Consider the following 72,089-nt stretch of genomic DNA (forward strand, 5'->3'; position numbering starts at 1 on the left):
AGACCTCATCATCATGTCCACCTCAACCTTGGTGCTTTCATCCACATGGAATTCAGCCTTCTGTGTGTGCTTGGCGTCGAAGGGCTTGTCCCACTTGCCTGAGGGTGAGGAAATCATTACTAAGAGACAGGAAACATGGAAGCTGAAAGCCTGGCTGGCAGGTAGCCTAGCCATTAGACCTTTAGTCAGAGAGTCGGGCCACTAACTGAAATGTTGGGACATGTTAAACAGATGCATTCACAATTCAGACCAACACATTTGTACTCGTGTGTGGAACAAGACAAATATATGCACCCTAAATACAAGTGGAATTAAAAAATCAGTTAGCCAGTAATTAGAAAATCAGTCAGCCAGTCAATAATTGGCTTGTACTCTATATTGTTTCTAAAATAATCAAGAAGTGAATGGTTATTCTGTCACCTTAGTTCCCTCATACCTCTGAAGAAGACATAGTTGATGAGCACCATGGCCGTTTCAGGGTCCAGATCCTTCACAAGGTCTTTGATCTTGTCCGCCGTCTTCTCTGCGATGTACTTGTTGATCTCTGCAGCAGCCAAGGCCGGGTCCCTGTAGTCGACGGTGAAGCCCTCGCTGGCGTAGAAGTGCTTGGCGTCCTCCAGGAACTTGGGCTCGGGCTTGAAGCCTTCTCTCAGGGCCACGGCGTTGCCCATGTCCAGCTGCATGGCCTCATCGGTGTGGCCCAACATGTGATTGAGGTGCTCGAATGCCTCGTTCACCTTCTCGGGTGCCAAGCCGGTGTAGCCCAGAGCAGAGAACAGTTGGCTGTGGGTGTCTCCCTTCGCCCCAAGGGACAGCATAGCCAGACTAGTAGAAATGCCCAGAGGAGAGAAGAAGACGTTCTTGTTCCCTGTGTTGGATTTACTCAGGCTCTTATACAGGGCAAAGGCGAAATCTGCGTTGTGGGGGGTCAGCAGGTGGCAGGACTCTTCCCCATGGCTGTGCTTCGGGTGGGTTTCGCCGGCAGCGTGGTGGAGGTGGTGGAAGAGTTCTTCCGTGTGACCGGCGTGGTCGCCGTCGTGAGGCGCCGCCCAGGCTATGCAGAGGAGCACAGCTGCTATCGCACAACAAGATATACCCTGCATTGTATCTGCCAATAGAAGGACAATGGGCAATGTCAACACATCGGGCTAGACTCACAAGTCAAGCGGTGCTTAAGTCTGTAAGCTAATTACTATTGAACCCCATCACCCCATTAGTAGTGTTAGCTGTGTTTTGTTCGCCACGTCAGACTTTACCCTCTTCTAGAGACTAGACAGTAAAAAACAAGGTCATGGGTTATTGCACCGTAATAATCTTTTGGCCACGAATTTGAGTTGTTAATGCCATCTGCTCAGCCGCCAAGAATAACACTTAGGACAAACAAGCAACGGAAAAGCAGAAGATAAATAGGTAGCCTAAGAAACAATGTTTATGAAATTGACAAATTGCTAACATCAGAAAACATTTCAATTATTGCTATATTCAAAACGTGTTTAGATTGTTCATTTGAAAATCCTGCAGAAGCTATACATTGGGACATTTTATACTAAGAGTGGAATGAAACTATTTTTGTTATTTATTTGCTGTCATATTCTAGTTAGGCTAAGAGAGGATCTTATATCAGATGATATGGAAGCCATAGGCTAGAGGTTCACATGCTTCAACTAAAGCCTGTTCTTGAATGACTAGTGGTTCCCAACCAGGGACAAAACAACTCCTGGGGGTAATTGGCCTATCCACAGGGACAACTTGAGAAGATTCATTAGACCACAGGCTTATTAGTATAATGCACATGCGGTTCTTCAGGGGCTCTCAATGTCAAAATTCTATAGATGTTACAGGTGTTACAGTTTGGTCTAATGCGGTATCTACACCTTTTGGATGTAGAAATCATGTTATAGCCATATCCCAAAAAACTGAATTCCACTGCCTGCCCCTAAAATAGTATATAAGAGATAAAATATAAGCTTTTGTAATTACACATATGTTAAAGAATGAAAAATATACTTTTAATTGAGAAAATTACATAAATGAATTAGAAAGTAATAATAACAAACAGCAAAAAATGACGAACAATGAAAGAAAAAAGCTCTGCAATACCTTGCTGAATGAAACTTGCCCCAATAATGCTAGCTCATTGTTTCATTGACTGTGGTGGCTCATTCATTATGAAAACCTTTGAGATTGTTAACTTGGTTTACAAATTAGCAGACTATATTGCTGCTACCATTTACCCTATCTTTGCCAACAGAAACTTAGATTTGAACATCCATTTTACTGTATGTCTATGATTTAATTGCTGGAGTTAGACGGACACAAAGTGAGTGCAAAGAAGCCATGCACTGAACAACTAACCCAATAGTGGGCATTTATAGTAGCACAGAAATCCCTGACCCCTCCTTTGTTCAAGTCCCACGACCAAATGTGTTCCATGTTTCTCTTCCCGTGTCACTTCATAACTGTCTCAATATAGTGTCACAACCTCTACTGTCACACCTTCCAAAAAATATAAAAAACAGAATTGATGGATGGCTGTACTGTTAGACTTCATTGCAGCTTTTTATATTATTGATCATAAACCAATTCTGAAAAACATAAGTGGTCTGGTTTTGAGCTCCCTGTTGTGTCAGATTTTGAGTTTCTTAGTCTGTGATGGTGTGTGTTGGTAGACCCAAGAGCAGGAATGAAGCAGAGTCCCTTCTCAAAATAAGAAATAATGAACGTTACTATTTTTTCTAGAAGAGAGACAAAATGGCATAAACCACTGGCATGAAAACTCAAGACTAAGCACAGATCAGCCATCTTAAACCAATTTAAATATTAAGCCTGGCCTTAAATATAGCCTGTGTGTCTATGTGCACTGATAACACAAACTAATAAATCAGCAACATTAAAAGACCCAGAAAACTGAGCTTCAGTCAGCTTTGAAGTGTATATCTAGCAATAAGCTGTTTCTAAATGTCACAAAAAACTAAAAGCATCTTGGACAAATCCATTCAATCATTATCTAGATCTGGTATTGAATGATGTGAAGATTGAAGTGATGGGATTCCGCCTAGATTGCAAGCTGACATGGTCCAAACATAAATAAAATGTTTACCAAGCTGGGGAGAGGGATGCCTGTGGTAAAACTTTAGCTAGAAATCAATGAACAGTACTTTATCTAGCAATGAACAAAATAAGTCCTACAGCACTCGTTTTATGATCCCAGTTATACTGGTCAGTTAAATAGTCAAGCGTCTCAAATACATAGAAAGTGAATATCAGTGAATGGTATGCATGTCAACCTCTCCTGGCTTAGAGATGTATCGCTTCTCTATTGGTATAAATGTTCATACCTAACGGTCTGCACAAATATTTTACAATTAGCTCAGACCATTAAATACTTAAGATGACATGCCACCAGAGGTGTCTTTACAGTCCCTGAGTCCTGAACAACTCTCTGCTATGTATAGTAACTAAGGCTAACAATTCAATCCCATTTTTTGTGTAGTTTTGTTACTGCATATATGAATATATTTACTATTGCATTATGCATTTCGTTGTGTTTTGACCCAAGGAAGAATGACTAATGGTTAATGAGGACTCTGAAGAAATTATTTAAGAAAACACTGAAAATACTACACTGCACAGATTTATAAAATTATTATAATGTACTTGCTATCACAATTTTAGCTGTTACTATACTGTAATATACATCTAGAATGAATTAGACATTACTTTCTTAAAACTATTTAGGGATTTTATCACCTCAATCTTTTTGAAATCATGATTAACACCAATCATGACATGGGTGAATGAACAATAACGACAAATGCAGTATTACAGCTATAAATACAATATTACAACTAGAAATACAATATTACTGCTAGAAATACAGTATTACAGCTATGCCTCACATAGGAACATTTCCAAGGCATAGCATTAGATTTACTTTTTACCTGGTGGTTTTTACCTTTTATTATTGCAAAGAAATGCGCTCTCTCTAGGAACTGCTGGGAGCTACCAGAACTAAACTATGGTCAAATGAAATATTTTCAACTCTTTATAGCGTGACATCCTGTAAAGCGCATTGCTTACCTTTAATGTCCCGTTTGCCGGAGACAGTTTTGCAGGAACTCTGTCAATTTATTTGTTCTGAGAGGATCAGCTGATCCCATTTAATTAATTATTTACCAGATGCCGTCCCCTTCAACTTATCTGGCTTAACAAGAGATTTATCTGTCCAGACTAATTATCCGGAATCATGAACATTCCTTTAAAACCATTGCTTCTGGTGTTTTTAAAATACCTTAGTCAACTGAAGAGACTCAAGATGAAAAAGTCATTATTTTCCCACATCACACATACAAAGCAGAAATTATTTTTTTATTCTGGCCCAGTCTTGGTATGGGTCTGACATTTCAGAAAGCAGAACTACAAATGTTGCAATCTCCAAATCTCTTGACAATAGTTATGACATGCTAGAACCCCTAAAGACCAGTGTCTGTACAACAAAACTCGATATTGGAATCACCAATTGGCTTATGACTGTGATCTGTCACTGTTGAAAGCTGGGAAGCGATTACAGAGATAACATGTTCTGCCCACTCATGACTGATCTGCTGTCTGATTCATTTTGTTCAATTCTATTCACCATTTCATCTCACAGTTTGAAATATCAGAATGTAATCTGCAGGGCTCCAGAATGGAAGGATAGGAGACTCTAACTCAGAGCTTTGCTCTTTGTGTGTCCTTGTGAAATGTTTGATCTAAAAAACAAAAGGAGATGTAGTCCAAGGATAGAATTAGGTTGAAAGCATCACTGTCCACCTCATTAAAATGATTTTCACTCAATAAAAATATTGATTGAGACTGAGTGAGGATTGAGTTTGTGTAGTGTTTTCTTTTACTGTAAGGGTTTTGTACGACTAAGCTGCATAACAAACAAAAAACGATGTAATTACTAGTGTAGTGTTTTATCTAAAATAAAAGTCAAACATAAATAAGACTAGAAGAAGTACATTTGTTTTTCTCAACAAATACCCTTTCATGGCATCATTATGAGAATTCACAAAACTCAAACAAGCAGGTGGTTTCCAAATCCCAGTTTATGATCAAAACATATGTTTCACAGTATCCATTTCAAAGACACAGACAGTCTTGCAAATGCAGTTTCAGGATGCAACGTTGCCCAACTTTATATCACAGCATACATATTAGCAAGGAGAAAGAGGATTTTCCATAATCTAACAAGAACAATTATTTTTTTCTTTCTTTTAATCATCACCAAAGGAAGGACAAAATGATGGAGCTTCACAACAATGAAATCAAATAGTTTGAGGATGTTCCATTTCTGTCAGGTCAAAGATCTCTCCATTGAGCAGAATGAGGACAGTACACCTAAATGAGTCCTGGGGCATAAATGGACATCTAGTTCATTGAACATTTCCTTTGAATTCACACACCTGTTTCAAATAAAAGAAAATGGATGAAAATGTTATGCTTTATTGGTCAGGAAAGTTGTGAAAGATATAGGAGAAAAGTCTGCTGAAAGTGCAGTAGGTCAGATTGAAACCCACATTGAAGCCGTATTTGTGCACTTTGACCGCTTGACAACACTAAGCCAAAGCTTAATTTTAATTTGATTATTTTGATCAATTTAATGGCAGACAAAACTGTGCCCCCCATTGGGTTGCAGGGATCAGGATTGAGAAACATTGTTTTACACTGTGAATTAATGGCTAGTAATGGTGATGGTGGTGAGTCCAAAGCACCCGAGTGGGTGTCATCCCATCCACCACACCTGTGACCTCATGAATACCCTAAAATGGGGGGTGGGAGGGGGGTTATTTTGAAAAAGGACTTACAAGATAGCAACTGAGAAAATGTCTTATCTCAACCCCAAATACCTTCTTATGCCTTCTTGACCCAAAACATTTCAGTGCCACTCAACTGTTGTACTGGAATATTATTTGTATTTATCAACACTTCCTACAGCCCCCAGTCATGACCAATCTTACATTTGTGTTTTTATTTTTATTTTCAAAGAGACCCCAGAGAAGTGTTGTGTTTTTAAAAACGGACGAGGTCCCAGACGCTTTGCGTACACATTACAAATTGTAGGATTTATTTTTGAACAACATTGTGAACCAGATTTCTGCACGCCTCTGTGGAAAAGCACCAATCAATGTGTTAATGGATTGTGTTTACGAAACTGTCTTGTTATTGCATGAGTCCATGTAGTGGGCAACTCCACGCTTACTGAAGCAGAAATAAGTAATTATTGCTGACTCGGGATCAGCTCAGCATAATTCATCAATCTGCTAAACAACACGCGTTACGTGACACGACTGGCCCTGTGGAAAAGGTCCCTCAACAGCACACCATCAATCAATAGACACCCACGAAACAAACACACCCACGTACACATACACAATTCAAACCCATGCATGTATACATGCACACAGACACACACAGAGAGACACATACACACACAAAAGCGAATCCACCCACCTGGCCACACACACAAACACGTTCCCTCCCTCCCTTTAGGTGTGTCAAGGCCAATTTACCCAAGCTTGAGGTTAGATAGCTTTGTCCCGCAAACAGTAAAAGTCCAAATTATTATGGATGGACTTTAGGAGAGCCAGAAGTCCATCCAAGATGTGGAGAGAGACTCCTCCAGGGACTGAACCTTTGCCTGGGCAGCAGGAGGGAGGTAAGGGGAGTTCTGTTGTGATGAGGGGGGGGGGGGGGGGGGGGGGGGCTGGAGGACTAGGGCATCCCCGAAAATCTACTATACAAAATGTATAAAGACAAGTATATTTCAAAAACGGCATGTGGACTGCTGTGGAAAGACTACATTCTTTATTGTGCTCAGGGCTAATTTGACACAGAATCCTGAATTTGCTTTGAATTAGTACTTTCAACATAAAAGGATTAATGCACGATTTGCATGTATAAGGTTCAAAATAATTATGTGGTCGGAGCCATGGGGACTGGAGAGCTTTAGGTCCCTAGGCAAGTGCCTGCTGGGCATTGCTGTTATTGACAATAAGATTGGCCTTATGGGGTTGGGCAATACGATCCTGCAGTACTGTTCTGCTACAGTAGTATCACTTGGGCCTCCCGTCCATATGAAGGTCAGTCTACCCCATGAGAGCATATGCAGATCGGTCTTCCCACAACCCACACCGCCCCCGCCGCACGATACCCCCACCTCACGAAGCCCCCACCCCAAGACGCCCACACCTCACGGCGCCCCCACCCAACGACGGAAGGTTTGACAAACCAGCTCCACTCACAATCCGGCTCCCCAGGAGGGGAGCAGCTCAGTGCGAGTGAGAGAGATGAGAGAGGGGTTGATGGATAAGGGCAGCACCAAGGGCTGAGCTATCCAGCTGTTGGTAGCCCTCCTCTCTTCTCTTCCCCCGTATGTCCTCAGGGAGGGCTCCCTGGCAGTGCTGCCAAGGCACCACCAGGCCTCAGAGTCCAGCCAACGATGCTAGCTATGTTACGCTGCTCATTATCAACACCTATCTGCTAATCTGTCAATCTGTCGCCTGGCCAATCCACTGAGATCCGTAGCTTGAGCTTTCATTTTCTTACGTGACTCTTCAAACTCCAGTTTTTTTTCTGCGTTGGCCGACTTGTCAGTGTTGAAATGTGTTGATCTCTCCAACCAGTCATTGACCCACAGGCTGACGTACAACAAACAGCTTGCGGCTCGCTTCTCAGAACAAAAAGCCCAAGGCCACATGGTGATGGTTGAATGGCAGAGAGGACACACCATAGAGAGTGATAGAGGCCTCAAAAGGCCATTTCAGCATGCAACGCCATCAATGCCTTCCACCAAATTGTAGTCAACTGGGTGGGACTTCCTATAGGTTAAAGATCACAGGACTCCATCTGGGTGATCAGGAGGGATTATTCCATTAATTATAACAAAGACATAGATGGATATATTGAGTCGAAGCATGTCACCCCCTCAACAATATGTGTCGTTGTCTACAGAGTGATATGTTGGTCAACCAACCTGTTCCCCTATTTGGACTGGTGGATACATCTGGTTATTGATGGAAGTAAAATATTTTATGAGGAGTTTTGACATTAACTGCCTATACTCATTGGAGAGTTTGTAGCTTTGCCAGTCCTGATGAATTAATGCATATCAGACCATCTCAAATTTCGAAAGAGATTATTTTGATATAAAGTATCACATTTCAGCCTCATAAACCAGATGGTGCATAGCATATATAAATCTTTGACACAGAAATGATGTTGTTATGTTTGATACAATGACTGGGGGCAAAGGTGAGCACTATTAGAACAGATTCCTGATTTGGGGGAATTGCTAGTAACAGGTCATTTTTTTTCTTAGAGCACTGGTGGCTAAACCAGTCCCAGAAACATGTATCATGAAACTCCAATCATTTCAATGGAAGCCTAAGTTCTGTTAGTGGTTTTAAAAGTTTACCATGAAAAAGTAATCCGTCTGTGGAATTGGGAGATGCTTAACTTGGGCCAGAACAGTCCGGGCAGTGTTCCGATACTTTTTTTAGGTACTAATTTTAGGCAAACAGCGTTACGGTTCCTTTTATAGGCAAAATAGCCATCTAGGACATTTGGGATAGGCTACATTAAAGGAAAAAGCATTATTAACCCAAACATTTTGATGAACATAATCTAATGTGCAATTTGTCAGTTTCTGCAATTATTTTATCCCAAGTCAAGCGCTGGTGAGATCCTTATGAACAGTACCATAACTATATAGTTCTAGTGCTGGAACCTCAACAGATTCCTTCCAAAAATGTAATATGTTTCTTGCTAAATTATTAGTACTAGGAAATACATAAAAATGTCACAACAAATATATTTGTCATTAATTCACAAAATTGTATATCCTAGGAAGGTGTGTATTGTGCCTTTAAGCCACAAACTCTCACAACAAAGACAAAAGTTTGGATCCATAAAGATAATGTTTTTTTTTTTTTGCCATTCCCAAACTCTAAAACTCCTTCACATTGTAATGTTACTTACTGTAATGTGACATAATACTACTTGGAAAGTCTCCGAAATAAAGGTATGGAGGAGGCAGCAGCCCCACTGGTATATAATATTTGCAAATAGAGACAGAAAGACACTAACACAAGATCAGTGAGAGACTGTCTGAAGAAGAGTTCAGAAAACCTCCTTTTTGTACAGGTAAGAAGCTGTTACAACATCTCACAAAATAACTGACATTTCATCAATATATGTTAATCTGGTCTAAACCAGTTAGGTTTATTCCTCTTATTAGTTTCTCTCTCCGCCCACGGTTCACCCAAACGCAGGTTATCCATCTGTATTTTACAAATACCTCTTGACTTCAAGAGGTATTTGCAGGTTATACATCTGTAAAAGGCACTAATACATTAGTTCTACACATTTCTATGACTAACAAACAAAAAGCATTACAAAACATCTCTTAGATCCACACGTATCAAAATAACTACATTTTATCTTAAATTAGTGTAACACACTCAGTGCCCCCCACCCATACAAATCTCTGCACATGGCTGTCAAACAAGTTATTTTCACATAGACAGATGTTGGGCAGAGATAAAGATTATGCTTCACCACTTCCTTTGATTATACTGGCAAGCAAACGTTCCATTCCTGTAAGGGGTGGTACCATAACTGCAGGTAAGAGTGCCATTCATGGCTTTATACCAGCTGAAATGGAACTGTTGTACGCGGCACTATGCACACTGTCAGTGTGTTTGCCAACTAAGAAGTAGTAGAAGAAAATGGACTACTTCTACATGGAGCCTCATGTTAAATCCCAAATGTAGCCCTTCACCTCAGACCTCCATCTGCACGTTCACGTCTCGGCCATTTACACAAGCTTCCCAAAGATGATGAAGTGAAAATGATCAACTGGTGTAAGGGCTTATTATATCCTCTAATGTCTCCTAACATCACATGCAACAAAGCCATTTCCAAGAGTAAAGTGAAATCCCATAATACACCACTTTATTTTTGAACTTTTAATTATTTAAATGACACAAAAAAGAACAAACCGTAATGCCTAATTGTAGGATATGAGCATTATTTTATGTCTGATTTTGAGACTTAATGCATGCAAAAGACGAGATATAGCCTAAATCATTTAGATGTTAACAATGGCAATTTCTTCTAAATTCTCTAAGTCACGTTCACTGTCAAAAACAGGGGCCGATCGAGGGCACTCCAATTTAGCTTGTAGGGTCTAGCGGCAGGTTTAGGATTTGTGCAATGTCACTGCCCTTGAGTTCAAAGACAACATAACAGGTCATTTCTAACACACCGTTTGTAACACACCAATGTCCTTTGATGGCCCCTTCTTATTGCAGAATGCTGTCTTTAGACTGTTATTAGCATTTAGTGTACTGCTGCACTCAATTTATATACTAACTCTCAGCAAAATCAATTATCCTAAGCAGGGGCGAAAATCTGATATCAACTTTGGAGGGGAAAATTACATGACATTTTCTCAAGAGCTAATCATGAGGGGGACACCAAAAGTAGTGCTATACTGTTTTAGTTCGCACCCTCGGTTTGCTCACTATTGTAGCTCTGCTAATTCTACACTTGTGTGTGAGCCCTACCAACATAAAACTAACTGACTGGTTGTTAGCTACATGCATTGAGTGCCTTTCAGACGGTAGACATGAACACTGTCACCTTGCCAGCTAAGGAACACTACAAACATTGCACTGCACACTTCTCAGACTGACTCAAAACCAATCAGCTGCAAACACTAGTTGATGTTACTGTAGCTAGCTAGCAAACGTCAGCAAACTGCTAACTAACAAAGTGTGACCTGTAATTCAGTGCAGCAAAAATGAAGATTTTTTTTTGTATTGTACTGAGTGGTAGAAGTAGGGTTGCCATGAAATACGTAATCGTCCCGTATTTGACACTTAAATCTTGCTTCCAGTTTTGAATCAATACAGGACGCGATTTGTCCAGTATTTTCATAACGTTCCATACACAAATATTAACAAAATAAATTGTAAGGCCAGCAAATGTATTGTTGGATGAGTCCTGCACCTGTGTCTTTTATCTGTGCCAAATACAGTGTGTGCAGGTGCATAGGCTACTGTCCCGGTTGCTTACTGCAGCGTTTTGAAAGACAAACACATACTCAGCGCTGCAGGGTGATAAGAAATACACATGGAAAAACACAGCGAGGAAGAGAGAAAGCTGTAGACTGTTTACTGATGTTACTGGTCCACAAAAACAGTGGATCAAACCATTGTGAGGCAAAGTACAGGGTATTGCAATCTTTTGAAACTTAAAAACGCGCTATTAAGTGTCTATAATGAGCACAATTGTTTTCACTGCATATTATTAATGTTATTGAAATTACACAGTTATGTTTACAGTGACATTCTGGGGGGACAAAACATACAGGTGCTGGTCATGAAATTAGAGTATCATCAAAAAGTTGATTTATTTCAGTAATTCCATTGAAAAAGTGAAACTTGTATATTATATTCATTCATTACACACAGACTGATATATTTCAAATGTTTATTTCTTTTAATTGTGATGATTATAACTTACAACTAATGAAAATCCCAAATTCAGTATCTACGAAAATTAGAATATTACATAAGACCAATAGAGAAAAAGGATTTTTAGAAATGTTGGCCAACTGAAAAGTATGAACATGAAAAGTATGAGCATGTACAGCACTCAATACTTAGTTGGGGCTCCTTTTGCCTGAATTACTGCAGCAATGTGGCGTGGCATGGAGTTGATCAGTCTGTGGCACTGCTCAGGTGTTATGAGAGCCCAGGTTGCTCTGATAGTGGCCTTCAGCTCTTCTGCATTTTTGGGTCTGGCATATCGCATCTTCCTCTTCACAATACCCCATAGATTTTCTATAGGGTTAAGGTCAGGCGAGTTTGCTGGCCAATTAAGAACAGGGATACCATGGTCCTTAAACCAGGTACTGGTAGCTTTGGCATTGTGTGCAGGTGCCAAGTCCTGTTGGAAAATGAAATCTGCATCTCCATAAAGTTGGTCAGCAGCAGGAAGCATGAAGTGCTCTAAAACTTCCTGGTAGACGGCTGGGTTGACCTTGGACCTTAGAAAACACAGTGGACCAACACCAGCAGATGACATGGCACCCCAAACCATCACTGACTGTGGAAACTTTACACTGGACTTCAAGCAACGTGGATTCTGTGCCTCTCCTCTCTTCCTCCAGACTCTGGGATCTTGATTTCCAAAGGAAATGCAAAATGTACTTTCATCAGAGAACAGAACTCAGCAGTAGTCCAGTCCTTTTTGTCTTTAGCCCAGACGAGACGCTTCTGACGCTGTGTCTTGTTCAAAAGTGACTTGACACAAGGAATGCAACAGCTGAAACCCATGTCTTCCATACGTCTGTGCATGGTGGTTCTTGAAGCACTGACTCCAGCTGCAGTCCACTCTTTGTGAATCTCCCCCACATTTTTGAATGGGTTTTGTTTCACAATCCTCTCCAGGGTGCGGTTATCCCTATTACTTGTACAGTTTTTTCTACCACATCTTTTCCTTCCCTTCGCCTCTCTATTAATGTGCTTGGACACAGAGCTCTGTGAACAGCCAGCCTCTTTAGCTATGACCTTTTGTGTCTTGCCCTCCTTGTGCAAGGGTGTCATTGGTCGTCTTTTGGACAGCGGTCAAGTCAGCAGTCTTCCCCATGATTGTGTTGCCTACAGAACTAGACTGAGAGACCATTTAAAGGCCTTTGCAGGTTTTTTTTTGTGTTAATTAGTTGATTAGAGTGTGGCACCAAGTGTCTTCAATATTGAACTGAATTTGGGGTTTTCATTTGTTGTCAGTTATCATCATCAAAATTAAAAGAAATAAACACTTGAAATATATCAGTCTGTGTGGAATGAATTTATACATTGTACAAGTTTCACGTTTTGAATGGATTTACTGAAATAAATCAACTTTTTGATGATATTCTAATTTTATGACCAGCACTTGTTCCTCGGGATGGGGGGGTTCATGTCCAGAGTTAGAATGCAATAAGTCTGGTAGTTTTCAGAGTTCTTCACAATTTTCTAACAATATTTAGCTGCCTTATTAGATATTTATGATTATCACAGGGGTCTGTAATTATCTGCATTTCCAGTCATGTAAAGTGCCTAATGAATTAGACTTAAATGAACTGTAACTCAGTAATATCTTTGAAATAGCTGCATGTTGAGTTTATAAATGTATTTATATAAGTTCATTCATTCATCCTTCATTCATTCATTCATTCATCTTCTTCCGCTTTATATAAGTTATTCAGTGTATTTTACTATGTCAATATGCATTTGTTGGCATCACACTATTGGCACTTGTGAAAAGTCAATATTAATAAGTTGCAATGTTTATTTGAATATTTCCTCTTGAAACAGTAACTATATTCTGGAAACGAATGTGTCTAAATAGTTAACCTATTCAACTACAAATGACCAATAACCATGGATTGATATAGATTTTTGATTATAATCAAATAGAGAAAAAACATAAGCAGCGCTGATCAACTAAAAGTAGCTTTCCAACCTTAATCATGAACCATTTAACGGAGTTGACTGCCACCAATGGAGCATTTCCCAGTTTTTATTTATCATGTAACGGGAGATATGTGTAACAATCAAGACAACACCCAATTTTACACAAAGTTCTCTTTTTAATAAACAACCATTCCGCTCATTATTTTAATGTGGCTGCAGCTTGTGCAATAGCTTGTTAATACTAGTCAGTCTGTTGAAATGTCAATGTGCTCATTAATCACTGCTTGCTTGAACTCACAATGATACCCATGCTAATTATCCACCTTGCTGGCAGTCTGTTTTACCAGACAGCACTGTAACTAATCTTAACTCACTACTGACATGGCCTCATGTTGCCACCTTGTGGCTAAGAGTAATACAGCTATAGCAAATGCAGTTCCAGTAGACTGTGGTAGCTTTGCGTAACTACAGACTGCTGACAAATTAAAAGACAAACCTAAATAAATTAACGGAGGAACATTAATGCAGATGTTTCCATACAGGTGTACTGCACGATAGAATTAAGCAATCAACATCCTACCATGCCCTGTGGCATATATCAAAATACTGAGCAGACCCAGCTGACCTTGATTTTGGACCAATGTGTTAGACAGGGCTCACTACCACCACCACCTGATCAAAACAGCAAATATCTTTTGGAAGTCAGGTGTTCCATCTCTCCAGTAGACCTCCAGAGTATAATCTATGAGAAGCCGCAGTGAAGCTGTTGTGGCAGCTTGTGGTTTAGTGAAAAATACCAACATAAAGTATTTATCACCTGTCTGTAGGTGAAGTCCAGTGGTTCTCAAACCTCTCATGGGGACACCCAACCGGTCCATGTATTCCAGAGCAAGCACACCTGAATTAACTTATGCACAAATTGTCAAGCCCTACTTGAATCATAGGAGCTGGTTCCGAGTTACAACCAAACTTGTTGACTATAAAACGTCTAGCCAGATATCCTGCCTCCTTGAATAAGGCTTTGAACTGGCATCCCATAATAACATTAATTAATGAAACTTTAACTAATGAATCTATTAATTTATTCTTGTTAATATACATTTTCTGTAAACTCTACATCAGGGTGTCCAAACAGTTCCACGAAGGGCCAAGTGGCTGCAGGTTTTTGTTTTTTCCTATAAATTGGTTACCAGTTCACAACTAAACAACCAGGTGAGGGTAGAAACTAAGCAATTCGTAACCTAATTAGTCAATCAAGTACAAGGTGAGTGAAAACCTGCAGATCCTCTGCCCTCCGTGGAACTGCCTGGACACCCCTGCTCTGCCCTCCGTGGAACTGCCTGGACACCCCTGCTCTGCCCTCCGTGGAACTGCCTGGACACCCCTGCTCTGCCCTCCGTGGAACTGCCTGGACACCCCTGCTCTGCCCTCCGTGGAACTGCCTGGACACCCCTGCTCTGCCCTCCGTGGAACTGCCTGGACACCCCTGCTCTGCCCTCCGTGGAACTGCCTGGACACCCCTGCTCTGCCCTCCGTGGAACTGCCTGGACACCTCTGCTCTGCCCTCCGTGGAACTGTCTGGACACCCCTGCTCTGCCCTCCGTGGAACTGCCTGGACACCCCTGCTCTGCCTGGACTGGCAGGCATTTTATCAGTATCATCCTTTTAATCTTTCCTGTGTCGGTTCCTCAAATTTGTCAAATTACCAGACACTGTGAGATAGCGTAAGGCAGTGTTGGGGTCTAGAATCACAGGAGTGTATTGTGACCTATTTTCCATCTAACTGTAACTGTAAGCTGTCTCTCCTGCAATGCTTTTTGTATTTGTAGTTTAAAAAGAGCTCTCTCCATCTGGCAGTCTGTGCAGACAGCAGGACACCATAGAATTAAATTTGACCTGAAGGAAAGCCTTGCACATGTTGGTAACACTATTTAATTGCCATTCGTGGAACACATTATACATGTACTCATGATGCAACATAATACAGTAATAACACAGTATAAGCATAGGTTTAGACACGCAAAGGCTCATGAAGACTTGTGATGTTGTACACAAATACATAATGCATTATATGTTTAATTATAATAACTTATAATGTACAGAAACGTAGTGCTTCACAATTACCAGGAAGTCTTTCCTTAAGGACAATACAGCATTATAATTGACAACACTGTGATTCATCTAAAAGATGGGGTCAATGAGCAGCAAATCACTAATAGTGTGCATCACATAGCATACACCAGGGGTATTCAATTCGGGTCCCGGAGAGCTGAAACATTTCTGGCTTTATCCTCTACTAATAATACAGGACTGCTTCAGACCTGAGATGCCAGGTTAAGGCAATCAACTAGCAGTTAGAGCCAAATCCAGAAGTGTTTTCAGCCCTTCAGAACCGGATTTGAATAGCCCGGGCACAGACCAATTTGGAGTGGACGTCACGGTTACGTCACTGAAGTTTGGTGGTGGCAGAAAACTACGGGAACAAGTGTAGGGAAACGGGCAAGATCCTCAAACTAAAGGGAAAACATTTCTTCTTGTGCCATTGGATGTCAGAATAGGAATGCAAAAAAAGTTGAAGACGTTTATGGTTGCAAGCCATTAGACAGACTGGACTGATGAAATCAGTTTGTCCCTGTAGTGCTCATTTCATATCAGGCAAGGTTTTGTCCACAGTTTATCACACAGGCAAAATCAATGATGAAGTTATAATAATAAGGATAAATTGGTAACAGAAGCACAAACCTGGCATTCACAGTAGGCTATTTCGTAATGGTAAACACAATTGACCAACGTAAGCAACCTTAGCAAGCGTGTAAGCAGAATTAGCATGCAAACAAACCAAATTGCTCATACTTAGTTTAGCTTAGATCAATCTGAATTAATGCAAGCATTCAATGAATTAATTGGATACATTATAAGTAAATGACATTTACTGCACAAAATAAGTGGAGGTCTCAGGATGATCCATATTCACATATGTTGTAAAGAGGTTACTGACACTTTCTGCAACCAGTTCGGGTAAGCTCATTAAAATACGTCAGCGCTGTTTACTAACACAAAAGGGTCTATACTTATAAGCCACTACTAGGTAATCTTTGATTATTTTAGGTAGTGACGAAATGTCTAATCACACAAACATAATACACCACTATAAAATTAAGTGGCGTATAATGCTGTATAAAGCGTTACACATATTGCCTTAAGTGTTACCCAGGTGTTCTACAGGTTGCAAGCGGGATAGTACCTCCTAAATCTTTTACCGTAAACTGGAAATTCCCAGAATGCCTTGTGTCCAATATTCTTCATACCGGCTTCAAGCACACTGACTACGTTAAAGGCATCCCTGATTTTACAGCACAGGTTATGAAATCTCTCTCGTGACACCCGCGATGCTTGATGCTACCTGTTCAGCAACAGAAAGGGAGAAGGTTTCAAGTTATTGAATTTCAAAAGCTACGCAAGCCAACTGTCGGTGCTAAACATCCTACTGGATCCCTGACATAGAGCTACAAATGCTAGACATATGTGGCAACTCGACAGTGTTAAACAGGTACAACTTCCCCTGCAAAACAATATCAGGTTTCCGTACACAATATTTTTTCTTCCTGCTTCAAGAATGGTGAGGGAAATATTCGTCCCATCACCGCCGTGGAAAGCAGGGTTCTCTGTAGAGAATCTGTCCAAAGAATATCGCACGTGGAACTCCTGAAACTCCAGAAATCACGCCTTAGCTTCCTTGTTTTAATTTATGCAACATTGTTTCGCCCCGAGCAATAGTCCTTGCAAGAGGATATATCACAATGTTGCACGGCCAACAAACACACAGCGCATTGCCTATGATAACCTAGTCATGTTAACGTTTTAGGTGAGCTGTAAATCGCTCGGTCAGTCGGTCGCGCAAACTAGCTATTTAGGCACTCAGCACAATCTAAGACGGTGTCATTCACTGTTGTTGTGAAAATTAATGAATACCGTTGTTATTGCAAAACAATTAATATCGATATTATATGCTTTCACAAACCAATATTTTCATCTTCGAATGACCCGTAAAAAAACAGCGTTTCGTATTTCAGCGTTTGATTGTGTATCTGCGTCTTGTGATCAACATTAAAGAAACACTTCCGGGTCACGAAAATCTGGAATTTTTCAAAATAAAAGAGACCAACGAATTACTTAAAAACGGAGATAAATTGAGTTTATTAATTGTTTGAAAACATGTACCTCTCAAAACATTGACAACAATTCAAATATGATCATATTTAAGAGTAATTTCGATAAAAAGTAGGTGTTAAAACACGTTCAAGGGTAAAATACATATTGCCTCATAGCTCATAAAATATTGAATATTCCACAGAGAAAGCAGTGTAGGAAATGTCAAGGAAGGTGGATAGAGTAATTTTATTCAAAGAAATCAAGGGGCACTGTGTATTTGCAATTGTTGCTGGTGTTTTACTCCTCCCATTCTACACGCAGCAGTGAATGTATGGCCCCAGCACACACACACTCCCAGAACCGGCACAGGCTCCTCCCACACACACACACACACATGTGCAGACAGTTTTCCCACCCAGCTGAGTTTTGTCACGAAGCCGGGAATTGTGAGTTTAGGTGCAGCTGATATCGGTAAAAGCAAGTGTCAAAACTGCACACTTAAGAAGAAAAAGGGTTACTATTTTGAGTTATAACTAAGAAAGATAGAAAGGAATAAATAAGACGATAGGACTATTAGTGACTCTTTCCCAGGACAGCAGAGAGCGACAGTAGCTGCAGTGAAGGAGCAAACACCGGTCTTCTCTGAGGTAATTAATGGAATCACGTAATCTGAGGAAATTTAGTTTATATATTGCTCTAGCTGCTTGCTAAAAAACTTTAACCATAATATTTTTTAAAGTGTTTTGAGGGAAACTCCTTTTGTGTCTGTTTTCAAAAATGAAAGTGAAAGGTTTTCTCCCTTACAGAGCCTTTCCTGTTAAGGTCATTGATTTCCTGTAAATGGTCATTCATTCCCTTTGGAGTGAGCACTCTGTGCTTGCACACAAACCTTACCCTGTCTTTCAACAAAGCCCAAGTTTGGCCAATACATCTGTAAGTGTCTCCCTCCCGTTCTGTTCCTTTGACCCCTGGTTGAGGGAAGAGGAGGTTTCCCGCTGACCATCCGGTGTGTTTGCCTGTTTCGATGTTTTGTCAGGTTCAGATGACCCCTGTAGATGTATTGATTGTATAAGTTAGTGAACTGTTGTGAACTGTTGTAAGCAATGAAGGAAAATATTAATTGTTTGTAATATGAGCTAAAGCTGAAGGTGCAAGTAGGAGAACAGGAAACCCTGTTCAAGCGGTTGCCGGGGAGAGAAAGATTTAGTATGTCTGTCTTTTGAGAAACAGGACACAGGTTAGAGGCGCACACACATAGTCGGACAGACAACACAGAAACCACAAGGGGGGCAAGGGGATACTTGTAGTTATCCTTATAAGGAATAGAACTGGGATTGGAGCAATAGCGCACTTGCTTTGTAACTTAACGCCTCTATCTTTTGGGCGTAGTGGAAGTATAAAATGATGTTTTGACTGTTGATCCTTAGACATTGTGCGGCAACACCTTGTCTCCAAAACCTTTGTAATAAACGGAATATGCGGTATGATAATTGACCTGACTCTTGGTGTTTTATTCTCCTTTCCAACAAACCAACTCGGGGAAGTGTTAGACTTCAACACCCCTGTGTGTCGTCCTCCCTTGTGTGGTTCTGTCTCTTCCACCAGGAGATGATGTCAGAAATGCGGCTGACCATCTCACTGGGGTGGTGAGTTGGGTGTTGGTCCTCCCTTATCAGCATTTTGTCGCCCATGCAATTAGTTAAATCCACCGTGACACCTTAATCACAGAATCCACCCTTCCTCCAGTCCTGCCTACAAACCTGCTGTCCCCCTTTTGTATTGGCCTGGCGGCTTTTGGTAACAAGTGGAAAGTGTGCACGAACCCTACATGGACCGTCACCAATGGTCAAGTCCAGTCTTCTGTTTGTCTCATGAACCCCCCCAATTTGGGTATACTTCCATTAAGTAGCTTATGACGGCTTTGCCAAAAGTTTGGAAGTTTTAGAAACTTCACAGTTAGATCTTACTTCCTAGAGGAAGGTCGCACTGTCAATGGCTCTATATTTTTTGCTTTTTACTGTTTATTTTGCTTTTATTTTTGTTCATGCTGCACTGTCACTCATACAGTACGATCTATTAGCACTTTTAGAAATTCGTTCATCACTGAATAGACTTTTACATTACTTACCGGAGCACTTGCTGTGATTCCTTTGTCCTGCTGACGATTTGTTTACCAATACGCCGATGGAGGAGAAAGAAGAGAGGCAAATGAACTGGTATCCTATGTAGATCCCGGACAAGATACTGCAATCTGCCATTACCAAGCATTTTTTCTTGCAAATGTTCAATCCCTGGACAATAGAATGGACGAACTACATGCACGGATTAACTTTCAGTGAGACGTTGCAAACTGTTGTGTGCTAGCGTTTGTAGAGACCTGGCTGGATCCTATGGTGCCTAACTGCCATCACGGATGTTTCTGTACTTTCGACACACTGTTCACCAGACCTGGAGCTACTAACTGTAAAAGTACGGCCCTTCTACCTTCCACGGGAATTTAGCTCCGCTATAATCACTACAGTCTACATACTCCTGCAGCCGCATAAAACGCGTGCTGGAGGACAAACCTCTGCTAGCTGGTCGGCGCACCCCCTGAGGACACGGCCTGGAATGACTTCAAGTTCCTAGGTGTGTTCATCAAACATTGCCTCACTTGATCCAAGTAAGCGAACTCGGCGGTGAAAACAGACGAAAAGCGACTATACTTCATGAGGCGACGCACAACTTTGAAGTTTGGCAGGTCTGTAAAAACTCTCACCAACTTCTACAGATGCACCATTGAGGATCCTCTCAGACTGCATTACTGCCTGGTACAGCTCCGCTGCAGATCGCAAGTCCCTCCAGATGGTGGTGAAGTCTGTGGAGCACATCATCGGCTGCCATTCCCCCCTCTGTACAAGGCATCTACCATAAACAATGCCATAGGAAAGCACGGAACATCATCCAAGACTACAGCCGCCCAGGCTTCTGTATGGTCTGTTCACATTGCTGCCGTCTGGTAGATGCTACCAGAGTACAAGGGCACGCATTTCCAGACTCACAGTTTTTTCCTCAGGCCATAAGGCTCCTCAACCAACACTGATCTATGATCATACGGATCACACGTGAACATTCTAAATGCTCTGATGTCTTTCCATGTACATTCAATGTACATAGAAAATAATATTCTATGTTCATAGGGATATTACACTCATATTTATTATATTCAATACTTCTACCCATATTGTTCATATTCCCCATCCTACACTTTTTAAAATTGCTTCTAGTTTACATGATGTATATTATTGCTAAATATTTGCTTTATCCATTTCTTAATTCTTACTACATAAATGTTGTATGCCATGTCACAAGAATTTCATTGTTCAGAATGATGCTGTATGTTTCGGTGCATTTGATAAATCAATTTTGAACTTGAGATTTAGCTTTACAAGGATTTCTTGTTTTCTTCAGGACATGGCAGGGACCAAAAAAAGGCTTTGACCCAAATCAGCCCACCCACCAGCCGATGCACATTCCCACCAGCAACAACCCCACATCACTACCTAGCTTCCATCACGATTAAATGTCATAATTACGATGTAATTGGTGGAATACGAACTGAGGCTAAGAAACCCTGTCTGGCTGCTTAGAAAGAACTCTGGCTTAACTCTGTAAAAGCAGATTACAGGGCTAACTGCTTGTTGAACAAGCCACACAGTAAAGAAGGTGAAAGTATTAAACTAGAAAAAAAAAAAACAGCACAGTGAAGCAGATCAAAGATAACAGTATGTCCTGGCTAACTTATTTCAGGAGCAGTTTTCTCAGCAGGCCACATTCAGTGTCTCTGTCTGGAGCCGTGAAGGCAAAATAAAATCTGCAGAATGTTCTAAATGAATTATAAATGTAAAATAGAAAATTGTTGATTGCATACACATTCACCCCTTTTAGTCAATATTATGGTAGTGGTACCTTTGGCAGCAATTATGTCAGGACACAACCATTTTTGTCCATTCTTCACAAAAATTATTCAAGCACCTTCAAGTTGTATGGTGAACTTTAGTGAACAGCAATTTTTAAATATTTCCACATATCCTCAATTGGATTGCTATAAATGCTTTGAAAAGGCCACTCCAGGACATTGATCTTTTTGTTTATAAACCACTCCAGTGTGGCTGTGTGTTTGGGGTCATTATCCGGGTGGAAGATCACTCAATCAAATTTACTGTCAGTGGTGTGACAGGGTGTTGTCTTGATCTGCAACACAACCAGGACTTTGGACAGGGACAGCAACGAGTCTTCTGAGCCTGGTACTCCAGAGGTGTGGGCCAAGACCTCATGTCCTTGTAAGTTTAAACGGAGCAGGAGACAAGGAAAATGTAGAGACCACATTCCTTAGATTTACAAGGATTTACAGTGGAGAAGGAGAAATGACCCTACACCCTTGGCAAAATAATATAGAAGCGTAAAACCTTGGGGCTGAGACAGGGGGGTCCAGTGACACTGTGGCCCTATCTGGGGGAAGATAGATAAATCTTCTTCCAAGTCCCAGGTCTGTTGCAGACATTACCAGGTTTTTCCAGGATATCTCGGTACTTTGCTGCATTCATTTTGCCCTATACCTTCATGCTTTCCAGCAAACTATAGCTAGGTTTTTTCAATAATGGCTGTCTTTTTGCCAATCAACCATGATGGGAGATGAGCAGAATGCCACTTTCCTGTGAACCATTGTTGCTGTATGCACAGTGTCCCCCACCTCAGCCATTCAACTAATAACATGACTTACAAAGTCAAAGTTGGACCACAGGTCATTCAGTTGTTACACAGCAATAGTGGACATTTTTAAGCATTTGTAATTCATTAAGAAATTAGCAGAGATTATTATAAATTTGACATTAGGAAAATAATTGACTAACAGAAACAAATCGATTCAGACCTAGGTCTCTTTTACAGCCATACCCTGTATTTAAGCACAACAACACCTGCAAATAGAAAATAAAACATATGTAGATTAAAAAACCCACCATAATAATTAATCAATCATATTTTCAAGATTTCTTATAAGCAACAAGACATCAAGTATAATGTTAGTATGTATGCAATTCCATAAATGTGGGGCATAACACTTTTTTCCACCTCGTTTTCAATGTAGATTTGATGGTTATGAATTTTCTGAAACATGAAACTGGTATCTTGCTGCAGAATAGGGCAAGCCCTCTGGACAGGGCATGGCGCAGAGTCATTCTTGCAGTGTCTACAATCAAAATAAGTGTACCAGTAAAAGAAACAGAATCCAAAATAATTTACCGTACAATCTTCACTGTTTTTCACAATTTTGCCTGGGTTTCCAATACAATTAAAAAGTGTGTTCATGTAAAAATATAATTCTGAATTTAACCAGGTTTTGGATCTCTTCTTAACCCTTATCCTTTTATATGTGGCATTCCAATCAACAACTGAGATTAAAACAAGTAAAAAATCTCTTAGTACAAGTTTTGCCTCTGAATTCACATTAATTTAATCCAATTCACCTTGGTAGCAATGTATAAGATCCACTCACCTAAAGGATTATTAGGAACACCATACTAATACTGTGTTTGACCTAGGGCTGTCAAAATTCCTCAAAAATTACATTCAAATATTCCCTCTAAAAAAACACACAATATTCAAACTATTCTGATTGGGCATGCGCATTTTGTCAATGACGCGCATTACGTAAATAACAGGACAAATTAATACAAAGAGACATAACTACTTGTATAGGTAGTCTATTTAAGTTTAAACATATTTTACAACGTATTTCCTACACAAAAACAAGTAAATCATGATGACCAAGACCGTAGGCCTCACGCTCGCTCGCTCGCTCACTGACTCGAGCACTTTCTCTCTCTCGCCCTCACACTCTCTGCGCAATAACTCTTTAAATTGAACAACAATAAACACATTTTAAATGCTGATTAAGAGATTTGTGCAAACAATATAAGGTTGCGACTATTGTCCCAAATATAGCAGGCTTCATTCAGTGATTGAAACAAATCTTAACATTAATTGAAGTTTCACAGTTGTAGAGTATCCAGTAGAAGTAGACTAATATCTTTCAAACTAACCTTTGTTGAGCTGAAATGAAGACAGATTCAGCAACTGCATGGCCTATTTCTCACTTAAAATGTTTTCAGAAACACGTTTCAGTGAACTATTTTTGTAAAATACGAGATCGTATACTCAACGAGTTGCCATGACACTCTGTTGAAATTCTGGAGTATTCACACGCATCACACGTTCATCCAATCAGCTGCTGGTCAGGGGCGTGGAGCATCAACCATGGCTGTATGACGTCGCAACACCACGCTTCAGTTGCGTCGGACATATGGATCTGTACCGTCAGGCGCGCTTGCGCGCCCACTCGCAAAGCAGACAGCCAGACAACCTCTGCTACCGCAAATGTTTTTTTCCAAATTAAAAAAAAAATTCAAATATTAATTTACCTTCAAAATTTGTTTTTTTAAAACTATTCAAATATATATTCGAAATTAGAATATTCATTGACAGCCCTAGTTTGACCCCCTTTCGCCTTCAGAACTGCCTTAATTCTACGTGGCATTGATTCAACAAGGTGCTGAAAGCATTCTTTAGAAATGTTGGCCCATATTGATAGGATAGCATCTTGCAGTTGATGGAGATTTGTGGGATGCACATCCAGGGCATGAAGCTCCCGTTCCACCACATCCCAAAGATGTTTTATTGGGTTGAGATCTGGTGACTGTGGGGGCCATTTCAGTACAGTGAACTCATTGTCATATTCAAGAAACCAATTTGAAATGATTCGAGCTTTATGACATGGTGCATTATCCTGCTGGAAGTAGCCATCAGAGGATGGGTACATGGTGGTCATAAAGGGATGGACATGGTCAGAACCAATGCTCAGGTAGGCTGCGGCATTTAAACGATGCCCAATTGGCACAAAGAGGCCTAAAGTGTGCCAAGAAAACATCCCCCACACCATTACACCACCACCAGCCTGCACAGTGCTAACAAGGCATGATGGATCCATGCTCTCATTCTGTTTACGCCAAATTCTGACCATCTGAATGTCTCAACAGAAATGGAGACTCATCAGACCAGGCAACATTCTTCCAGTCTTCAACTGTCCAATTTTGGCGAGCTCTTGCAAATTGTAGCCTCTTTTTCCTATTTGTAGTGAAGATGATTGGTACCCGGTGGGGTCTTCTGCTGTTGTAGCCCATCCGCCTCAAAGTTGTGCGTGTTGTGGCTTCACAAATGCTTTGCTGCATACCTTGGTTGTAACAAGTGGTTATTTCAGTAAAAGTTGCTCTTCTATCAGCTTGAATCAGTCAGCCCATTCTCCTCTGACCTCTAGCATCAACAAGGCATTTTCACCCACAAGATTGCCCCATACTGGATGTTTTTCCCTTTTCACACCATTCTTTGTAAACCCTAGAAATGGTTGTGCGTGAAAATCCCAGTAACTGAGCAGATTGTGAAATACTCAGACCGGCCCGTCTGGCACCAACAACTATGCCACGCTCAAAATTGCTTAAATCACCTTTCTTTCCCATTCTGACATTCAGTTTGGAGTTCAGGAGATTGTCTTGACCAGGACCACACCCCTTAATGCATTGAAGTGACTGCCATGTGATTGGTTGATTAGATAATTAGATTAATGAGAAATTGAACAGGTGTTCCTAATAATCCTTTAGGTGAGTGTATATCCTTTCTATCAGTATTTCTATGATGTATCCTCTGCTTGTTGTATATACACTGCTCAAATAAATTAAGGGAACACTTAAATCACACAACACGTCTAGATGAATTAAATATATTAAAGATCAAAATCTTTACTGTACATTGTGTAATTCGTTGAGAACAAAATGACGTAACAATGGTCAATGGAAACCAAAATAACCAACCTATTTAGGGCTGGATTCAAACTCACACCAGAAATCTAAGTAAACAATTGAAATCAAAGGCTGTTCCAACTTGTGTGATTTTCATCACGGCAACTCATAATGTGACTCAGTAGTGTGTATGTCCCACACGTGCCTGTAGGTACTTCCGACAAAGTCTGGGCATGCTCCAGATGAGACGGCGGATGGTGTCCTGGAGGATCTCCTTCCAGACCTGGAACAGGGAATCAGTGAGCTCCTGGACAGTCTGTGGCGCTACTTGGCAGCGTTGGATGCACTGATCCATAACGTCCCAGAGGTTCTCAATTGGTTTCATTACTAGAGTAATGTCTGACGATGGGTCTGAGAATTTGATCCCAGTATATAACAGCAGTCAGGGTACCGTTGGCTTGCACATGGAGATCAGTGTGACCATCCAAGAATATGCAGTATGCTCCTGCTGTTCCTCCTCGCACAAAGGAGCAGATACCGGTCCTGCTGCTGAGTTGTGTCTCAATATAGTATATTAATTCAGTGGTACATATCTGTTATCTGCAGAGCTTAAACATGAACTGTTTTTAATTTTTTTTAATTAAAAACATGTTTGTACTTCAGAGTTTGTCAACTATGTTACCGACAAACAGGGTGTTATAAAAACCATTCAATTCAGTCTTGCACTTGAAATGAAATGCAATTTAGAAGGCTCTTGAGTCTATTACTGCCACACATACAATTATTATTTAAAATGATTTTCATAATCAACCTTTTTTTAAAGATGAACATGCAATGCATTTATAATTGTCCTTATGGACAAGGATGTTTTCATCATAAATCTACATTAAAGTTATTTTTGAAAATTAAAAAAGATGTTATAGTTAACTCCAACCTATTCAAATATATAGGATGCTTAAAAATGTCAGAAACATCAATATTGGCTATTTTAACTTTAAAAATCTAAGTGTAACCTAGGTGACAATGAAAAACACACGGTTGACACTAGGTCACCTTCTGCTAGTATAGCAAACTCCTGCCCTTTGCAATCAGGACACACGTTGTACATGCAGTCCTTTGATTTTGTATTGCAGCTTATGGATGTCATCATATCCTCCATGTCTACACCCTTAATTAATTTAAGCGTGTGAAGCTTTTCGGCAAGAAATAAAAAATTCTCATGGTCCTTGCAAAGACAGGTTTCTCTGTCTGTGATTGTTGGATGAACTACCCAGAATGGACGTAGACAGCAAAACAAGGAGTAGGAAAGGCTGGAATGAGGATGGTCAATGAGAAATTTCCTGTGGAGGTTTCTCAAGGTGTCATTTAAAAACCTCTTCTGTTTTTTCTTCTTCCCTCTCGTGATTGTTTGAGCTTTGCCTGCCCTTGTCAAAAATTCGTGAACATTTTCTTGCAATCTATAGCACAGGCTTCTGTACTGAATTTTCCCTTCAGCATCAGCTAGATTCTTCTTTTTTCTGGACAGGTGTAGTGTTTTAGTTATTTCATGCTGTAAGCCATATTTTTTCAGGATTCTTCCTGTTACAATCCCTGACATTATCCGCCTATGTGCCCTTCTCTTTTTGGTGAAAAAGGCATCTTTCATTTTGGCCATAAGTGCATTGTGCACAAGCAGTGACCTGCGCACCTCAGAGGAAACAGAGGCATGTTGAAGTTGTCGCCTAGTCTTGGATCCTGGGGATTCTGACACATGCTCTTTTGAAGTGCTTTTGTATCTTTTTAGTTTCTTGTGAAGTTTATCTGATTTTCTTTTTTGCTTTTCAAGCAAGTCTCTCAGTTTCTGTATTTCTTTATGTAATTTTGAGTTTCCTCTTTTGGCCTTTATTCTTCCAGTTTTCTTCTGTCTTAAATAAACAACCAGTATAGTTTGTATATTAATGTACAGACAAAACATGTGGGTAACTAGGAACATTAAATAACCTGTTTCTGTCTTGCCTCATGAACTCTACCTGCTGCTCTGAGGTGGATGGTTGTCTGGACTGTCCGGTGGTGTAATTACGTTCCCAAGCCTGCTCTTTCTCTCTATGCTATTCTGTTTTGCTTTCTTCCAGTAAGCCCTCTTTCTTCTTTTCTCTCTCTGACTCATATCTGCCACTGTCTTCACCTTTCCTTGTGACCTGAGCCTGTGCCATGTCTCTGTCTGCTTCTCCAAATATGCTGCCCTTTTTTCAGGATCTGCATCACGCCGAGCCCAGTATCTCCGATCTGTCTTTTAGATGAGGAGACCTATTTAAATGTATAATTTTTAAAAGTAAAATAATATATCTATATCTAAATATACACGTTCAGTCCATATAAATAACATAGAAACAATTAATGATCATGATATGCCATAGAGCACTGATGTAACTTCGTTGAAAGATAGTTGAGCACTGGTGTAACTTAGTGAAAAGATAGTTGACCTTTACCTAGTTGACCATAACTTAGTTGACAATTTCCATGTTTCTTCCCCGTAACAGAAATGGTGGACCTAGCCTAGCTAACCACATGTCATTTTTTTGAGCAGGTTAATGTAAGAATTCAACACAAAATGTTCATTATAATAAATAAAACTTTTTTGCCATGACAATGTACATAACATAGTTGATGGTTAATAATACACCCGTTGACAATATGCTTTTCTACATCAAATATTGAAAAAACTGAGAGGAGACTCACCATGGTGTGTTTGAAATGGCCTCCACAGAGGAAAATGACATCACTTGGTGCTGGTCAGATGGTCTTGGGACAAACCATTTTTGAGTTGCTGGGGGAGGTTTTGTTTGTATCATAGTTGACCAACATTTTGTGGACACGAATAAATTAATATACTTTAAGTATTTAAATAAATAACTTATATTTTAAACTATTATTTTCCTTTAATATTAAGACTTTTGTAAACTATAGCAAAAATAATGTATTTATTTTAATGGATGTTTTTGGACCCTTAACTTTCTCACATTGAAATCGGACATGGACAAAACTGCACATTTAGGGCCATAATGACAAATTTTAAGCAAAATGAAGAATATATTGCACATATTGTCTATGTGATGTTATTTCATGAAGCAAGTTTACACATAAAATGCAATTTGTTTAAAGATATTTTATTGTATAAGTATATTTAACATCAGTGGACATGCAGTGTACCCTAAATTATAGAATCATCCCATTATTGATTGTGTTATGTGATTGACTAGGTTACATGTTTGTACACCCTGTGGTCACTTGTGCTGTGCCAATACAACGATTTAAATATTCTGATCTCTAGAATCGATGTTTATTTATTATGCTATCGACAGCCCTCTTTAAAATTACTGTAGCAGAACGGGCGCGCTTCTTTAACAAAAATAGTTGTGTATATATCACAAAATCTACCTGATAAAAGCGTGTTTGTATTCCCATGGATGTACATAAAATGCTAGTGCCAAAGCGGCTAAGACTTCTTGTGAGAAGAGATTTTTTCTGGGTTGTTTGGTGATGCGAGGTTATAAACATCCTTATATAAAGCGATAATGTCGAGGTGAGAAAGAAATAAACCGTCGAATTAAGTTGTGTTGTCCATACTTTATGCTGTGAAATGTTAGTAATATTTTTTAGACGACAACAGCAACCCTGTCGTGATAACTTGATACACAAGGACATCAGCTGTGGAGCTCAAATTGTTGCTTGCTCAGTCTTGTAATGGAAAGCGTTGCAGTAGCCGTGTAGCCGGCTGACTAGTTGGTTTTTCGCGTTTCCTCCGATATCATTAAAATAAGGAAAATGACATTGCTAACTAGACACCTAATTGTCCGTTGTCTGTGTCGTCTGCCAGACTAAAATAAAGTTGTCTGCCCACAAATGTTTCGCTTGTGCAGCAACAATCTGTCACTTTGACTAGCTAGCCAAAAAGCAGTAAAATGTTGTCACTTGATTGCGGTGATGTCCTGCATCTGCCAAAGATGTACGCCACATACTTCCCCTTATCATTTATAAAAACCCATAAGTATTGAGATTTGTCTTGGGCTTACTTTATTATGATCACATTGGCTGTAGGGACCTAATTCATTGCAATATATCGTTTTATGGCAACTTAAGACAATCGTTCTTTTTTAATGGGAGAAAACAAATTATATTATTCCAAGTTACATTAATATGTTAAAGATGAGTACGTGCTCTTAAAAAACAAAGTTAACTTGTCATTTTAATTTAGTTTTGGTTTTTGTCTGTTTGATTTAAATGTGTGAAAAACTATGATTTATTTTGAGAATGTTCAGTAATCAACAGCAGCATTCTAGAATTATATTGGGGTCTAAAGGGTTACATTTACAAGTTCTAAGTTATTTAAAATTTAGTGGTTCTTTTTTGCGGCTGACACACGTTTTGTTCATTTGGGTGTTTACCAAAATGTATTCAAGTTACAGTTAAATGTGAATATAGGCATAAAGTGCAGGCTCTCAGCTTTAATTTAAAGTTATTCACATCCAAATTGGAAGGTTTTAGGAATTAAAGCTCTTTAATATGTAGACCCCTCTTTTTCATGGGACCAAAAAGGACAATTGACTCAGAAGCTGTTTCATGGACAGATGTGGGCTATTCCTTTGTTATTTCTTCATATGTTAAGCAGGTAAAAGGTCTGGAGTATTTTCTAGCTGTGGCATTTGCATTTGGAAGCTGTTGTTGTGAACCCACAACATGTGGACAAAGGAGCTCACAATGCAAGTGAAACAGGCCATCCTTAGGCTGCATGAAAAACTATTCAGAGAGTTAGCAGGAAGATTAGGAGTGGCCAAATCAACAGTTGATGATGTGACAGAAGACAGAAGCAGCCAGATTAATTCTCAAGTGTATAGGGATATATTGTCTGCTCACAAATTTAGCCAGATTTAGCTGATTGGACAGTGCTTCACTTTACAGATGGATAATGACCCCAAAATATACTGCGAAAGCAACCCAGGAGTTTTTAAGGCAAAGAAGTGGAATATTCTGCAATGGCTGAGTCAATCACCTAATCTCAACCCGACCGAGCATGCATTTAACTTGCTGAAGACAGAACTAAAGGCAGAAAGACCCATGAACAAAAAAACACTGGAGACAGCTGCAGTAAAGACCTGGCAAAGCATCACAATGGAGGAAACCCAGTGTTTGGTGATATCCATGCGTTCCAGACTTCAAGCAGTCATTGCCTGCAAAGAATTCTCGACAAAGTATTAAAAATGAACATTTTATTTATGATTGTGTTCATTTGTCCAATTACATTTGAGCCCCTGAAATAAGGGGACTGTGTGTGAAAATGGTTGTAATTCCTAAACGTTTTGTATAATATTTTTGTTAAAGCTGAAAGTCTGTACAATTGCATCCGGGTTGTTTCATTTCAAATCCATTGTGGTGGGGTACAGTGCCAAAAATATGAAAATTTTCCAAATATTTCCAGACTTAGCTGTACATCCTATGTTTACTATCTTCATGCCTGACAAAAAGTTTTTCACTTAATTATAACACTTGCAAGCATCAACAGTGTGTGAGAGTATTTCTATTCTTCATAACCATGTTTTAGATAAAATAAAGAAGTCAGAAATGGATTGGGGGAAAAAACTCTGTATATTCAATTAGCAGAAATCTAAACCCCTTACAGTTTTTAAAAGCAAGTGGATTGTCAACATCTACTGGAGTGTTGGCATGGGTTACCTATAGTTAAAGTGTGTTTAAAATGAATGGGGACCAGATTATTACTATAAATAATTAAACATGGTTAAGGAGCACATGTTATAATAAATTTTTAGATTAGGTTAGATTCAACTTACTTGTTATTTAACAGTACAAGTACCATTCAACGAAGTGCAAATAGAAGAGGGCAGAAATGTTCATGTATTTAGATTATACTTAATACTTGTACAGTATGTTACCAGTGGGATGTATAGATGTGCAATGAAGGCAAATGCAAGTACAAAAGGCAACTCAAAATGTGCAAGAAGACAAACTGAACACCATCATCAAGTTAGCTGACGACACCATGGGAGTAGGCCTGCTGAGTGACAATGACGAGTCTGTCTATGGGGAGGAGGTCAAGTGCCTGGCGGCATGGTGCGCTGACAACAATCTGGCCCTCAGTGCAAAGAAAACCAAGGAGCTCATTGTGGATTACAGGAAGTCTAAAGGCTGTAGTTCTCATCGATAACACTGAGGTGGAGCGTGTGCCCAGCTTCAAATTCCACATCTCCTAGGACCTTTTCTGGACACTCAACACGTCAACCCTGGTCAAAAAGGCGCAGCAGCGCCTGTAATTTTTGGGGAGGCTGAAGAAGGCCCATCTGTCTTAAAAGATCTTTGTGAACTATTACTGCTACACAATCCACAATCGAGAGCATCCTGACTAAATGTGCCACAGTGTGGTTTGGCGGAAGCTCCGTGGCCGACCGGAAGGCCCTGCAATGGGTGGTGAAAACCACTTAGCAAATCTTTGGTACCCTGCTCCCAGCCATCGTAGACCTCCAGCGCACGTGGTGTCTGCATAGGACGCGTGGCATCAGGGACCCTTCACATCCATGCCACATACTGTTTGTCCTCCTATCTTTAGGGAAGGCGGTACAGGTCTCTTCGTTCCCACACCAGCAGGCTCAGGAACAGTTTCTTCCCTACTACTGTAACCCTGCTGAACTCTGTACCCAACACTAACCATACCCACCCACCCACCCACCTCTTAGCACTGCCTCTCAGTACTACTGGACTCTGACACAGCTTTACAAAATCTGAGAAGGACATTTTCTACATGCATGTGTCTACCTTAGGAACCTCATTGCTGCTCTCTCTGCATTTCTGTTGCACATGCAACTTCAATATGCCTTCATTGTAGGTTTAGAATTGTAATTTGTACTTGCATTTACCTTCATTGCACATCCATACATCCCACTTATAACAACCATTATACTTTGTACTTGTAAATGTTCTTTGTCTCTGACACTGCTTTTCAGATTCTGAGGATTTTTCATGTACACAAACCTCGGGAACCTCATTGCTGCAATTCCTGCATTTCAGTTGCACGTGGAAAACACCTGATAAAATCCGCTTCAATTGCATGTTGTAACACAATAAAACGTAGAACATTTCAAGGGGGGCGAATATGTTTGAGAGCCACTGTATATGTTAATAAACAGTTTTTTTTGTCTTCCAGGTTTCCGATCATCTCTTCAGTCACAGAGGACCCAAGCCAGTATGGGAGCTGTACTGTGCAGAGAGTGTGGGGGAATAATAGAGATGGACTTTCTGGCTTTTCTTATCAAACTTGTTTTTGGTTTGGCTTTTCATTGGAACCTGGTAGCTAGGCTTAAAGATATGGAATTAAACGTATGCAGGCAGTGTTACAGGAGAAAGCAGGATGCAGAAGAAGAGCAAATGAGGGAGGAGGAGGAGAGGAAAAGGAGACAAGAGAGGAGACGGAGAGAGGAGGAGGAGAGAAGACTGAGGGAGGAGGAGGAAAGGAAAAGGAGACAAGAGAGGAAACAGAGAGAGGAGGATGAGAGGAAGAGGAAACAAGAGGAGGAGAGAAGACTGAGGGAGGAGCAGAGCAGGAGACAAGAGGAGGAGAGCAGGAGACAGGAAGAGGAGAGAAGGCAGTGGGAGGTGTGGAACAGGAGACAAGAGGAGGAGAGGAGGAGAATTGCAGAGGAGAGAAGGCAGTTGGAGGAGTGGAACAGGAGACAAAAGGAGGAGAGGAGGAGACTGGAGGATGAGAGGAGACTGAGGGAAGAAGAGAGGAAAAGGAAAGAAGAGGAGAGGAGGAGACAGGAGGAAGCGAGAAGACGGTGGGAAGTGTGGAACTCAAGACTAGAGGAGGAGAGAAGGAGAAAGGAGGAGGAGAGAAGACTGAGGGAAGAAGAGAGGAAAAGGAAAGAAGAGGAGATGAGGAGAAGGAGAAAGAAGGAGGAGAAAAGATTAATGGAGGAGAAGAGACAGAGACAGATGGAGGAGGAGAAAAGAGAGAAGCAGGAGGAGGAAAGGAGAATAAGGGAAGTGGGGTTTAGTCTGGAAAAGACTCAGTCTGAGCTGCAGGAAAAGAGGAGAAAGGAGAGGAGAGCAGAGGAGGAGAGGCGTGAAACCACAGTGGTCAGAGAGACATTCCAGTCACAGTGCAGCTCTCCAGAGAGCAGACAGCCAGACAGAGGATTACTCAGCATCCTGTCTCAAAAGTGTGGAATCCCTGAGGGAGACATAGATCTCCGAAGACTCCATCCCCAGCAGGTCCTGTCCCTTTCTTGCTCTCTCCGGGAGCTCCTGTTCCAGGAATGGGAGGAGCAGCCACCCCAGATGGACACTCTGACTCACACTCAGGTCCTGCTCGCAGAGCTTTGTGTGATGGCGCTGGATGCTCACAGCAATGCCTCTCTGGAGTGTGCTGCTGACCAGCTGCAGCTGGCAGTACAGACAGTGGGATATGCAGTGACGGTGGCAGTAGTTGAGGAAGAGGCGTGGCAATATCTCAACTTCACACAGGCCCTGTTCTTGACTTTCACTAATCTCTTTGAGGACAGGCCTGATTCCCAGCAGAGCGTCTTCTCTGCAGCTAATGAATGGAGTCAGGAAGACATCTCCTTGGAGCAGCTCTTCCTCGTCAGGTTCCTGGAGCTCCTCCTCAGAGCCCTGGAGAAGGAAACAGGCCCAGTTTTGGGTGCCCAGGAGAAGTGTCTAGAGCTGATACTAGATGCTATAGGGCAGTGGCCACTTACAGAAACCGATTCCTTTGCTGCTCTGTCTCCAGCAGTACTGGCACTGTTGGATGTTAACTGGACATCCCTGGAGGCACTGGACTTAATAGGGAGTTTAGCACGGAGCAGGGTGAGCCCCAGTGGTGCGCTCTGTGTCCTAGACCTGGTGGAACGGCACAATCTGCCCTCATCCTGGAGAGACAAGCAGGGCCACTCATTAAACACCCTACTGGAGTCAACATGTGATTTCAACACATTTTACTCTGGTTTAGACAAGGAGCTGCAGAAGGAAAGCACACACAGCCTGGAGGTCCTCCTTACCCAGGTGCCAGAACGACTGTGGAGTGTTATCAATACCGTGCACAAAGATATGAATAAAGACAATGCAGTTATATTTCACAAAAGCCTTTACAGGGGCTCTTTGAGAGGCTCCAAATTTGGGCAAACAGAGCTGAAGATACTACTTTCCATCCTGAGCAGAGCAGTGCTCCACACACAGGGCAGGGGGCCCACAGTAGCTCAAATGGTCAGATGGTGTAACCTGGCCATTAATAACAGCGACGATGAGTTCCTCACACTGGAAAGAGACCCCTGTGTGGCAGTAATGCATGCAGCCCTGATGGTCTTTCAGGGCAGACAGGTGGGTATAGTTCTGGGCTCTCCCTCCTATAGGCCACAGGACTGGTCTTCATTCTACCAGATGCTTGGAATTAACGTGCAAACAAGCACTACTGTCCCATTAACCCAGCACTGTGAGTCTGATATTGTCTGTGGCAGCCTTGAGAGTTTTATACATGACTTCCTCCAACATGGATCTGGTCCAAGAGGGAGAGGCTTGGCACCACTGCCTGACTGCCTCATTCTTGGACAACCTCTGTCAAACAGAGACTTATGTTTCCCCAGGCTGTCCCAAAGCTCAGAGCTTGCACATAATCTGACTGATCTCCTGCACTCTCTAATGCCAACCTCAAAAAACAATGCAGATCAGTGCTTCAAGTTAATGCACACATTCCTCCACACACTCTCAACCCTCACCAAAGACATCCAGCTACCATTTGGAGAGGACCTGGCGTCAATTTTCCAGCAATTCTCAAAGCAGGCCATTTGTCCGTATCAGCAGTACATGTTGAGGTTCCTGGAAACTTTCCTCAGGTCTACTTGTGACACTCAGACAAAGGAACAGTGCTATGAGCTGGTGACTGCCACAGCAGTACAGAACTGCAGTGAGGAACTCTGCATAGAATCTCTATCCAAACTATCAGACCTGGTAAGGAGTGGACGATGGGCTCCGGCAGATGCTTTGGACCTATTCATTTTCTTGGTGAAAAAGTTCAGAAAAGGGGAAAACCTTTTCACCTCGGTCCTGACAGTGCTTCATTCCCTGGAAATCCACTGTGTCTGTCCCAGCTTCAGGGACAGAGATGGATGCTCACTGACTCAGCTGCTAGACTCTGAAGCCTCCACCACTCACCTAATTTCTCGGCTCAGAGACTCCTTGAGCACAGAGGGTGAGAAGAGCCTGGAAGACATTCTCCAAGAAATGTGTGAATCAAATAGAAGCATCACAGAGACCACACTCCAAGAGGTGAGGGGCATTGTAGCGTCTTGGCAGACTTGCAAGATTAGGACTGTCCCAAAATTTTCCAAAGGCTCCCTGAAAAACTGTACTTTGAAGAGAGAGGAGCTGGCTGCAGTCCTGTTTGCTCTCTGCAAAGCTGTGTATGAGACACAGGGCTGGTGGCCCAGAACAACTCAGATAGTCAGCTGGTGTCTGCTGGCTCTCTCTGTCTCAGGGAGGCTGCTGCAGCTTGGAACAGGTGAGGGGAAGTCCTGTGTCGTAGCCATGTTCACAGCCTTCAGGGCTCTGCGAGGGGAGAGAGTGGATGTGCTCTCCAGCTCTCCCATTTTGTCCAAGAGAGATGCTGATGATTGGCGTCCATTCTACAGCCTATTTGATGTCTCTGTCGACTGCAACACGGATAAAGACAAAGACGAGGATCGTAGGAGGTGCTACAGTTGTGATGTAGTCTATGGCACGGCCGAGAACTTTGCCGCAGACTGCTTGCGCCAGAGCTTTGAGATGAAGGAGGTGAGGCCTGACCGTGGATTTCAGTGCGTCATTGTGGATGAGGTGGACTCTCTCCTGTTAGACAAGGGAGTACAGATGACCTATCTCTCTACTGATGTTGCTCCTATGCAGCACCTAAATATTGTCCTGGCCATGATCTGGGGTATCGTCAGCCAGTACGGTCTGGTGCCAACAGGCACGGGAACCATGATCCGAGGCCCCGTCCTGCCTTTTCACAAAGCCCTGTTTGACTCTGTGGAGACTGAAGATGGTGTGGAGCCGCTCACAGTCTTACAGCTGGCAGAGAACAGTGGGTTGATACCCAATGGCTTCTGCAAGGACTGTGACTCTACAGAGAAACTAACAGAGAAATTAAAGACAGTGTCCCAGGACACAATGCTGCAGTTTTTCCGCTTGGCTGAGGATGAGTTCCCTTATAAGTTCATCACTTACACTCAAGACCAGCGAGGAACCCTGCTGCGTCACTCAGACAATGACAGCGAAAGTGAGGGAGAAAAAAATGATCACAAGGTATTTTTCTTGGTTTTGGAAGAAGGCCTATGCTGTGCTCTGTATGAGGATGAGGAGACCCTCTGTGACGCCATTGTGGAGGGTGTGAAAGATCGGCTGCAGTTTAGCGCATGTAAACCAGACAAGAATGATAAATGTCAGTGTGGAGCAGATAAACACAAAACCCGAGTCCCTGGGTTCCTAAAAGTGCTGGTGGAAAAGAATCTAAGGGTTTGGGTTCAAAATGCCTTCCTGGCCGTCAAGGTGCAGGAGGGTCAGGAGTACATAGTAGATGGGGAACAAATTCTCCCGGTGGATTATAGCTGCACCGGTATCGTTGAGCGCAACAAGAAGTGGGGAAACGGCCTGCAGCAGTTCCTGGAGATGAAACACCAAACCAAGCTGAGCTGCATGTCCATCATTACCAACTACCTCTCCAACGTGGCCTTCTTCAGGCAGTACGGGGGCCAGGTGTACGGCACCACTGGGACTTTGGGGACACAGTCAGAGATCGATCTGCTGCAGGAGCTCTACCCAGGCCTCTCCACCTGTGAGATTCCATCCTTCAACCGGAAAAAGCTGTCTGAGGTCAAGGGGGTGCTGGAGAGCAATGTGGATAAGTGGAGGGAGAGGATTTGCTCCTCTGTCTTGGAGCAGACTCGCCCAACCTGCTACAGAGATGGAAGGGCAGCACTGGTCATCTGTGAGTCTATCAACCAAGCAATGGACATCCACAAGGCTCTCAAAGAGCAGGTGAGTGGGAAGCAGCTTAGACTCTATACCAACAGCAACCAGGACAACTCCAGCATCACAAGCCAGCTTCTCAGACCTGGGGATGTGATCGTGGCCACTAACTTGGCAGGTCGTGGAACAGACCTGCTGGTCTCCAAAGAGGTGAATGGGGCCGGGGGGCTGTTTGTAGTCGTCACCTTCCTGCCTGAAAATGCCAGAGTGGAGATGCAGGCTTTCGGGCGCACGGCGAGGAAAGGGAGCCCTGGCTCGGCGCAGCTCATCATCTGCTCCGCACATCTGCAGGAGCCCCTGAGAAATGCGTCCACACTCCAGGATGCCAGAGCAGCTCGAGACTCACTGGCCATGGATCAGGTATCCCGTGTCCTGCAGGATGATATCCCTGAGATCTCCCTCAGAGAGGAGCTCTTTTCCCAATATTGCCAGATTCTCAAAGGGATCTACCAGCCCTTTTCCAATTCATCGTTAGGCAACTTAGACATCTACAACAGCAAGCGCAGGGTGACATTGGCAGTGCTGAACGAGTACTGGGGGATTTGGCTGCTGAGAAAATCAGATGAGATTGAAAAGTTGGAAAAATCTCAGCTGATGAAGAGCCTGGAGACTGATATAAAACGCGCCCATCAGCAGTCCCAAGAAAACCTCTCTCCCTGTTCTAGCATCTACCATTTCATCAAGTTTGGAAACAAATTACTCGGTGAAAATAAACTGAAGGAGAGCGCAGAGCTGTACAGTAGTGCCATAGAGCTGGATAGATGCTGGGCTGCTATTGCGCTCTATAAACGTGCTTACTGCACTCTGAGGCAAAAACAAAAAGACTGTATGGAAAATGCATCAAAAGACTTGGAGAAGGCCTTGGTTTCTGTGGAACTGTTTTTAGAACAGTGCACAATAACCCAGCAACTGGTGAGCCTGTCTGATAGAGACTCTGGGAAGACCAAGAGTGCCTTCCAGAAACAGATGCAGGTCAGGATACAAGTGCTCACATACTTCCACAATAACATCAGCAGAGCAATGGAGAAGCTTGAGTTGATCAAACAGGATAAAGGAGAAGCCCTTGTTGATGAAAGCTCTGTCTTCAATCTGGTCGAGGATCCCAATGACGACGTTCACCAAGAGCTGTATGAGTTTTACAAGCTGGGTATGGAGATGGTGTTTTCAGTGAAGCAGAAGCCCAGATTCTGCTGGAAAGGCCTAGCTGTATTCTTCCTGGGGGTGGCTCAGATTGTGGGGGGGGTCCTCCTCACTGCATTCACTGGTGGGGTGCTGCTACAAGTGGGGTACCACCTCATCAGTGAAGGGATTTCAGACTGCATCACTGGTGTGAAAGCCATGATCACAGGAACTTTCAGCTGGGCCTCCTGGGCTATCAGCAAAGCTGTGTCCCTGGCTGTCTCACTCATTGGCTTTGGAGTGGGAAAACTGATCTCCAAGGGCTGGAGAGCCAGCAAAAATGCCATTAGTGGCTTTGGAAATAAGCTCACTTCTCTTCAGAAACTAATCTCTAACCAGGCCAAGGGTGGACTGCAGGCAGTCATGAGAGAAAATGTGAAAAACACTTTGAAATATGTGGGAAAGGAGGTTGTCCAGCAAACTGTAATGTATGGAGTGGGAAAAGTAGAGGAGAAAATTATTGATAAAATCACTAATGAAATTAAAGAAGTTGTCAAAAACACAGTCTTGGACAAGTGTAAACATAATATTGGCTGCCAACCAATGGGACCCTTGGTCAACAGGATGGTGCTTGTGCACATTGAAGAGCAAGGATACCTCAGTGACCTTCTAGATGAACGAGAGAACAGAACACAGTTAAAAGGGATTTTTACAGATATCTGTGAAATGGTTCTGAGGTCTCACTGTGCAGGCCTGGGCTGGCAAAATCGTCTGCATTCATCCCTTCAGAGTGTCATTAAAAGAGTTGCACAGGAGAATAATGGAAAGATGAGAGCAGTTTGTAAAGCAATTCAGGCAGCTCACATGGTAGGTCTCTGTGGCGATGCAATTTATTCAGCCAAAGAAGTTGCCAATGAATTCAACAGTGCATTCTTGGAGGAGCTGCAGAAAAGAGTGAAAGAGCTTTATGGAAAGAGAGGAACAGATGAAAGTAAAATAGAAGAGAAAAGAAAAAATATTTGTGGCAATGACATGGTGAAATTAAATGCATTTAAAACAGAGGTGGCCGAAGTGATGGCTTCTTGTCTGGCTGAAACAGTATTCCAGGTTTTTCACCAGAAATTCTCCAGCCACTTGGTTGGGCTCGCTCAAGAACAAATAAATGGCTACATTGGTGGGTTCATTTCCAAACGTCTGATGACTGATAGGACAAAAGAGAAGCTGGTAGTAGGCCTGAACAGCAGCTACGTAGCCAATGCCCCACTAAGAAGGAAATCCAATAAACTTTCAAAAGTGGAAGATCAACTTTGGGCAGAATCATACGCAGAGGAAATGAGGCCGCGAAGCACATTCCCTCATGATAACAATCCAGCCACCATCCTGGAGGCCAAGTTACTAGCTGAAGAAAGCGGGAAGACTGTTGTTATTTACATCACAAACAGGCAAGGACAGAAAATGAAAATGTCTGTGGTTCATCCCAGCCAGAGCTCCAATCAGGGCAGTGTGAACCTACTGTACCATCCCATTAGTGAGCGTTATCCCCAGGGTCACTACGACGCTCTGCACAATGACCAGGTTGTGCCGGTCTCTGGCGAGGGGAACAATTGCATGTTCCAGGCGTTCGCTCGTGGCTTGGACCCTGATGCCTCTGATGAACAGATCCACTCCAGGGCCTCCCAGCTGAGGCAGCAAGGGGCAGATATGGTCCTGAAGGAGCCGAACAAGTGGGTGCCGCTTATCAAGTGCAGACAGAGGGCACTGGAGATACGGGGAGGCAGCTGGTTCATGGCAAAAGGGGGGATGAATAACCCAGAATATTGGGGACGGGCTGATAGCTACAATAACAACCGGAAACTACTGAAAGGTGTCAGTGTTAGTAAAAATATCCATGCTGACCACCAGCCAGCAGTTGACAGTATCTTACTTGCTTACAAAATGGATCCTGAAAGCAACCTGGCAAAGTCACTGATAGAGATAGGAACCAATAAACCGTTCACCAGTGACTCCCTAAAGAATCTGAAAGACCAGCATGGACAGCACCTTATAACTGTCACACTGCCTGATCAATTACACAGGAGTTGCCTCACCAATTTAAAAGAATTTAGAACTCTACAAGCTCAATACATTAGCAGTAATGATGTGGAGGGCTTTTTAAAGATGTCTGTCCTGGCCGCCTCACCAGACCTAATGTGTCTCCGGAATAACACTCTGGTGAATACACAGGCGATGAAGAATTACAAAGCTATGTACCAAGACAGCAGTAAGAAGCTAATTGACCAATGGGCAGTTAAACTTGAAGGCAGAGGTTTCCAAGTACAGCAGGAGGTACAAAACGTGAAAAGCTGGCTTGGTGGGACAATAGAAAAGAACGATGCTCATTACAAAGCAGCTTTGAATACTATAAAGCCGAAGGTAGGATTTCATTATTATTTTGTAAATAATATTGTGAATAGCTGCTATGTTGTTAGCTAGAAATGTGTGTGAATTTTCCCATTTATCTGTCTCACTCTGAAATTAGACATTCCTGACTTTTTACTCAATCTACCAACATCTAACTCTAATCCTACCCATCTACCTGTATTCTGACTGATTGATCTAACTCTCCTTGTAGCCAGCTACCTGTTTACTGAATGTCCTAACTCTACTCGTAGTTATCTCCCTATATACTGATGAATCTAACTCTACTCCTAGTTGTCTCCCATAATACTGATGAATCTACCTCTACTCCTAGTTTTTCTACCAATATTCTGATGAATCTAACTCTACTCCTGTTTATCTACTACTCTACTTACTAGTTATCTACCTATATAATGATGAATCTACCTCTACTCCTAGTTATCTACTCAACCAATATACTGATGAATCTACCTCTACTCCTAGTTATATACCCATATACTGATGAATCTACCTCTACTCCTAGTTATATACCCATATACTGATGAATCTAACTCTATTCCTAGTTATATACCCATATACTGTTGAATCTACCTCTACTCCTAGTTATATACCCATATACTGTTGAATCTAACTCTACTCCTAGTTATCTACCTATATAATGATGAATCTACCTCTACTCCTAGTTATCTCAAGATGTTAAACCGACTTGTAGTATCCCCTTAGTGAGTTTCATGCATTGCTCTAAATGCAAAATGTTGTTTTTACCTGCTAAACCACACCAGGTTTACATACACACAAAGTCTTACAACTTTCTTTTTTTTCAGAATCAGAATTCTGCTAGAAACAATAACCAGACCAAGGTAAGAATTATGTTGTTTGTTCTATTTGAAAGTTATTTCCATTGTCATTATTATTCAACCTATCAAGCTAAGAGACCAAACTTTTTTCTGTGTTCCTCTCCTTTTTTGCAATTAAATTCAAGTCAGAACAATTGTACTAACAATTGTACTAAGCACAACTTATTTCAAAATTGCAAAAGCAAGCTCCAGTAATATTAGTAGAATTATTAATACAGTAGTATAATTGCTATTAGTGTTGATTTTACTATTACTATTTTTACTGTTACTTATATTATTGTCCAGTAATTAAATACAACAAACTTAATCAGCATAACACAAGTGACAACAAACACTTAAATACACAAGAAGTCACACACACACATACACACACACAGTAACTCACACAGTGATAACACATCTTTCAACTTTTCTTTCTTTATGTTTCAGACAAATAAATCTACTTCAAATTGCTAGAACCAGGTAAGAATGATGGCTACTCAATGATTTCAAATAATTTTCACCTTTGCCATTTACCCTGTCTTCTCTTGTTACAACTTCCAACAGAAACCAACATTGAAGTAAAGGAAGAGATTCATGCAATCCATCATTATGTGGACTTCTATATGGACTCTTTCCTGTTCCAAAAAGTCTTTGCACTGTGCCCAACACCCGTTTCCTAGTCCTAGTTATCTTTATTCCTCTGAAAAATATTGCCACCTCCAGGCCAGTGTTGAGAACTACAGTCATAAATGACTTATTCGTAAAATGCTTTTGATGAAGACGAACTGGAAAAAGAACTATCAACACTCAGTCTGCGTTTGAATCCTGAATAGCTACATCTCCAGCTTCGGCCATTCCCCTTTTTGCTTCTAATGTTATTTGCTTTTCAGATATACAGTGCCACTTCAGTAACGTTTCAATAGCGCCAACTAAGATCAGATTAGATTCACCTTGGACAATGAACAGTACAAGTACAGTACAACGAAATGCGCTGCTGTGCCTTTTTGACCCGGGTTGAGGTTTTGAGGGTCAAGGAGAGGTCCTCGGAGATGTGGTCACCCTGGAATTTTAAGCTGGCCACACGCTCCAGCTCAGTGCCATCGATGAGATCTGTGGCATGACTGCCTTTAAACTTCCTGTTATCCACAATGTGCTCCCTGGTTGTCTTTGGTTAATGGCCAGATTATTGTCAGCGCATCATGCCGCCAGGCATTTGACCTCCTCCCTGTGACCTCATCCCTTTTGAACCCATAGCGGCTGTCTATTGCAACGACGCAAATGGCCTGGTGTCTTCAACAATAGTTTTTGTGCAAATATCAAAGTATATTTAAAAATTTAAAGTTTTATAAATATTTGTCTAGCGCTAAAGCCCCCACAACCTTTCACTTTTTGTTGTTGTTTGGTGATAAAGAATTAGAAACATCGTTGCTTTATTAGTGTTAATGATGTCAGGGTGACTAACATAAATAGTCACAGCGAGTAAATGTTTGGGGATGTTTGATGCAGTGACATTTTTGTAATATCTTTACGATGACAACTCTGTTGTGTTTACGTGATGGGCGAGCACATCAACTGTGGAGCTCAAATGATTGCTTGTAATGGGAAGAGTTGCAGTGTTTAGGCTTTTTTATTCGGCTAGCAAGTTTTCATGTGTTTCCTCTGATTTAAATGTTTCTATTATTTTATATATAGAAATTGCCCCAGCTGTAAATTGTTGCCTCCAATTGGGGAACCTATTTATGTTCTATGTTTGTCCACACCTGGTGTGGATCATTGTGTTTGTGCTACTTGTGCAACGTGATCGGTTGCTGCCTTGCTTTTGGTTTTCTCATTAAACCATGGATTACCACGACTACGTGTCTGTGCCTGTGTCCTGCCTTCACAACCGTGACAGTGCATTATGGTTACTTTCTGATCACATGAGCTTTTTGAGCTTGTTAAAAAGGTCACATTGGGTTAAAAAGGCTTTACTCTTTCAGACGTGCTTCTACAAAAAGTCACAATGATAAATGTTGAAGATTGATGTGCTACAGTATGTCCTGTTTCCATTTGTTTATAGTACGGTAACAAGCCTTTTATTTCTGCAAAATTATGTAAGTCATGTTACAAGTCAGCTGCAATGTACTTTCTTTAAGAGAGAGCAGTCAGCACACAGGACTAATGCTGCTCAAGATTATCTGATTGACAGTTCTGGTTGCCTAGTGATGAAGGTTAGTCTGGGTTCAAACCGCATTGACTGAAATAGTATGGTTCATAACACCAATCAAATCTTTTTTTTTTAAATACAATCAATTGCATTAAGAGCCATAGAGAGAGAGTGGAATACAAAGCCAGCAATATGACCAGTTTAAACTCCTCTGATTTGTATTCTATTGAGTTGACTGGATCCTGGTTTTATGGACAAAGAATCAATAGCCTTTCCTTTACAGGGCAGGTTGTGCATTTCAATGAGAGTACAACTTTGCCTTAACTCTTATGTATAATGTACCTGTCTTGAGATCCTAACCTGCTATATATTTCTTTAACAATTTAAACATTATTCATTATGCAATGCTGCAAAGCTATATATATTTTTTATTACATACACATAGGCCTCAGATGTTACATTTCCTCTGACAAAAACATTTTGACAACACTGCTGGTCATGCTTCCAAATATTTAATCAGCATCTTGTGAGCAACATTAAGAAAACACTTCTGGGTCACAAAGAAAATTGAAGATTTCAAAATAAAAGAAGCCAACGTATAACGTCAAAACTGATATAAATTGAATTCATTAATTGTTTAAGAAAATGTGCCTCTCAAAACATTGACAACAATTAATGATAATAATTATAATAATAATAATTGTTCATATGTAGAGTAATTTCAATACAAAGCGTGTATTAAAATGTATTATGAGGCAATATGTATTTGATATACAGTCATTTGCATTGTGGCCAATGGAATGGGTAGAGTAAAACCTCAGGAACTGTTGCAATTACATAGTACCCCTTGACTTTTTTTGTGCATATTTTCACTCTACAGTTACCTGATCATTTCCTACAATATATTCACTGCGGCGTATAGAATAGTTCTTTCTCTATCAGGCAATATGTATTCCATGTACAGTATGTTATAGGGTTTTGCCTTGGGTGCTGAAGAGGGTGCGGAAAATATTGTGTTGTTGGATGTAGCACACCAAAAACACTAAGACCACCTGCTTAATATTGTGTAGGTCCCCCTTTTACCACCAAAACAGCCCTGACCCGTCGAGACATGGACTAGACCTCTGAAGTTGTGCTGTGGTATCTGGCACCAAGACGTTAACAGCAGATCCTTTAAGTCCTGTAAGTTGCGAGGTGGGGCCTCCACGGATCAGACCTGTTTGTCCAGCACATGCCACAGATGCTCGATTGGATTGAGATCTGGGGAATTTGGAGGCAAGTCAACACCTTGAACTGGTTGTTGTGTTCTTCAAATCCTTCCTGAAATTTTTTTGCTTTGTGGCAGGGTGCTTTGTCCTGCTGAAAGAGGCCAGTGCCATCAGGGAATACCGTTGCCATGAAAGGGTACACATGGTCTGCAACAATGCTCAGGTAGGTGGTACGTGTCAAAGTAACATCCACATGAATGGCAGGACCCAAGATTTCCCAGCAGATAATTTCCCAAAGCATCACACTGCCTCTGCCGACTTGCCTCCTTCCCATAGTGCATCCAGGTGCCATGTTTTCTCCAGGTAAGCGATGAACACGCACACTGCCATCCATGTGATGTAAAAGAAAATGTGATTCATCAGACCAGGCCACCTTCTTCCACTGCTCCGTGATCCTGTTCTGATGCACATGTGCCCATTGTAGCCACTTTCTGCATTATACAAGGGGTCAGCATGGGCACCCTGACTGGTCTGCGGCTATGCAGCCCCATACGCAAAACACTGTGTTCTGACACCTATCAGGACCAGCATTTTTCAGCAATTTGAGCCACAGTAGCTCGTCTGTTGGATCGGACCACACGGCCCAGCCTTCGCTTCCCATGTGCATCAGTGAGCCTTGGCCACCCATGACCCTGTCGCCAGTTCACCCCTTTTCCTTCCTTGGACCACTTTTGATGGGTACTGACCACTGCAGACCAGGAACACCCCACATGGGCTCCAGTTATGGAGATGCTCTGACCCAGTCATCTAGCCATCACAATTTGGCCCTTGTCAATGTCACTCAGATCCTTACGCTTGCCCATTTTTCCTACTTCTAACACATCAACTTTGAGGACAGAATGTCCACTTGCTGCCTAATATATCCCACCCACAGACAGGTGCCATGATAACGAGGCAATCATTGTTATTCATTTCACCTGTTATTGGTCATAATGTTATGGCTGATTGGTGAATTTGGTTAGTAGACACACTCCTGAAGGTACTCTACAGTAACTGTTGTGTATAGAATACTTTTTGCTGTATGATGCAATATGTATCCCATGTACGTTATAATGTGTTGCAATGGGGGGGGGGGGGGGGGGGTGTGGAGAGTATTTTACTGGATATAGCACACAGACCCCATATATAACTAATGAGCACCAGCAAATTAACAAGAATTACATCATCGTACTCTTCAACTGTGAGTGACGGAATCTAAAACAAAAATCCTGAAAATCACATTGTATGATTTTTAAGTAATTCATTTGCATTTTATTGAATGACAGAAGTATTTGATACATCAGAAAAGCAGAACTTAATATTTGGTACAGAAACCTTTGTTTGCAATTACAGAGATCATATGTTTCCTGTAGTTCTTGACCAGGTTTGCACACACTGCAGCAGGATTTTGGCCCACTCCAAAAATTGATCTTTGGCCATTGTGGAGAGGTTGGAGTCTGTTTGATTGAATGTGTGGACAGGTGTCTTTTATACAGGTAACAAGTTCAAATAGGTGCAGTTAATACAGGTAATGAGTAGAGAACAGGAGGGCTTCTTAAAGAAAAACTAACAGGTCTGTGAGAGATGAAATTCTTACTGGTTGGTAGGTTATCAAATACTTACATCATGCAATAAAATGCTAATTCATTATTTAAAATTCATACAATGTGATTTTCTGGATTTGTTTTAGATTCTGTCTCTCACAGTTGAAGTGTACCTATGATAAAAATTACAGACCTCTACATGCTTTGTAAGTAGGAAAACCTGCAAAATCGGCTGTGTATCAAATACTTATTCTTTCCACTGTAGATATTCCTTTTATTATCTATATCTTTACAATATACTCTAAGCAAAGTGGCAAAATAGAATCACTTATGTTGCCTGCATGATACTTAAGATATCAATGTCACTAACGTCAAGTGAGCAACATAATCTTTCTTTGTTGACATTTTCAAACAAGAAAAGTTGCCAGGGTATTAGTAGAAAAATGGCAACTATATTCTGTCATGATTGAAAAGAACTTTCCAAACATTAACAACAATTAATGTTTGTTTATATTTCAGTGACATTTGCAATAGAACTCCCACAACCGACACAGGCTCTAAATGTAATCTGGCTCCTCCCATACACACAGAAACACATGGGCATGTGCAGACAGTTCCCTCCACCCAGCTTTGTTCTGTCATGAAGCTGGGAGTTGTGAGATTAGGTGCAGTTCATATCTGCAACAGCAAATTTGGAAACTATACACTATCTCAGAAAAAAGGGGTTATAACTTATAAGAAAGACAGGAGTTTAAGACAGATAGGACTGATATTTACATTTTCCCAGGGCAGCAGAGAGAGACAGTAGCCGCAGTGAAGGAGCAGACAATGGTTTTCTCAAAGGTAAGTGCTGGAATCACTTAATCTGTATGGAGGACCAACCCTGCCACAATTAGAAATAAATGAATGTTAATAATATATTCATTTTAATTAATAAGTGTATACATTTATATATTTATACATATATATATATAATAATACATGTATTCAGCAATTATTATTATTCATTATTATTCCTTGTTCTTAAGCTAATGAGGGGACGGGACTAACAATCAGAGGTCGCAGTCAAGCACATAGCACCAGATAGTATCAGACTGTGAAGAGGGTGAGTGCTGTTTTAGACCCTTGGCATGTCCCCATGTTAACAATCACTAGTCCTAGTTCAAGAACATACATGGTTTGTGCATAGGTGACATGAGTAAGGTATAGAAAAACCAAGAGGAGTTCTCAGAAAAACACAACGTATATTTAATAGGCTATGGGAATGTCCCGTCTTTGTGGGTCTGGCCCAGGTGTCCTTGCATTGAAATTGGTTCATTTCAATGCCAGTGCATAGGACCAGATTCATAATTTAGGCGATCATATTGTCCCCAAACCCCTATTGGTTTGGACCTATGCACTGGCATTGAAATCAACATGCTATCCCCATCAGATCCCCAGTGAGAGACCCACAAAGACGGGACCTTTTTGTAGCCTATTCACTTTCCAAAAATCCCTCTCGTCATACATTTGCACTGGTCAAAGTTGTATCCACTGTGAAATATCAACAAGTGTGATGGCACTTTCATCGATCAGCACATTTAAAAGAGTAAGAACAGAGACAAAATTCTCTTGGTACAATTTAATAGTTTATTTGCAAATAGAGAGATGCGTCAAATGCTTGCAGGATAATAATCTGAAGAGTCTCTGAAATAGATACATGAAGGCTTCACACAAGGGGCAAGCTGTCCTTCCCCAAATGGGTAACCTCTTGAACTCTAAATAGATGCCCTGATGAGTTATACAGATGGGCAGATTAAGAGTAACCTTATAATCTGCTGATACTAGTCAATGATGCCCCCTAGGCAAATACCAGATCCCCCTCTCCTACATTCCTAAGAAACAAAGGACAGATACCCTCTTGGTTTAAGCAAAGGAACATGGTCAGAGTACCTATTGATGCTCTGATATTTATACAGACGTGTTTATGCAGACATTTCTCAAATGCACCTTAGTTCAAAATGTCCATAACACCATCCATCACACAATCATGATATTTTTGAAAGTGTTGGGAGGGAAACACCTTTTTTTGTCTGTTTTCAAAAATGGAAGTAAAAGGTCTTCTCCCTCACAGAGCCTTTCTGGTAAAGGTAATTAATTTCCTGTAAATGGTCATTCATCCCTTTAGGAGTGAGCACTCCATGCTTGCACACGAGCTACACCCTGCCTTTTAACAAAGACCAAGTTTGGCCAATGCACGTAGAAGTGTCTTCCTCAGTCCCATTGTATTCCTTTGATCTCTGGTGGAGAGAAGAGGTCTCCTCCTGACCCTCCGGTGTGAGCATGTGGGCTTTGGGGTAGCTTTGTCTGTGGCTGAGATTTGTGTGTCGTTGTGTGATTGTTTTCACGTCTTTTTGTACACCTCTCCGGCCTGCCGCCTTTGGTGATTTCGGCTTGGAGGACATCAGGCCTGTTTTCTTATGGCCCATCTTTTTGGAGCAGGCAAACTGTTTTTGCTGGCGCACACTTCATTTCAATTGAGCAAGGTTGTTTGTCATATCAGTGGAGAATGTCTGCATTAGCAGTCGTGGTAATATGTTTGCCAGTTTGGTTATAATTCCATTAAGTAGCTTATGACTACTTTGCCAGCAATTTGGAAGTTTTAGAAACTTCACTGTTAAATTTTGTTTTTCTTCAGGACATGGGCTGGGACCAAAAAAAGGCCCTGGACTTTGACCCAAATCAGCCCACCCACCGGCCGATGCACATTTCCAACAGCAACAGCACCACATCGTTATCTAGCATCCATCATGATTAACACTAGAACCAACAGGCCTTTTTGACCCCCAGGATCCGCGAGGACCCAACGCCATTTGACGTCATTAGCATATGAATCGCCCGTATTAGCATGGACATTCTCCTCCACAGCATCACCATCCAGCCAGAGCATCAGTTTATCTAATTGGTCTTTATCCAACTATATAGAAAAAATGAGGAATTACAGAATTTGTTTGTTTTAAATACTTAATGAATTAGAAAGATACAAGAATGTGTTTGTAATGTAGGTCTCATCATACAAAAAAAAACGACAAAAAAAAGAATACATAGAACAATAATTTCTAAGAACACAGGCTTTAAGACCGATAGGACTGTATTTTCATTAGAGCTAGTATTTTCTTTCATTTATTGGCCCTACAAATGTACAAAATGAAAATTGCACAACACTTAAATGATTCAAAGATAAATCCATTAGAATGTACTAGTTTTACTAGAATTGACTAGTTTGCGACAATCAAAGTGTATATGCATAAATAGCCTATATAGTTGCCTGATAAACGTAAAAACAGTAACGCTAAATACGTTTATTGGATTGGTAATTTGTGATTGGTAAAGAAAATCTTTGGTATTTAGTTTTGTGAATAATTATGTAGCCTAATGCATTTGTAGAATCTAAATAATAGCTTAATTACGTTTTTGAATGGTCATGGAAATCTTGTAGGTGTTATTAGAAAAAGACAATGTCCAAAACGAATAGACTATGTGAACAGTGTATTTTTGCATGTCCCTCCCAGGGGTTCTAGAGGGGCTATCGGGTTGAGGTCAAAAACTTAATGAAGCTATAGAATAGCTGTAGTCTCCTAGATTACTGGCACATAAGACTTTTCTATAGGTGACCTTAATACATTATGGATAAACCGAGAGGAATTATTAGAGAAAGGTGAGGTCCGAAACGATATTGTTGGAATTTTGTTGTGTGAATATTAATCTTCAGTAAAATTAGCAGAGAAAATTCAAAGAGAGACGTGGGGATGTGTGTGCAATTTAGATTCTCTTTCACTCTTACATTTTCAATTTACATTTGATAAATTAGAATACACAATAAGCTGAATCTCCTATTGAAAAACGGTAACTTGTAATATGAAGCCTATATCATTTGTATTGTTTCATCTGGGAATATCGCATATTTATCCACTGATGTCATGTATTCAGTGAGGGGTGATACCAATGCTAAGTGGCATGGGCTGTTAAGTTGGAAAACAGGTTAAAAAAAACTGGTAAATAGTCTCTAAATAGTTTTCTGTTTGTTTAGAATTCCGACAACAGAATAAGGTAATATACGCCTGTTTAGCAAAAGTCATGGAAGGAGGAGGGTGTAGCTTTCAAAATGGCAGTTTTATTTTAATTACATGCTCAATATGAACTAAGGCAAAGAAACAATGTCTGGCTGCTTAGAAAAAACTAAATGGCTTAGCTCTGTCAAAGCAGATTACAGTGCTAACTGCTTTTTGAACAAGCCACACAGTAAAGAATGTGAAACTACTAAACTAGAACAAAACAGCACAGTTAAGCAGACCAAACACAAAACAGTATTGTGAGATTTGCGCGTCATTCCCGGATCCAGGTCCTCCCTGTCACTCTCCTCACCTGCCACCGTTACGCTCTCACTTCCCGATACGCATGAACGCACCCAGCAATCCAGATCCCAATCACCAGATTTCTGAACACCTGTGCCAGTTGGCCTCTCTATTTAGCCTGTTCTCTGCCTCCACTCCAGTGTGAGGTATTGTTCGTTGTGGACCTGCCAAGCTGTTTGTATAGCTCGTCGCATTTGCCGTTTGACTCCCAACCTGTTAGTCTCTCCTTTCCCGTCCCAGTCCTATCTTGTGATCTAGAAGCCTGCATCCTGACCCGTCTGCCTGCCCCTTGGATTCTCCGACCGTTTAACCCTGCCTGTACTGTTGCCATCGCGGGCTGATCACCCGGTATTCCGACCTGCCTGACTGCCCCTGGATTCTCCTGCCGTCTACCCCTGCCTGTACTGTTGCCATTGCGGACTGATCACCCGGTTTCCTGACCTACCTGCCTGTCTCTATCGTTTTTGCTCTTGCCTGCTCCTCTGTACTGAAATAAATCAACAGTTGCGTTTCTGCGATTGGAAACACACACCCCTGAACTCGGTGTTCATTACAAGTATTTCAGGAGAAGTTTCCTCAGCAGGCCACATTCATTGTCTCTGTCTGGAGCTGTGAAGCCAAAATGAAATCTGCAAAATGTTCTAAATTAATAAAAAATGTAAAACAGAAAATTATTGATTGTGTAAACATTCACCCCCTTTACATAATTTCTTATAATGTATTTCATCAAGTTTGACATTATAGAACAAAATTGCTCTTTGCGGATGATGTTGTCATGTTGGCCCCTTCAAACCAGGACCTTCAGCATGCACTGGGACGGTTTGCAGCCGAGTGTGAAGCAGTGGGGATGAGAATCAGTACCTTCAAATCCGAGGCCATGGTCCTCAGTCGGAAAAGGGTGGCTTGCCCACTTCAGGTTGGTGGAGAGTGCCTGCCTCAAGTGGAGGAGTTTAAGTATCTAGGGGTCATGAGTGAGGGAAGGATGGAACGGGAGATTGAAAGACGGATCGGTGCAGCTTCTGCAGTAATGCGGTCGATGTATCGATCTGTCGTGGTGAAGAAAGAGCTGAGCTGCAAGGCGAAGCTCTCGATTTACCGGTCAATCTACGTTCCTACTCTCACCTAGGGTCATGAGCTTTGGGTCATGACTGAAAGGACAAGATCCCGGATACAGGCGGCCGAAATGAGCTTTCTCCGCAGGGTGGCTGGGCGATCCCTTAGAGATAGGGTGAGAAGTTGGTCACCCGGGAGGAGCTCAGAGTAGAGCCGCTGCTCCTCCACATCGAGAGGAGTCAGCTGAGGTGGCTTGGGCATCTGTTTCGGATACCTCCTGAACGCCTTCCTGGGAAGACCTAGGACACGCTGGAGGGACTATGTCTCCCGGCTGGCCTGGGAACGCCTTGGTGTCCCCCCAGAAGAGCTGGAGGAAGTGTCTAGAGAGAGGAAAGTCTGGGCATCTCTGCTTAGACTGCTGCCCCCGAGACCCGGCCCCGGATAAGCGGAAGATGATGATTATGAGATAAAAATTGAATAGAATTGACTAACAGAAACAAATCGATTCAGACCTAGGTCTCTTTTACAGCCATACCCAGTATTAGAGCACAACAACACATGCAAATAGAAAATAAAACATATACAGAGGGGAGAACAAGTATTTGATACACTACTGATTATGCAGGTTTTCCTACTTACAAAGCATGTAGAGGTCTGTCATTTTTATCATAGGTACACTTCAACTGTGAGATCCAGAAAATCACATTGTATGATTTTTAAATAATTAATTTGCATTTTATTGTATGACATAAGTATTTGATGACCTACCAACCAGTAAGAATTCCAGCTTTCACAGACCTCTTAGTTTTTCTTTAAGAAGCCCTCTTGTTCTCCACTCATTACCTGTATTAACTGCACCTGTTTGAACTCGTTACCTGTATAAAAGACACCTGTCCACACATTCAATCAAACAGACTTCAGCCTCAAACAGACTTCAGGGATAGAATTGTAGACCTGCACAAGGCTGGGATGGGCTACAGAACAATAGGCAAGCAGCTTGGTGAGAAGGCAACAACTGTTGGCGCAATTATTAGAAAATGGAATAAGATCAAGATGACGGTCAATCTCCTTCAGTCTGGGGCTCCATGCAAGATCTCACGTCGTGGGGCATCAATAATCATGAGGAAGGTGAGGGATCAGCCCAGAACTACACGGCAGGACCTGGTCAATGACCTGAAGAGAGCTGGGACCACAGTCTCAAATAAAACCATTAGTAACACACTCTGCCGTCATCGATTAAAATCCTGCAGCTCACGCAAGGTCCCCCTGCTCAAGCCAGCGCTTGTCCAGGCCCGTCTGAAGTTTGCCACAAGTGCAAATATACAGTGCCCCTTGATTTTTTTGCATATAATCATTCTATAGAGTCTCCTGAACATTTTCTACAATACATTCACTGCGGCGTATAGAATAGTTTTTTGGCAACACACAGCTTTTTTCATGGCAGCAATACAACACCGTACTCCTGAGTTTTTTCTAGGATACATTTATGGTGTCATGTAGCGTAGTTTTTTCACTTTGCAGTATTTGCATTAGTTGTAATTATTATTGTATGTATTTGACCTTGGAACATGTTTTAAAACCAACATTCTGTGCGAATGTCACTGAAATATAAACAAACATTAATCGTTGTTAATGTTTGGAATGTTTTTTTCAATCATGAAAGAATATAGTTCTTTGCCATTTTTCTACTAATACCCTGGCAACTTTTCTTAAAAAAATGTCCAAATTATTTTTTATGTTGCTCACTTTACGTTAGTGACATTCATATCTTAAGTATCATGCAGGCAACATAAGAGATTTGGCAGCAACAATAAGACTTGCGGTTTTTGGATTTTTCCTTCAAAATGATAGTTAGTGGTAAAACGTGATGTTAATGATAATAAATTAATCTATTTTGCCACTTTGCTTAGAGTATATTGTAAAGATATAGATAATAAAAGGATTATCTACAGTGGAGAGAACAAGTATTTGATACACAGCCGATTTTGCAGGTTTTCCTACTTACAAAGCATGTAGAGGTCTGTAATTTTTATCATAGGTACACTTCAACTGTGAGAGACGGAATCTAAAACAAATCCAGAAAATCACATTTTTTAAATAATGAATTTGCATTTTATTGCATGACGTAAGTATTTGATCACCTACCAACCATTAAGAATTCCATCTCTCACAGACGTGTTGGTTTTTCTTTAAAGAAGCCCTCCTGTTCTCCACTCATTACCTGTATTAACTGCACCTGTTTGAACTTGTTACCTGCATAAAAGACACCTGTCCACACATTCAATCAAACAGACTCCAACCTCTCCACAATGGCCAAAGATCAATTTTTGGAGTAGGCCAAAATCCTGCTGCAGTGTGTGCAAACCTGGTCAAGAACTACAGGAAACGTATGATCTCTGTAATTGCAAACAAAGGTTTCTGTACCAAATATTAAGTTCTGCTTTTCTGATGTATCAAATACTTATGTCATTCAATAAAATGCAAATGAATTACTTAAAAATCATACAATGTGATTTTCAGGATTTTTGTTTTAGATTCTGTCACTCACAGTTGAAGAGTACGATGATGTAATTCTTGTTAATTTGCTGGTGCTCATTAGTTATATATGGGGTCTGTGTGCTATATCGAGTAACATACTTTCCACTGCAACACATTATAATGTACATGGGATACATATTGCATCATACAGCAAAAGGTATTCTATACGCAACAGTTAAAGTAGTGTAAGAAAGGTTCAGAAGAGTGTCTACTAACCAAATTCACCAATCAGCCATAACATTATGACCAATAACAGGTGAAATGAATAACAATGATTACCTCGTTATCATGGCACCTGTCTTTGGGTGGGATATATTAGGGAGCAAGTGAACATTCTGTCCTCAAAGTTGATGTGTTAGAAGCAGGAAAAATGGGCAAGCGTAAGGATCTGAGTGACATTGACAAGGGCCAAATTGTGATGGCTAGACGATTGGGTCAGAGCATCTCCATAACTGGAGCCCATGTGAGGTGTTCCTGGTCTGCAGTGGTCAGTACCCATCAAAAGTGGTCCAAGGAAGGAAAAGGGGTGAACTGGCGACAGGGTCATGGGTGGCCAAGTCTCACTGATGCACATGGGAAGCGAAGGCTGGGCCGTGTGGTCCGATCCAACAGACGAGCTACTGTGGTTCAAATTGCTGAAAAAGTTAATGCTGGTCCTGATAGGTGTCAGAACACAGAGTGCATCACAGTTTTTTGTGTATGGGGCTGCATAGCCGCAGACCAGTCAGGGTGCCCATGCTGACCCCTTGTATAATGCAGAAAGTGACTACAATGGGCACATGTGCATCAGAACAGGATCACGGAGCAATGGAAGAAGGTGGCCTGGTCTGATGAATCATGTTTTCTTTTACATCACGTGGATGGCCGTGTGCATGTTCATCGCTTACCTGGAGAAAACATGGCACCAGGATGCACTATGGGAAGGAGGCAAGTCGGCAGAGGCAGTGTGATGCTTTGTGCAATGTTCTGCTGGGAAATCTTGGGTCCTGCCATTCATGTGGATGTTACATTGACACGTACCACCTACCTGAGCATTGTTGCAGACCATGTGCACCCTTTCATGGCAACGGTACTCCCTGATGGCACTGGCCTCTTTCAGCAGGACAATACACCCTGCCACAAAGCAAAAAAAAATCAGGAATGGTTTGAAGAACACAACAACCAGTTCAAGGTGTTGACTTGCCTCCAAATTCCCCAGATCTCAATCCAATCGAGCATCTGTGGCATGTGCTGGACAAACAGGTCTGATCCGTGGAGGCCCCACCTCGCAACTTACAGGACTTAAAGGATCTGCTGTTAACGTCTTGGTGCCAGATACCACAGCACACCTTCAGAGGTCTAGTGGATACCATGTCTCAACGGGTCAGGGCTGTTTTGGCAGTAAAAGGGGGACCTACACAATATTAAGCAGGTGGTCTTAGTGTTTTTGGTGTGCTACATCCAACAACACAATTTTTTCCGCACCCTCTTCAGCACCCAAGGCAAAACCCTATAACATACTGTACATGGAATACATATTGACTGATAGAGAAAGAACTATTCTATACGCCGCAGTGAATATATTGTAGGAATTGATCAGGTAACTGTAGAGTGAAAATATGCACAAAAAAAGTCAAGGGGTACTATGTAATTGCAACAGTTCCTGAGGTTTTACTCTACCCATTCCATTGGCCACAATGCAAATGACTGTATATCAAATACATATTGCCTCATAATACATTTTAATACACGCTTTTTATTGAAATTACTCTAAATATGAACAATTTTTATTATAATTATTATCATTAATTGTTGTCAATGTTATGAGAGGCACATTTTCTTAAACAATTATTGAATTCAATTTATATCAGTTTTGACGTTATACGTTGGCGTCTTTTATTTTGAAATCTTCAATTTTCTTTGTGACCCAGAAGTGTTTGCTTAATGTTGCTCACAAGATGCTGATTAAATATTTGGAAGCATGACCAGCAGTGTTGTCAAAATGTTTTTGTCAGAGGAAATGTAACATCTGAGCCCTATGTGTATGTAATAAAAAAAATATATAGTTTTGCAGCATTGCATAATGAATAATGTTTAAATTGTTAAAGAAATATATAGCAGGTTATGATCTCAAGACAGTTACATTATACATATGAGTTAAGGCAAAGTTGTACTCTCATTGAAATGCACAACCTGCCCTGTAAAGGAAAGGCTATTGATTCTTTGTCCATAAAACCAGGATCCAGTCAACTCAATAGAATACAAATCAGAGGAGTTTAAACTGGTCATATTGCTGGCTTTGTATTCCACTCTCTCTCTATGGCTCTTAATGCAATTGATTGTATTTAAAAAAAAAAAAGATTTGATTGGTGTTATGAACCATACTATTTCAGTCAAGGCGATTTGAACACAGACTAACCTTCATCACTAGGTAACCAGAACTGTCAATCAGATAATCTTGAGCAGCATTAGTCCTGTGTGCTGACTGCTCTCTCTTAAAGAAAGTACATTGCAGCTGACTTGTAACATGACTTACATAATTTTGCAGAAATAAAAGGCTTGGTACCCTACTATAAACAAATGGAAACAGGACATACTGTAGCACATCAATCTTCAACATTTATCATTAAGACTTTTTGTAGAAGCACGTCTGAAAGAGTAAAGCCTTTTTAACCCTTTAGATTCCAACAGAAATCTTGAATGCTTTTGGAGATTAATTGGAATGAAAGAAAATCATAATTTCTAACAGACAGCAAAAGAAACAAGAACAAATTGCAGTTATAAGTTTATTTTGTTTTATAGGGCACATACTGGTATTTAATTTGATATCGCATTCTTGTAACTTGGAATTATATAAATCTTTTCCCATTATAGACACAATCATAAAATTTTCCACCACACAACTTATTTAGCTAACCTAGATAGCTATCTAGCTACAGCAAGCAGCTGGGGTAGTTTCTAATTGAATGACATGGGTAGTCACAAGAAATACTTTGCTGACAACATAAAACTAAACACAACAACTCTCTTTATGATTGAGCCAGCAATGATTCAAGCTCAAAAAGCTCATGTGATCAGAAAGTAACCATAATGGACTGTCACGGTTGTGAAGGCAGGACACAGGCACAGACACGTAGTCGTGGTAATCCATGGTTTAATGAGAAAACCAAAAGCAAGTCAGCAACCGATCACGTTGCACAGGTAGCACAAACACAATGATCCACACCAGGTGTGGACAAACATAGAACATAAATAGGTTCCCCAATTGGATGCAACAATTTACACCTACCTCCAATTGGAGAGAACAAAATGGCACTAGAGGTGCCTAGAGGCACCCCTTTCTGTCTGGTCCTGACTATGGCCCGAGCCCAGCGCAGAGATGGCTAGGGGCATAGCCAGGATGTGACAGGCACACAAACCTCAAGACATTACTTTGTATAGATAAGTGAAAACACATCTTTATGCAGATTCAGGATATCATCACGATCAAGAGTTCTCAGCATAGAACAACATTACCACCACAACGCATAGCTAGCTAGTGAAAGTGACATCTCGTTGCTTTGCAGGCTAAGCAAACATTTGCGGCCACAGTTTTTCTAGATGGTCTGACAGTTGGCTGAGTAGTTAGCTAGGACAAGCAGCTGGGGCAATTTCTATATATAAAATAGAAACATTTAAATCAGAAGAAACACATGAAAACTTGCTAGCCGAATAAAAAAGCCTAAACACTGCAACTCTTCCCATTACAAATCAATTACAATCATTTGAGCTCCACAGTTGATGTGCTTGCCCATCACGTAAACACAACAGAGTTGTCATCGTAAAGATATTACAAAAATTTCACTGCATCAAACATCCCCAAACATTTACTCGCTGTGACTATTTATGTTAGTTACCCTGACATCATTAACACTAATAAAGCAACGATGTTTCTAATTCTTTTTCACCAAACAACAACAAAAAGTGAAAGGCTGTGGGGGCTTTAGCGCTAGACAAAAATGTATAAAACTTTAAATATTGAAATATACTTTGATATTTGCACAAAAACTATTGTTGAAGACACCAGGCCATTTGCGTCGTTGCAATAGACAGCCGCTATGGGTTCAAAAGGGATGAGGTCACAGGGAGGAGGTCAAATGCCTGGCGGCATGATGCGCTGACAATAATCTGGCCATTAACCAAAGAAAACCAGAGAGCACATTGTGGATAACAGGAAGTTTAAAGGCAGTTATGCCACAGATCTCATCGATGGCACTGAGCTGGAGCGTGTGGCCAGCTTAAAATTCCAGGGTGACCACATCTCCGAGGACCTCTCCTTGACCCTCAAAACCTCAACCCGGGTCAAAAAGGCAAAGCAGCGCCTGCACTCTTTAAGGAGGCTCAAGAAGGCCTGCCTGTCTCCCAAGATCCTTGTGACTTTTACTGCTTCACAATCGAGAGCATTCCCACAGTGTGGTTTGGCGGATGCTACGTGGCCGACCAGAAGTCCCTGCAACGGGTGGTGGAAACAGCCCAGCACCTCATTGGTGCCCAGCTCACAACCATCGTAGAACTCCAGTGCAAGCGATATCTGAATAGGGCACGCGGCATCACCAGGGACCTTTCACATCCATGCCACAAACTGTTTGCCCTCCTCCCATCAGGCAAGTGGTACAGGTCTCTTTGTTCCCACACCAGCAGGCTCAGGAACAGTTTCTTCCCTACTACTGTAACCCTGCTGAACTCTGCACCCATCACTAACCATACCCACCCGCCCACCTCTTAGCACTGTCGCTCAGGGACCTTGTGGCACTACTCCCTGGTACTACTGGAGTCTGACACTCCTTTACAAAGTCTGATAAGGGCGTTTTTCAGTTGCTACACAAGTGTCTACCTTGGGAACCTCATTGCTGCTATGCCTGCATTTCAGTTGCACATGCACCTTCAATGTCCTTCATTGCACATTTAGAATTGCCATTTGTAATTGCATTTGCCTTCATTGCACATCGATATATCCCACTTGCAACATACATTATAAATAATACTTGTAATTTTCTCTCTGACTGACACAGCTTTGCAAAGTATATTGACGAATTATTCAGTTGATACATGTACAAATCTACCTCTGGAACCTCATTGCTGCTATTCCTGCATTTCAGTTGCACATGCACCTTCAATTGCCTTCATTGCACATTTAGAATTGCCATTTGTAATTGCATTTGCCTTCATTGCACATCGATATATCCCACTTGCAACATACATTATAAATAATACTTGTCATTTTCTCTCTGACTGACACAGCTTTGCAAAGTATAATGACGAATTATTCAGTTGATACATGTACAAATCTACCTCTGGAACCTCATTGCTGCTATTCCTGCATTTCAGTTGCACATGCACCTTCAATTGCCTTCATTGCACATTTAGAATTGCCATTTGTAATTGCATTTGCCTTCATTGCACATTTATACATTACACTTGTAATATACATTATACTTAATACTTTATATTTTCTGCCCTCTTCTAATTGCACTTCTGGTTAGATGCAAACTGCATTTCATTATACTGTACTTGTACTGTTCATTGTCCAAGTTGAATCTAATCTGATCTTAGTTGGCGCTATTGAAACGTTACTGAAGTGGCACTGTATAACTGAAAAGCAAATAACAATAGAAGCAAAAAGGGGAATGGCCGAAGCTGGAGATGTAGCCATTCAGGATTCAAACGCAGATTGAGTGTTGATAGTTATTTTTCCAGTTCCACTTCATCAAAAGCATTTTACAAATAAGACATTCATGACTGTAGTTCTCAACACTGGCCTGGAGGTGGCAATATTTTTCAGAGGATTAAAGATAAGTAGGACTAGGAAACGGGTGTTGGGCACAGTGCAAAGACTTTTTGGAACAGGAAAGAGTCCATATAGAAGTCCACATAATGATGGATTGCATGAATCTCTTCCTTTACTTCAATGTTGGTTTCTGTTGGAAGTTGTAACAAGAGAAGACAGGGTAAATGGCAAAGGTGAAAATTATTTGAAATCATTGAGTAGCCATCATTCTTACCTGGTTCTGGCAATTTAAAGTAGATTTATTCATCTGAAACATTAAGAAAGAAAAGTTGAAAGATGTGTTATCACTGTGTGTGTTACTGTGTGTGTGTGCGTGTGTGTGTGTATGTGTGTGTGTGACTTCTTGTGTATGTAAGTGTTTGTTGTCACTAATTAAGTTTGTTGTATTTAATTACTGGACAATAATAATATTAACAAAAAAAATAGTAATAGTAAAATCAACACTAATAGCAATTATACTACTGTATAAATAATTCTACTAATATTACTGGAGCTTGCTTTTGCAATTTTGAAATAATTTGTGCTTAGTACAATTGTTAGTACAATTGTTCTGACTTGAATTTAATTGCAAAAAAGGAGAGGAACACAGAAAAAAGTTTGGTCTCTTAGCTTGATAGGTTGAAAAATATTCTAACAGACATGGAATAATAATGACAATGGAAATAACTTTCAAATAGAACAAACAACATTATTCTTACCTTGGTCTGGTTATTGTTTCTAGCAGAATTCTGATTCTGAAAAAAAAGAAAGTTGAAAGACTTTGTGTATGTGTGTGTAAACCTGGTGTGGTTTAGCATGTAAAAACAACATTTTGCATTTAGAGCAATGCATGAAACTCACTAAGGGGATACTACAAGTCGGTTTAACATCTTGAGATAACTAGGAGTAGAGTTAGATTCATCAGTATATGGGTAGATAACTAGGAGTAGAGGTAGATTCATCAGTATATGGGTATATAACTAGGAGTAGAGTTAGAATCATCAGAATATTGGTTGAGTAGATAACTAGGAGTAGAGGTAGATTCATCAGTATATGGGTATATAACTAGGAGTAGAGGTAGATTCATCAGTATATGGGTATATAACTAGAAGTAGAGCTAGATTCATCAGTATATGGGTATATAACTAGGAGTACAGTTAGATTCATCAGTATATGGGTATATTACTAGGAGTAGAGGTAGATTCATCAGCATATGGGTATATAACTAGGAGTAGAGTTAGATTCATCAGTATATGGGTATATAACTAGGAGTAGAGGTAGATTCATCAGTATATGGGTATATAACTAGGAGTAGAGGTAGATTCATCAGCATATGGGTATATAACTAGGAGTAGAGTTAGATTCATCAGTATATGGGTATATAACTAGAAGTAGAGTTAGATTCATCATTGTATAGGTAGATAACTAGTAAGTAGAGTTAGATTAATCATTATATAGGTTGATAGACAGCAGTAGAGTTAGATTCATCAGAATATTGGTAGAAAAACTAGGAGTAGAGTTAGATTCATCAGTATTATGGGTATATAACTAGGAGTAGAGGTAGATTCATCAGTATATTGGGTATATAACTAGGAGTAGATGTAGATTCATCAGTATATTGGTTGAGTAGATAACCAGGTGTAGAGTTAGATTCATCATTATATAGGTAGATAAACAGGAGTAGAGTTAGATTAATCAGTATATTGGTAGAAAAACTAGGAGTAGAGTTAGATTCATCAGTATATAGGGAGATAACTACGAGTAGAGTTAGATTAATCAGTATATAGGGAGATAACTACGAGTAGAGTTAGATTCATCAGTATATAGGGAGATAACTACGAATAGAGTTAGGACAATCAGTAAACAGGTAGCTGGCTACAAGGAGAGTTAGATCAATCAGTCAGAATACAGGTAGATGGGTAGGATTAGAGTTAGATGTTGGTAGATTGAGTAAAAAGTCAGGAATGTCTAATTTCAGAGTGAGACAGATAAATGGGAAAATTCACACACATTTCTAGCTAACAACATAGCAGCTATTCACAATATTATTTACAAAATAATAATGAAATCCTACCTTCGGCTTTATAGTATTCAAAGCTGCTTTGTAATGAGCATCGTTCTTTTCTATTGTCCCACCAAGCCAGCTTTTCACGTTTTGTACCTCCCGCTGTACTTGGAAACCTCTGCCTTCAAGTTTAACTGCCCATTGGTCAATTAGCTTCTTACTGCTGTTTTGGTACATAGCTTTGTAATTCTTCATCGCCTGTGTATTCACCAGAGTGTTATTCCGGAGACACATTAGGTCTGGTGAGGCAGCCAGGACAGACATCTTTAAAAAGCCCTCCACATCATTACTGCTAATGTATTGAGCTTGTAGAGTTCTAAATTCTTTTAAATTGGTGAGGCAACTCCTGTGTAATTGATCAGGCAGTGTGACAGTTATAAGGTGCTGTCCATGCTGTTTTTTCAGATTCTTTAGGGAGTCACTGGTGAACGGTTTATTGGTTCCTATCTCTATCAGTGACTTTGCCAGGTTGCTTTCAGGATCCATTTTGTAAGCAAGTAAGATACTGTCAACTGCTGGCTGGTGGTCAGCATGGATATTTTTACTAACACTGACACCTTGCAGTAGTTTCCGGTTGTTATAGTAGGTATCAACCAAACCCCAATTTTCTGGGTTATCCATCCCCCCTTTTGCCATGAACCAGCTGCCTCCCCGTATCTCCAGTGCCCTCTGTCTGCACTTGATAAGCGGCACCCACTTGTTCGGCTCCTTCAGGACCATATCTGCCCCTTGCTGCCTCAGCTGGGAGGCCCTGGAGTGGATCTGTTCATCAGAGGCATCAGGGTCTAAGCCACGAGCGAACGCCTGGAACATGCAATTGTTCCCCTCGCCAGAGACCGGCACAACCTGGTCATTGTGCAGAGCGTCGTAGTGACCCTGGGGATAACGCTCACTACTGGGATGGTACAGTAGGTTCACACTGCCCTGATTGGAGCTCTGGCTGGGATGAACCACAGACATTTTCATTTTCTGTCCTTGCCTGTTTGTGATGTAAATAACAACAGTCTTCCCGCTTTCTTCAGCCAGTAACCTGGCCTCCAGGATGGTGGCTGGATTGTAATCATGAGGGAATGTGCTTTGCGGCCTCATTTCCTCTGCGTATGTTTCTGCCAAACGTTGATCTTCCACTTTTGAAAGTTTATTGGATTTCCTTCTTAGTGGGGCATTGGCTATGTAACTGCTGTTCAGGCCTCCTACCAGCTTCTCTTTTGTCCTATCAGTCATCAGACGTTTGGAAATGAACCCACCAATGTAGCCATTTATTTGTTCTTGAGCGAGCCCAACCAAGTGGCTGGAGAATTTCTGGTGAAAAACCTGGAATACTGTTTCAGCCAGACAAGAAGCCATCACTTCGGCCACCTCTGTTTTAAATGCATTTAATTTCACCATGTCATTGCCACAAATATTTTTTCTTTTCTCTTCTATTTTACTTTCATCTGTTCCTCTCTTTCCATAAAGCTCTTTCACTCTTTTCTGCAGCTCCTCCAAGAATGCACTGTTGAATTCATTGGCAACTTCTTTGGCTGAATAAATTGCATCGACACAGAGACCTCCCATGTGAGCTGCCTGAATTGCTTTACAAACTGCTCTCATCTTTCCATTATTCTCCTGTGCAACTCTTTTAATGACACTCTGAAGGGATGAATGCAGACGATTTTGCCAGCCCAGGCCTGCACAGTGAGACCTCAGAACCTTTTCACAGATATCTGTAAAAATCCTTTTCATCCGTGATCTTTTCTCTGGTTCATCTAGAAGGTCACTGAGGTATCCTTGCTCTTCAATGTGCACAAGCACCATCCTGTCGACCAAGGGTCCCATTGGTTGGCAGCCAATACTGTCTTTACACTTGTCCAAGACTGTGGTTTTGACAACTTCTTTAATTTCATTAGTGATTTCATCAATAATTTTCTCCTCTACTTTTCCCACTCCATACATTACAGTTTGCTGGACAACCTCCTTCCCAACATATTTCAAAGTGTTTTTCACATTTTCTCTCATGACTGCCTGCAGTCCACCCTTGGCCTGGTTAGAGATTAGTTTCGGAAGAGAGGTGAGCTTTTTTCCAAAGCCACTAATGGCATTTTTGCTGGCTCTCCAGCCCTTGGAGATCAGTTTTCCCACTCCAAAGCCAATGAGTGAGACAGCCAGGGACACAGCTTTGCTGATAGCCCAGGAGGCCCAGCTGAAAGTTCCTGTGATCATGGCTTCCACACCAGTGATGCAGTCTGATATCCCATCACTGATGTACTGGAACCCCACTTGTAGCAGCACCCCACCAGTGAATGCAGTGAGGAGGACCCCCCCCACAATCTGAGCCACCCCCAGGAAGAATACAGCTAGGCCTTTCCAGCAGAATCTGGGCTTCTGCTTCACTGAAAACACCATCTCCATACCCAGCTTGTAAAACTCATACAGCTCTTGGTGAACATCGTCATTGGGATCCTCGACCAGATTGAAGACAGAGCTTTCATCAACAAGGGCTTCTTCTTTATCCTGTTTGATCAACTCAAGCTTCTCCATTGCTCTGCTGATGTTATTGTGGAAGTATGTGAGCACTTGTATCCTGACCTGCATCTGTTTCTGGAAGGCACTCTTGGTCTTCCCAGAGTCTCTATCTGACAGGCTCACCAGTTGCTGGGTTATTGTGCATTGTTCTAAAAACAGTTCCACAGAAACCAAGGCCTTCTCCAAGTCTTTTGATGCATTTTCCATACAGTCTTTTTGTTTTTGCCTCAGAGTGCAGTAAGCACGTTTATAGAGCGCAATAGCAGCCCAGCATCTATCCAGCTCTATGGCACTACTGTACAGCTCTGCGCTCTCCTTCAGTTTATTTTCACCGAGTAATTTGTTTCCAAACTTGATGAAATGGTAGATGCTAGAACAGGGAGAGAGGTTTTCTTGGGACTGCTGATGGGCGCGTTTTATATCAGTCTCCAGGCTCTTCATCAGCTGAGATTTTTCCAACTTTTCAATCTCATCCGATTTTCTCAGCAGCCAAATCCCCCAGTACTCGTTCAGCACTGCCAATGTCACCCTGCGCTTGCTGTTGTAGATGTCTAAGTTGCCTAACGATGAATTGGAAAAGGGCTGGTAGATCCCTTTGAGAATCTGGCAATATTGGGAAAAGAGCTCCTCTCTGAGGGAGATCTCAGGGATATCATCCTGCAGGACACGGGATACCTGATCCATGGCCAGTGAGTCTCTAGCTGCTCTGGCATCCTGGAGTGTGGACGCATTTCTCAGGGGCTCCTGCAGATGTGCAGAGCAGATGATGAGCTGCGCCGAGCCAGGGCTCCCTTTCCTAGCCGTGCGCCCGAAAGCCTGCATCTCCACTCGGGCGTTATCAGGCAGGAAGGTGACGACTACAAACAGTCCCCCGGCCCCATTCACCTCTTTGGAGACAAGCAGGTCTGTTCCACGACCTGCCAAGTTAGTGGCCACGATCACATCCCCAGGTCGGAGAAGCTGGCTTGTGATGCTGGAGTTGTCCTGGTTGCTGTTGGTATAGAGACTGAGCTGTTTCTCACTCCCCTGCTCTTTGAGAGCCTTGTGGATGTCCATTGCTTGGTTGATAGACTCACAGATGACCAGTGCTGCCCTTCCATCTCGATAGGAGGTTGGACGAGTCTGCTCCAAGACAGAGGAGCAAATCCTCTCCCTCCACTTATCCACATTGCTCTCCAGCACCCCCTTGACCTCAGACAGCTTTTTCCGGTTGAAGGATGGAATCTCACAGGTGGAGAGGCCTGGGTAGAGCTCCTGCAGCAGATCGATCTCTGACTGTGTCCCCAAAGTCCCAGTGGTGCCGTACACCTGGCCCCCGTACTGCCTGAAGAAGGCCACGTTGGAGAGGTAGTTGGTAATGATGGACATGCAGCTCAGCTTGGTTTGGTGTTTCATCTCCAGGAACTGCTGCAGGCCATTTCCCCACTTCTTGTTGCGCTCAACGATACCGGTGCAGCTATAATCCACCGGGAGAATTTGTTCCCCATCTACTATGTACTCCTGACCCTCCTGCACCTTGACGGCCAGGAAGGCATTTTGAACCCAAACCCTTAGATTCTTTTCCACCAGCTCTTTTAGGAACCCAGGGACTCTGGTTTTGTGTTTATCTGCTCCACATTGACATTTATCATTCTTGTCTGGATTACATGCGCTAAACTGCAGCCGATCTTTCACACCCTCCACAATGGCGTCACAGAGGGTCTCCTCATCCTCATACAGAGCACAGCACAGGCCTTCATCCAGAACCAAGAAAAATACCTTGTGATCATTTTTTTCTCCCTCACTTTCCCTGTCATTGTCTGAGTGATGCAGCAGGGTTCCTCGCTGGTCTTGAGTGTAAGTGATGAACTTATAAAGTGATGAACTTTTAAACCCCTTCTCAGGCAAGTGGAAAAACTGCAGCATTGTGTCCTGGGACACTGTCTTTAATTTCTCTGTTAGTTTCTTTGTAGAGTCACAGTCCTTGCAGAAGCCATTGGGTATCAACCCACTGTTCTCTGCCCGCTGTAAGAATGTGAGTGGCTCCACACCATCTTCAGTCTCCACAGAGTCAAACAGGGCTTTGTGAAAAGGCAGGACGGGGCCTCGGATCATGGTTCCCGTGCCTGTTGGCACCAGACCGTACTGGCTGACGATACCCCAGATCATGGCCAGCACAATATTTAGGTGCTGCATAGGAGCTACATCAGTAGAGAGATAGGTCATCTGTACTCCCTTGTCTAACAGGAGAGAGTCCACCTCATCCACAATGACGCACTGAAATCCACGGCCAGGCCTCACCTCCTTCATTTCAAAGCTCTGGCGCAAGCAGTCTGCGGCAAAGCTCTCAGCCGTGCCATAGACTACATCACAACTGTAGCACCTCTTACGATCCTCGTCTTTGTCTTTATCCGTGTTGCAGTCGACAGAGACATCAAATAGGCTGTAGAATGGACGCCAATCAGCAGCATCTCTCTTGGACAAAATGGGAGAGCTGGAGAGCACATCCACTCTCTCCCCTCGCAGAGCCCTGAAGGCTGTGAACATGGCTACAACACAGGACTTCCCCTCACCTGTTCCAAGCTGCAGCAGCCTCCCTGAGACAGAGAGAGCCAGCAGACACCAGCTGACTATCTGAGTTGTTCTGGGCCACCAGCCCTGTGTCTCATACACAGCTTTGCAGAGAGCAAACAGGACTGCAGCCAGCTCCTCTCTCTTCAAAGTACAGTTTAGGGAGCCTTTGGAAAATTTTGGGACCGTCCTAATCTTGCAAGTCTGCCAAGACGCTAGAATGCCCCTCACCTCTTGGAGTGTGGTCTCTGTGATGCTTCTGTTTGATTCACACATTTCTTGGAGAATGTCTTCCAGGCTCTTCTCACCCTCTGTGCTCAAGGAGTCTCTGAGCCGAGAAATTAGGTGAGTGGTGGAGGCTTCAGATTCTAGCAGCTGAGTCAATGAGCATCCATCTCTGTCCCTGAAGCTGGGACAGACACAGTGGATTTCCAGGGAATGAAGCACTTTCAGGACCGAGGTGAAAAGGTTTTCCCCTTTTCTGAACTTTTTCACCAAGAAAATGAATAGGTCCAAAGCATCTGCCGGAGCCCATCGTCCACTCCTTACCAGGTCTGATAGTTTGGATAGAGATTCTATGCAGAGTTCCTCACTGCAATTCTGTACTGCTGTGGCAGTCAGAAGCTCATAGCACTTTTCCTTTGTCTGTGTGTCACAAGTAGACCTGAGGAAAGTTTCCAGGAACCTCAACATGTACTGCTGATACGGACAAATGGCCTGCTTTGAGAATTGCTGGAAAATTGACGCCATGTCCTCTCCAAATGGTAGCTGGATGTCTTTGGTGAGGGTTGAGAGTGTGTGGAGGAATGTGTGCATTAACTTGAAGCACTGATCTGCATTGTTTTTTGAGGTTGGCATTAGAGAGTGCAGGATATCAGTCAGATTATGTGCAAGCTCTGAGCTTTGGGACAGCCTGGGGAAACATAATTCTCTGTTTGACAGAGGTTGTCCAAGAATGAGGCAGTCAGGCAGAGGTGCCAAGCCTCTCCCTCTTGGACCAGATCCATGTTGGAGGAAGTCATGTATAAAACTCTCAAGGCTGCCACAGACAATATCCGACTCACAGTGCTGGGTTAATGGGACAGTAGTGCTTGTTTGCACGTTAATTCCAAGCATCTGGTAGAATGAAGACCAGTCCTGTGGCCTATAGGAGGGAGAGCCCAGAACTATACCCACCTGTCTGCCCTGAAAGACCATCAGGGCTGCATGCATTACTGCCACACAGGGGTCTCTTTCCAGTGTGAGGAACTCATCGTCGCTGTTATTAATGGCCAGGTTACACCATCTGACCATTTGAGCTACTGTGGGCCCCCTGCCCTGTGTGTGGAGCACTGCTCTGCTCAGGATGGAAAGTAGTATCTTCAGCTCTGTTTGCCCAAATTTGGAGCCTCTCAAAGAGCCCCTGTAAAGGCTTTTGTGAGATATAACTGCATTGACTTTATCTTTAATTTCACACTGATTGTCTTTCATTTCTTTGTGCACGGTATTGATCACACTCCACCGTCGTTCTGGCACCTGGGTAAGGAGGAACTCCAGGTTATGTGTGCATTCCTTCTGCAGCTCCTTGTCTAAACCAGAGTAAAATGTGTTGAAATCACATGTTGACTCCAGCAGGGTGTTTAATGAGTGGCCCTGCTTGTCTCTCCAGGATGAGGGCAGATTGTGCCGTTCCACCAGGTCTAGGACACAGAGCGCACCACTAGGGCTCACCCTATTCTGTGCTAAACTCCCTATTAAGTCCAGTGCCTCCAGGGATGTCCAGTTAACATCCAAAAGTGCCAGTACTGCTGGAGACAGAGCAGCAAAGGAATCGGTTTCTGTAAGTGGCCACTGCCCTATAGCATCTAGTATCAGCTCCAGACACTTCTCCTGGACACCCAAAACTGGGCCTGTTTCCTTTTCCAGGGCTCTGAGGAGGAGCTCCAGAAACTTGGCAAGGAAGAGCTGCTCCAAGGAGATGTCTTCCTGACTCCATTCATTAGCCACAGAGAAGACACTCAGCTGGGAATCAGGCCTGTCCTCAAAGAGATTAGTGAAAGTCAAGAACAGGGCCTGTGTGAAGTTGAGATATTGCCACTCCTCTTCCTCAACTACTGCCACCGTCACTGCATATCCCACTGTCTGTACTGCCAGCTGCAGCTGGTCAGCAGCACACTCCAGAGAGGCATCGCTGTGAGTGTCCAGCGCCATCACACAAAGCTCTGCGAGCAGGACCTGAGTGTGAGTCAGTGTGTCCATCGGGGGTGGCTGCTCCTCCCATTCCTGGAACAGGAGCTCCCGGAGAGAGCGAGAAAGGGACAGGACCTGCTGGGGTCGGAGTCTTCGGAGATCTATGTCTCCCTCAGGGATTCCACACTTTTGAGACAGGATGCTGAGTAATCCTCTGTCTGGCTGTCTGCTCTCTGGGGAGCGGCACTGTGACTGGAATGTCTCTGTGACCACTGTGGTTTCACGCCTCTCCTCCTCTGCTCTCCTCTCATTTCTCCTCTTTTCCTGCAACTCAGTCTGAGTCTTTTCCAGACTAAACCCCACTTCCCTTATTCTCCTCTCCTCCTCCTGCTTCTCTCTTCTCTCCTCCTCCATCTGTCTCTTCTCCTCCTCCATTAATCTTTTCTCCTCCTTTCTCCTTCTCTCCTCCTCTTGTCTCCTTTTCCTTTCTTCCTCCTCCCTCAGTCTTGTCTCCTCCTCCTCTCTCCGTCTCCTCTCTTGTCTCCTTTTCCTCTCCTCTTCCTCCCTCATTTGCTCTTCTTCTGCATCCTGCTTTCTCCTGTAACACTGCTTGCATAAGTTTAAATTCCTTTCTTTAAGCCTAGCTACCAGGTTCCATCCAAAATCCAAACCAAAAACAAGTTTGATAAGAAAAGTCAAAAAGTCAATATCTATTGTTCTCCCACACTCTCTGCACAGTACAATTTCAAGTGCAGCTCCCATACTGGCATGGGTCCTCTGTGACTGAAGAGATGATCGGAAACCTGGAAGACAAAAAACATATTTATTAACATATACAGGTGCTGGTCATATAATTAGAATATTGTCAAAAAGTTGATTTATATCAGTATTTCCCTTCAAAAAGTTAAACTTGTATATTATATTCATTCATTACACACAGACTGATATATTTCAAATGTATATTTATTTTAATTGTGATGATTATAACTGACAATTAATGAAAATGCCAAATTCAGTATCTCCAAAAATGTGAATATTACTTAAGACCAAAACAAAAAAAATATTTTTAGAAATGTTGGCCAACAGAAAAGTATGAACATGAAAAGTATGAGCATGTACAGCACTCAATACTTAGTTGGGGCAACTTTTGCCTCAATTACTGCAGCAATGTGGCATGGCATGGAGTAGATCAGTCTGTGGCACTGCTCAGGTGTTATGAGAGCCCAGGTTGCTCTGATAGTGGCCTTCAGCTCTTCTGCATTGTTGGGTCTGGTGTATCACATCTTCATCTTCACAATACCCCATAGATTTTCTATAGGGTTAAGGTCAGGCGAGTTTGCTGGACAATTAAGAACAGGGATACCATGGTCCTTAAACCAGGTACTGGTAGCTTTGGCACTGTGTGCAGGTGCCAAGTCCTGTTGGAAAATGAAATCTGCATCTCCATAAAGTTGGTCAGCAGCAGGAAGCATGAAGTGCTCTAAAACTTCCTGGTAGACAGCTGCGTTGACCTCGGACCTCAGAAAACACAGTGGACCAACACCAGCAGATGACATGGCACCCCAAACCATCACTGACTGTGGAAACTTTACACTGGACTTCAAGCAATGTGGATTCTGTGCCTCTCCTCTCTTCCTCCAGACTCTGGGACCTTGATTTCCAAAGGAAATGCAAAATGTACTTTCATCAGAGAACATAACTTTGGACCACTCAGCAGCAGTCCAGTCCTTTTTGTCTTTAGCCCAGGCGACGCTGTGTCTGTTCAGGAGTGGCTTGACACAAGGAATGCGACAGCTGAAACCCATGTCTTGCATACGTCTGTGCATGGTGGTTCTTGAAGGACTGACTCCAGCTGCAGTCCACTCTTTGTGAATCTCCCCCACATTTTTGAATGGGTTTTGTTTCACACTCCTCTCCAGGGTGCAGTTATTCCTATTGCTTGTACACTTTTTTCCACCACATCTTTTCCTTCCCTTCGCCTCTCTATTAATGTGCTTGGACACAGAGCTCTGTGAACAGCCAGCCTCTTTAGCTATGACCTTTTGTGTCTTGCCCTCCTTGTGCAAGGTCATCTTTTGGACAGCTGTCAAGTCAGCAGTCTTCCCGATGATTGTGTAGCCTACAGAACTAAACTGAGAGACCATTTAAAGGCCTTTGCAGGTGTTTTGAGTAAATTAGCTGATTAGAGTGTGTGATAGTAA

General features: G+C 41.9%; 3 protein-coding genes, 2 long non-coding RNA genes and 1 other non-coding gene across 6 annotated transcripts in view; 2 read left to right on the forward strand and 4 right to left on the reverse strand.

The window, feature by feature from the left end:
* Window positions 1-4,170, reverse strand: part of LOC105006329 (alpha-1-antitrypsin homolog) — a 5,527-nt gene extending 1,357 nt beyond the window's left edge. The window contains exons 1-3 of the mRNA XM_010864798.4: window positions 4,081-4,170; window positions 437-1,108; window positions 1-98 (exon numbers count right to left, since the gene is read on the reverse strand). The exon at window positions 1-98 is cut by the window's left edge and continues 173 nt beyond it. Of these exons, the coding sequence (XP_010863100.1) occupies window positions 1-98; window positions 437-1,103 (765 nt within the window). The 5' untranslated portion in view covers window positions 1,104-1,108; window positions 4,081-4,170. The remainder of the gene's footprint in view (window positions 99-436; window positions 1,109-4,080) is intronic.
* An 11,256-nt stretch (window positions 4,171-15,426) lies between these two features.
* On the reverse strand, window positions 15,427-17,615 carry LOC109616846. The gene is made up of 2 exons (XR_002198128.3): window positions 17,098-17,615; window positions 15,427-16,911 (listed from the first exon to the last, which is right to left on the reverse strand). It is a non-coding gene; the product is annotated as an uncharacterized LOC109616846 (long non-coding RNA).
* On the reverse strand, window positions 17,030-17,317 carry LOC114829503. The gene has a single exon (XR_003777418.1).
* A 15,841-nt stretch (window positions 17,616-33,456) lies between the features above and the next one.
* LOC105006331 lies at window positions 33,457-43,744 on the forward strand. Its single transcript, XM_020056094.3, has 4 exons — window positions 33,457-41,068; window positions 41,878-41,913; window positions 42,340-42,372; window positions 42,457-43,744. Exons 1-3 carry the CDS (start codon window positions 33,473-33,475, stop codon window positions 42,364-42,366), a joined length of 7,659 nt encoding a protein of 2,552 aa, XP_019911653.3. The 5' UTR covers window positions 33,457-33,472; the 3' UTR covers window positions 42,367-42,372; window positions 42,457-43,744.
* Window positions 43,745-47,430: 3,686 nt separating this feature from the next.
* On the forward strand, window positions 47,431-49,876 carry LOC105006332. The gene is made up of 3 exons (XR_827401.3): window positions 47,431-47,672; window positions 47,858-47,934; window positions 49,507-49,876. It is a non-coding gene; the product is annotated as an uncharacterized LOC105006332 (long non-coding RNA).
* Window positions 49,877-60,305: 10,429 nt separating this feature from the next.
* On the reverse strand, window positions 60,306-70,306 carry LOC117593307. The gene is made up of 4 exons (XM_034287929.1): window positions 62,674-70,306; window positions 61,319-61,354; window positions 60,835-60,867; window positions 60,306-60,750 (listed from the first exon to the last, which is right to left on the reverse strand). The coding sequence occupies exons 1-4, from the start codon at window positions 70,300-70,302 to the stop codon at window positions 60,733-60,735; spliced, it is 7,716 nt and encodes a 2,571-aa protein (XP_034143820.1). The 5' UTR covers window positions 70,303-70,306; the 3' UTR covers window positions 60,306-60,732.
* Between the last annotated feature and the right edge of the window lie 1,783 nt (window positions 70,307-72,089).

The sequence above is a fragment of the Esox lucius genome, chromosome 18 (assembly GCF_011004845.1).
Source record: "Esox lucius isolate fEsoLuc1 chromosome 18, fEsoLuc1.pri, whole genome shotgun sequence".
Lineage (NCBI taxonomy): Eukaryota > Metazoa > Chordata > Actinopteri > Esociformes > Esocidae > Esox > Esox lucius.

Bases quoted from the DNA above. Each gene is read 5' to 3' on its own strand.
- LOC105006331 (XM_020056094.3), top strand. From the start codon at position 33,473: ATGGAGGAGGAGAAAAGAGAGAAGCAGGAGGAGGAAAGGAGAATAAGG. The intron at 41,069-41,877 runs GTAGGATTTCAT...CTTTTTTTTCAG, and splicing joins TGAATACTATAAAGCCGAAG to AATCAGAATTCTGCTAGAAA. The intron at 41,914-42,339 runs GTAAGAATTATG...TTTATGTTTCAG, and splicing joins GAAACAATAACCAGACCAAG to ACAAATAAATCTACTTCAAA.
- LOC117593307 (XM_034287929.1), bottom strand. From the start codon at position 70,302: ATGGAGGAGGAGAGAAGAGAGAAGCAGGAGGAGGAGAGGAGAATAAGG. The intron at 61,355-62,673 runs GTAGGATTTCAT...CTTTTTTTTCAG, and splicing joins TGAATACTATAAAGCCGAAG to AATCAGAATTCTGCTAGAAA. The intron at 60,868-61,318 runs GTAAGAATAATG...TTAATGTTTCAG, and splicing joins GAAACAATAACCAGACCAAG to ATGAATAAATCTACTTTAAA.